The 60,948-nt window shown below is 35.9% G+C and overlaps 3 protein-coding genes across 4 annotated transcripts; 1 reads left to right on the top strand and 2 right to left on the bottom strand.

The window, feature by feature from the left end:
• Positions 1-339: 339 nt before the first annotated feature.
• LOC129257577 (U6 snRNA-associated Sm-like protein LSm3) lies at positions 340-7,615 on the bottom strand. Its single transcript, XM_054895939.2, has 4 exons — positions 7,333-7,615; positions 3,304-3,417; positions 2,767-2,862; positions 340-1,768 (listed from the first exon to the last, which is right to left on the bottom strand). Exons 1-4 carry the CDS (start codon positions 7,351-7,353, stop codon positions 1,682-1,684), a joined length of 318 nt encoding a protein of 105 aa, XP_054751914.1. The 5' UTR covers positions 7,354-7,615; the 3' UTR covers positions 340-1,681.
• LOC129257579 (DNA repair protein complementing XP-C cells homolog) lies at positions 7,597-26,708 on the top strand. Its single transcript, XM_064096676.1, has 17 exons — positions 7,597-7,845; positions 10,611-12,869; positions 13,323-13,446; positions 14,434-14,515; positions 14,894-15,051; positions 15,494-15,614; positions 16,620-16,712; positions 17,060-18,098; positions 18,491-18,634; positions 19,891-20,043; positions 20,518-20,575; positions 20,909-21,020; positions 21,695-21,784; positions 22,431-22,608; positions 23,159-23,252; positions 24,211-24,304; positions 25,375-26,708. The coding sequence occupies exons 2-17, from the start codon at positions 10,640-10,642 to the stop codon at positions 25,636-25,638; spliced, it is 5,034 nt and encodes a 1,677-aa protein (XP_063952746.1). The 5' UTR covers positions 7,597-7,845; positions 10,611-10,639; the 3' UTR covers positions 25,639-26,708.
• Positions 26,709-27,518: 810 nt separating this feature from the next.
• On the bottom strand, positions 27,519-33,971 carry LOC129257578 (uncharacterized). Of its 2 annotated transcripts, XM_054895940.2 has the most exons (6): positions 33,700-33,971; positions 32,519-32,645; positions 31,789-31,923; positions 31,069-31,305; positions 30,595-30,703; positions 27,519-29,898 (listed from the first exon to the last, which is right to left on the bottom strand). In XM_054895940.2, the coding sequence occupies exons 1-6, from the start codon at positions 33,834-33,836 to the stop codon at positions 29,633-29,635; spliced, it is 1,011 nt and encodes a 336-aa protein (XP_054751915.2). In that variant the 5' UTR covers positions 33,837-33,971; the 3' UTR covers positions 27,519-29,632. The 2 variants fall into 2 exon arrangements, with proteins under 2 accessions (XP_054751915.2, XP_054751916.1); XM_054895941.2 differs by lacking the exon at positions 31,789-31,923 and having other exon boundaries at positions 33,700-33,933.
• Between the last annotated feature and the right edge of the window lie 26,977 nt (positions 33,972-60,948).

Genomic DNA, 60,948 nt, shown 5'->3' with positions numbered 1-60,948 from the left:
CCCTCCCCCCTTTCTCTCACACCTTTCCCTTGTAATTTCCATTAATCTTATATTTGTTTGAATGTCTCTGCTACACAACACCACCACCTAAATACCAGTGTTGACAGCTCAATTGATATGTAGAAAGATTGATAGTTATTGGGCCCCTGTTCAGAGTAAGCCCTACGTCATGATGCATAAAACTTTGCAATAAAAGACATCCTCATTAGATTGATCACAAGAGATCATAAAAGAAATGCATTTCTTTCATCAAGTTGAGTGTGCTTTTTTGGTTTCGATTAATTAGGAAATGGACCACTAATGTATATTTACTAAAGATACAAAAGACATGAAATGAAATACATTTGCCATTATTTTATTTTAAAACATTATTTACAATGAAAAGTACAGGTACTTTAATACAAACCAAAAGATCTTCATACAAGCAAACTTTGTAGGCTCATATGTAACATACACATGAACTAACTTGGGAATGTACGGATCAGTCACTAAACTAAAGTAAAGTGGAGTTTATTTTGCCTGACTGCAAAGAAATAAATTCTTGTAAGCAACCAGAGGAATAATAGCTTTTGGTCCTCTCTATTAAGAGACCTGTAAAGAGGCCTAAGGCCGAACCAAAAGACAATGTTGCATCAACTTGGATTGGAGACCACCACTCCAAGCTAATTAGACTAATGACACATAATATTAAAATAAGTCTGTTAAAAAAATGTTTCAAAGCATTCTGATTCTTTCAAAATTAAAAAGTATTCTTTTTTATAGTTTATGTACTCTCATTAACACATTCAGTCATGATTTTCAGTAATGTGCCCAACTTAAAGCTTGACTATATATAAATATTGACGGTTTCTTTTGACAAATAAATGTATTTTGAAGACAAAGGACCGTTTTGAAAATGATTGATGATGATGATTTTAGCTAATATGAAATTTGTACTACCAAGTCTTACTTGATTTATCCATTCAATAATGTCAAGAAGTTTTAATCTATGTGTACTTGTGTACATACCTTGTAAAAGCTTTGTATCATTTTAAAAATATACTGAAATAATAAGTTTTAGAAAAATTATCAAGTAGTTGTCAGATTTTCTTATACTCTATACAGGAGCTACAAGATCCTTTCTGATTTTGAAGTTGTTTCATACTTTACAATTACAAAGCAAGGTCATCATCCAGAACAAGAATGACACATCCAGATGGAGTTAGATGGGGTTCCCCCTCTGTTTTGGTATACTAAATGTTTGTACAGTAGAATCTTCATATATGTCAAAAGATGCCTTAAAGACTTACATAATATCTTTGCCATTATTGTAACAAACACAGGTATCTTGATTGTGATTGGCTACTGAGCACTGTTACCATGGTAGTTGTCATAATGGCAAAATTACCATTGTTGTAACTCTTTATCAAACAGGCGCCAGAATATAACGTGTGTTATTTACATCTTCTGTGGTCCTCAGAGATTCAACCTATGCAAGAGTCTACTGTACATCTCTTGTTTTTTATGTTTGGGTTACATTTACTGAATACCACTGCACTTGAGTTTTTTTTACTTGCCTTGCTCATGTAAATGAATGAACACAACAAAACATAGAAACAAATACATACAATTTATACATCCTATTTCGAATAGTTTTTTATACAGAATGTTGGATGATGTCTACCCACTGACATTTGAAATGCTATAATGTTCCTGATCGTAGTGGAGGGGAAACAAGAATCACTCCATCACCTCTGACAAACAGCATCTGAATGGATCTTTTAGTACTCTGAAATCAAACAATTACAAACAAAATATTAAAAGAGGTTACATGTAAGTAGAAGTGTCACTTAGTCTAATGCATGATTGTCTAGTAAGCTCTCACAAGCACATGACCCCCTTTTCTTCTCTGATGTTTTCTAACAACAACTAAATCTAATTACCATCAAGCCTATGACCACTGATTTAATACCCAATTGGTGTCCAGCCATTGGCGAATGACCCAAACAAATAGACAACATTGGTAGTAGGCAAAATGATTTTAAGCATAATACACAGTATTTCTGTGTTAAACAATCTGGGAATTTGACCATCTACCAGTATTAGGTGGCAAGTGGCTATATATTTTCAATAAAAGGAATAAATTTTAAAATATGATCTATATTCTATACAAAGGGTGGTTACAGGTAGTCTGGTGTTCGATTCATAAAAAGTTTTCATTATGAAAATGAAATCTTGATATAGAATCCATTAACAAGATCATTACAGGCGGATCAATGACTTTCCTTTGTTTATTTAATTAATACTCAGTTTAAGATTAATATTCTTTTAGTAAACAAGGCAAACTCCAGAACATTTGTTTCTATATATTTCACCAACAAATCAACCTCAATGGAAAACATTGCAAGGGTAATGCAAGAAAGTGAACTCCCAATCTATTAGAATTTAAGTGGATGGGGAATGGATGTGCAGTTTTTTTACAATGACTTCAGGACAGTCCCAAGGTCACAGCAGGAACTTTTCTGGGATTTAGTTGTGTTTTTTTAAACAAGTTTTCACCAAGAAATCAATCACATAAGAAAATATTGCGAGCAAATTTAGTCAAATACAATTGAAATAAAAGTGGATGGGGAACACTTAAGCAGTTATTTGACAATTTCTTTAATGACAGTCTACATCTAGATGCCACAGCCAAAATTTTGAGATATCTAGTTTATATTATTATTTGTTTTCACTTCACCAATAAATCAATCACACAATAAAACATTGCAAGTAAATATGCCTTACCTTATAAATTTCTTCATAGGTTTCCTCATCAATCTCCATGGTCGTCACAGTTTCTTCGACATCACCAAGAATCATGTTGAGATGTTGGTCATAAGCCTGATCACAAATAAAGAAAAGACAGTTGCAGATATTCAATGCTTGTGCATTATTATTGAATGAGCTTATATTATCACACTAAAATTTGCCATTGTAGTGATGCCGATCCTACCTCTTTAATTGTTAGAAATTTACTTAAAATTCTTACAGGGATCTGAAATGAAAAGGTGACCTGAGTAATACTGTAGCTGCTTTAACTCTTTCTTTCTGTGCATTCCATCTACATGTATGTTTTTTTATTACCAGGTAAGTAGTAAGTACCAACTCCCCTCCCCATTCGGCCATTCCCCCCCTGGAAAAACACATTAAAAAATGAATAAATGAATAAAATAAAAAGAGTAAAAAATTTACAGCTCTAACAAACATAACATTTGGACTTTCGAGATTTTTTTTTAAAATGGGGAAAAATGATGAAAGATACAAAGAAAGAAATATTCTCACATGAAGTTGGCCTTTGAGTTCCCTCTCATTTCTCATCTTTACATAAATCCTTTCATTCAGACTGAGTCTGATGAGATCTAATGGTTCTTCCACAGTGTTAGCTGGTTGGGTGGGCTAAAAGACAAAATATTACAATAGGACATCTATTAAAATCAATTCACACAATAAATTATATCAGTGCCTACATGTATGTGACCTAAATGAAAATTACTGTTGACAATCTACCAGAACAATTTCAGCATGCATTAAGTGTGTAAATGTGTCCCTCCCCTGTTCCATAGATCCTACAAAGGAAAACAGTCCATCCCTCGGATAGGATGTTAAATGGAGGCCCTTGTAAAGGGGAGTTCCCACCTTTGCACGATAAGAACCCACCGCACTATCTATTCATATAAGAGTAGGGACATCCTGGTGTAGTCGGTGGATCACCTGCACTCCACCCAATCAGTTATATTGGGAGGAGAGACCTGCAGGTTATAGTGATTCAGGTCGCTTTTTGCATCCCAGGCAAAGGTGACACCAAACAAATAATAACAGCCTTGCATTATTAACTCAATTACAATATAGCACAATTTTGCATAAGAGAATGCTACAGGATTCAAGTCATGTGAAACAAATCTTAGCAACTGACTGTACGGTTGATTTGCATGTTTTGGTTGCACAATGATCATTGATCAATGCATTATAAAGCACAAAACCCTACGATCAGACATTAGAAGGGTACTCCAGGCTAAAAAAAAATGATTTGAACAGATAAAGACAAATCAGACAAACAAAACACTGAAAATTTCATCAAAATCTGATAAGGAATAACTAAGTTATGACATTTAAATGATTTGCATTATTTCAGTGAAACAGTTCTATGCATGTCTATTCATGAGCAAACTTAGGTCATATCCCCCCTTGTTCTTTCATATTTTATTAGATGAAAATGTGTCCATCAAGAACTAAAAATATTAGATTGACACCTGATTTAACCCTAAAATGGCCGGGGGGGGGGGGGGTTGAATCAACCCCCCCCTCAACATTTTCTGCGATCATTCCGCCGCGCGAATTTTTTTGACCGCGTCACTCGCAGAGTTTATACTTTTAAGTCTCGCGCATCTTTTTAAGACCAAATTTACGATGCCCGGGTACGCGGTTCCAAAATTATGCAACATTTTGTAAGTGCATGTCAGACCAAAAATTGTTCCAAAACGTGATTTTGTGTACAAAGTCAATGCAAATTGAGTTTTCTCATCTTATTCATGAAGATATGATTATTTTTACTTTAAACAGCTGAAAGCAATTGATTTTAGCATAATTATGCTTCAAAAAGGTTGTGCAATAATCTGGTGGAAAAAAAACAAAGAAAAACAAAAGGTTGAAAAACAAAGAAATACATAAGAAATTCATAAAACAATAAAATACATAAGAAATTGATTTCCAAACCAAAGTTTTTTTCAATTGCCATTGTTAAGAATGCTACAAAGAATATTTTTACCAAAAATTAGCATTCTAGGAGTTTTATTTAGTGAATTAGAGCAAAAAGTATGATTTATGCATAAATAAGCATAATTAATTCATATAAAATAAAATCTCATTATTTTGGAAAATTTTACCATACAGCCTTGTAGATTACATCGCACACTACCAGCGTGCAAATTTTTGTGGCGCTCGCGCGATCGGCGGCCGAGATCTCAGGGGGGGGGGGGGTTGAATCACCCCCCCCCCCCCCCCCCGCCACAGAACAGCCATAAAAGCCCGGCCTAGTTAGGATTAATGCATTAGATATTCATTGCTGCAACTTTTTTTCTTATCATTCACACAGGTATGAACATATTAAATACCGGTAATTATGATTTCATGAAATAAGATTTTTTTTTTTAAAGGAAAGCCCACCTAATGAATAATCATGACAAAGTACACATTGTTTTTTAAAAAATATTACCAAACTTTAAAATCAATCATTTTTTATTTTTTATCAGATTTTGATGAAATTTTGCTCTATTTATTTAAATATATTCATTTTCAGCCCGGAGTACATGTACCCATTAAGCTTTGAGAATGTGGCAATATTTGGCTTATTTTCTATTGATCTTTCTCAGTCAGTTTCCACTACTGTTGTTCTGTATCACATGCCTTCATGAAATAAAAAAAAATGTTGGTGAAGGTGTGAGAAAAATCCATCATTGAACTGATTGAAGATTAAGAAATTTACAAAACTGAAAAGTTTTTGATTTGTGACATCATATATGAGCAGCTGCCCCTTATGCTATGTAATGCGTAAATTTCCATTTTTGATGGTTCTTGATAACTGATTTCTGCTATTTACTTTTATTTTCATTTTTTTTACACATAACTTTTTGTCACAGGGAAAAAAACACACGGGGGCGGCAGGCAAATTCGCCCTGGTAATGCCTAAAGTCACCCCCGAAAGCACCCAAAATCATGCTTTCGGGGGCGGCATAAAATCTGGAAGTTGCCCCCGAAATAATTGCCGAGTGATATACTGGTTAGGCCCGCATGCTGCGCTGCTAGCTTAGCGTCCCCGGCCTAAGCCGGCTGGAACGCACGAGGTCCTTCCGTAACTATGATAGTGAAAATTTTCTTTTTATTGCATTTTGAAGGTAACATCCTAAATTTACAAGAAAATAAGATCGTGAACTCTGAACAAAATCAGTTTTTTTTTTAATTTTAGCGTAATTTTCAGCGACCCCAGTTCTTAAATCTGAACTAAGCTTTCAGGTGCTCTGGAAATATGCCGTGGATTCCGAAATTAGGATTTTCAGCAGGGATTTTTGGTGAGTAACAGTCAGTGCCTGAGTATACATGTACCGTATTATTGGCACATATGCGGTGATGATTGACTGTGAGCTGTGCTGTGTTCAGTGGCTGCGCTGCACTGGTGTAGCTTAGCTTGTGAAATAAGTTGGTATGTTGACATTAGCTGTGAGGCTGCGCTGCATTCTATATTTCATAAAATAATTTTCAATGAGTTTTTATCAAATAAATTAAAATTTATGAAAACGATTACTCGAAGTACAAATTCTGTTCAAAATTTGATGAACTTCATCCTATTCAATTTGATGGACAAAATTGTAAACTTTAGAACTAGAAGGTACATTTATATGAATACACAAGATATAAAAATAAACATTAGATCTAAATGAACAACAAGAAATTAAATAATCATTTAACAATTAATAACAATGAAGAAACATAATTCAATTAAATAAACAATGTTATTGTTAAACATTAAATTAATTTGTAAACAAGCAGGATAGGTGAATTGTCCTGGGTAGCACAATACATACAACATATTTAAAAAAAGTGGAGCCCCCGAAATGAAAAAAGTAGCCCCCGAAAGGCAAATATGGTAATGGAGCCCCTGAAATTTTTTTTTTTAATGAAAATGGAGCCCCCGAGTCCGAGAAAAAAAACTGATAGAGGAAATCATTTTTTTTTTTCAAAAAGTGGTAGGGAGCATTAAACTTGCCTTTAGTTAACGTTAATAACGTTATTTTAAATATTAATATTTAAAAAAATAAACTTAATTTTCAAAATCAAAACAAAGTTCATTTTCATCTCAACTCAGCTCAGCATGCAGCTCAACTCAATTTTATTCAACTGTCTCAAAAATACATGTAACTTCATCCAAAAGGAAATTCAGCCCACTCAGAGACATCTTCTGTCAATCACCAGCAAACACATGAAATAAATAAAAAAAAAAACTCATCTCGCACTGTCGAACAACTAATCTGCGGTAGGCCTACCCCGGGATTTATCTCCTGTGCTATTCGAAATACAATTTCACAAAACCGTGATAATCCCAATTGGACTACGTGTGCATAAGAATCGCATGCGCTCGTACTGGTAATGATATACAGTACTGCCACTTTTCGACGCAAGTCTATTAGTCAAGTCCGCATCCGCGTCGAACATCAAAACTTGACACTCAAACGCCGGCACTAATATAATCACAACCGATATAACATTTATCCACTCAAATAAATAAATAAATTAATTAATTATACTTCTAATACTCACAACTTCAGATTCTTCCGCCATAGTTGCTCCACGCGCGTTGACCTCAGCTCAGGCTTAGATCTACTCCAAGGCAAACCTCTTTCTTTTGGAAAATATTTCATTTGGATCACCAAATTTTAAAAAGAAAAGCAAAGAAGGAATTCAATATTTTTTATCTATTAAACTTTATCATAGATATTGATTCAATTGTTAATTTTATGGTAATTGATAATGATAATGGTTGTCTATTAACTTTGAAATGACCAGGAGAGAATTCCACAAGACTAGCAAAATGAATTATGCAACAACAACACCACATGCTCGTTGTTTACACAATCATAGTCATAGAACACCACGCCACGGCACGGGGGATTCAACACCACTCGCGCTCTCATCGCGTGCAAAGTCCAACTGACAAAATTACACCAATTCCAAGGCCAATATTCAGAGGTTTTCCTGCCACTTAAAGCTAAATTTTTAGTGAAAACAGCTGAAAATAAAACTAAGCATCAAGATCGAGAACGGTACATGACGGTAAGTTTAAAACTAAAAGGAAGGATTAACATGATTAACGGTTAAAACCAGGGCCAGGGCACTCATTCAATGAACAAGGTTATGATATAATGGGCCAGGGGTTAGAAAATTAGACAAGTAATAGAATCAGACTTTCAATTTCATGTCATGACTTTTCATTTAACTAATTTAAGACTTTTAGTTTTAGTTCAGACAGGGTACGGCACTAGTTTGAATTTAGTTTATCTATTCTAAGTATAATTATTATATTACTTTAGTCTTTAATTAAGTTTAGTTAGACTCGAGTCCATTGAACTCCATTAACAACATGATTAAATGAAAAAAAGGTATAATAACATTAACAACATCAAGACAATATCAGGATTTAATAATCTAACGTTACCATGTTATGTTACACTGACACAGGTAGATCTAGACTAACTTGCTAACAAAAACCAGAGCCATGATAGCTGCAGCCCGGGGCCGGCAGTGCAGTGCTGTCTTTCCCAAATCCCCCTGTGTATATAAAAAGTACTGCCAGTGCAACCGATAAAATGTGTGTTTGTTTTGAGCGCAAGCGATATAAATTATAAAGTGTGCATGCTTGCAGGATGCATGTGTCCGTTAATTGACATCATAAACCTTTACAAGTTTTTAGTATTTACTTATTTTTCATGCGTGCGTTCGGCTTCCTATGTAATGAGCGTACTTGTAAATTGCAGTAAACGTCAATGATTGATTTCTGAGTAACATGAAAATAAAACATATGAGCATGCAGTCTTCACATTGGAATAGGAGTGGGCTATAAATGGATGATTTTTGTTTTTACTGTGGCAACAGTTTTTTTGTGTTCCTTTTACCTTATCTGAACATGAAATGACAATATTTTTGGTCTCGGGTCCAAGAAAGTGTGCCGGGCCAAATTCCAAAATGGTTCTTGGATATTATACGATACCAGTTGAACAGTAGCAGGCAGCTTATATAGCTATATTGCTTTTATTCCTCTAAATTGGGGTTTATGGATATTTGCGAAATATAGCCTATCTTATCAAATAAAAGAAAATGTCATTTATCCATAGGCTATATACATGTATATATATATATATAGGGGGTATATGGTATACAATGCACTGTGCATACTACACTGCATATATCCATGCATTGACCACCATGACATATGACAAGGCCTGTATATAAACTATAGTCATAGAAATGAGCTCCTAAGGTTTAAAATTAGATTGTGAATTGTGAATTTGATTGCTTGTCAGCTGATGTACATGATGAAACCAGCAACGTAAATTGCACATAAATATATCATATACATGATATATGTACATCACATTTTTAGCCATATCTTCTTCATTTGGAGGCTTTTTTTAAACCTGGTTGTGGTGTCTAACTGGCCTATGTTTATGGGGTCAGGTAACTATCATGGTAATGCTGATCAACAGCCAATCAGAATCAAGGATTCCATGCAAGTTACCATTAAGTTAAGTTAACATAATTGTAAATTTTTATGCATGGGGCCCAGAATAGCTACAGTGTAAATGCCATGATGTGGGGTTAATTACCTTTCTCCGCCCCCTGAATTAGCATTTGATCAAACATGTCCTCAATTTCTGAGACAAAACATATCTTCAATTTCTGAGGCATCTAATTCTAAACCTAAGAGCTCATTTCTATGACACTATAGTTTATACAGGCCTTGTCATGGTGGCCAATGCATTTATGCAGTGCAGTATGTACAGTACATTGTCTACTGTATAGCCCCTATGGATAATTGACATTTTTTATTTAATAAGATATATTTCACAAATATCCGTAAAACTCAAAGTAAAGGAATAAAAGCAGTATAGCTCTATAAAGCTGCTTGCTATTGTTGACCTCGTACTATCTAATATCCAAGAACCCCAAGACGATAAAACCTACTTTTTGGCTGAAAAAAATGCTATAAAAATGGGAAAATTTAGGTATAATTACCTTTTAACTCTACAAATAATGGCTTATAAGTACTATTTATAGGAAAATCAAATTGCCTGCCCCCAAAAACATATGAATAGACACCAAAACCAGATAAAAAGACCACCAAATAAAGAAGTTGTGGCCAAAACTGTGATTTTGGGGGGTTTTGGCGGCCATTTGGGATTTTGGCCCGGCACACTTTTCTTGGACCCGAGACAAAAAATATTGTCATTTCATGTTGAGATACATTACAAGGACTAAAAAAAAACTGTTGCCATATTGAAATTACAAAAAAAGTATTTTTGACCCATGTATAGCCCACTACTAATTGGAATTAGTATGTACATGAGATATGCTAGACAGCTGAAATCCAATATCTGTCTGGAGGGAGGAGTTTTCATCATCATCATCTGTACGGGAGGGTAGGTAGTCTCCCGGTCGTAAACACTTGATGCATGATTAAAAGTCTAACAAGTACAGTGCGGGCGTGGATGTCAGACAATTTCAAAATGTTTAAAAAACATTTTTGTACTTTTTTTACTTAAATGAGGTGTAGTGAAGAATGAAGCAAGTTTAATCCAAAGGACCAACCAGCGAAACAGAGACTGAAGCTAAGTTTGTATATATAATGTAGTAAACCAGAATAGTTGACCAACCATTATATGGGAATTTTATTTTTAACAAAACTTCAGAGAGCTATTGGAATTTTAGTCTACTTATACTCTGAAAAATCACTTTATTTAATTGTTGCTTGAAGTTTATTGTTAAAACTTATCTATCCTATCTTTGAACAATTTTAGTGTGTCTCCTTTCTTGATCTTTAGACCTGAACAGCTGTTCTCTTAAGAGCACCATGGCCAAACGCAAGTCATCTGGTCCAGTGAAGACATCCAGTGAACTCAGCAGGAAAACAAACACTGAGCCTAATCTAAAGGTCAGAGGTCAAGTCAAGAGTCAAGTAAAAACAAATGAAAAAGATACAAAGGTCAAAGAGAGGTCAAAGGTTAAAGACAGTCAGAACACTTTAAGCCAGGATGAAAGGGTAGCACCTGTTGAAATCAGTCAGAATGGACCAAGGAGAGGTAGGAGTGCAAAATTACAAGCTGTCAAGAAAATGTCAACTATGCAGGAAGATGTAAAGAGAACAGAAGGCATTGAGGAGAATGAATCAGAAGATGATGATTACGTTAGTTTGGATTCAGAATATAATGATGAAGAAGATGAAGATGACTTTGAAGCGACACCTCCATTGCAGAAGAGAACATCAAATACAAGGCAGAAAAATCATGGAAAAATGAAATCCAAAGATAAAAGCAAACAAGTAACTAAGGAACGTAAAGTAGTTCCTGTTAGACAAAGTGAGAAAATCTTTGAGGAAAGGTACGTCTGCCAAGCTTCACAAGAACAGTTTCTTTCATTAAGTGACAGTGGTTCTTCTTCAGAAGATGAATCAGATTTGGGTGAATCAAAACCTTCGTCATTAAAGACAATCCCTGATAAATCTGAAATTATAAGTGCCACATCTCAAAAATCAAAATTGAAGGAGATGAAAACAGATGGGACTGACTCTTCTCTTGTAATACCTTCTCAGCCTACAACGAAGTCAATGTTTGATGATTTAGATGATATACCAGATTTCCAGGGCTCTCAACCAGGGAACAATCAATCCTTGTTTGATGATGTAGAGGTGGAAAATAATCAAAAGGAATTAATCCCTCAGGTAGAAAAGACGAATGTGAAATCAGTGATTAGATCACAGTATTTTGAAGATGATGAGCCAGGAGGTGCTCATGAGGAAGTCTCACCTCAGGAAAAAGAGGCTGATGTAAAACCAGTGATAACATCACAGTATTTCGATGATGTTGATATAGAAAGCGATCATGGGGAATTAACACCTCGAAAAAAGACTGTTGCAAAACCAGTGGTAACATCACCAGTGGTTACATCAGATTATTTTGATGAGTGTAGCAGTCCTGATTCGAAACACCTTTCAAAAATTAAAAACCTGAGGAAGAGAAAGCTACATGTAAGTGATGCAAGGTCTGTGGTCAAGTCTACTACCTTCAATGAAAGTGACATTTTGGAAAAAGATGAAAGTGATTTTGAAGAAAGTCCTCCTGAGAAAGCAAAGAAGCAGCCGAAGAAGAGGATTGCCAAAGTTAAGCAAGCCTCCAGTGAAGAAAAGAAAAATGAGAAGCAGACCAAGAAAGATGTTAAATCCGCTTCTTCAAAGAAAGACGATCACACAAAAAGCTATTCTAATACAGCAAAGAAACCAGTTGTAATGCTTGAAAGAATTACAGCAAAGAAACCAGTTGTAATGCTTGAAAGCAGAAAAGGGGGCTTTAAGGGAAGTCATCCTGATGTGAAAAATGGTTGTACCTCGGGTAAAACAGCTACCATTAGTGAGGAAAGGAAAAATGAGAAACAAAGCAAGAAAGATGTTGATCCCAATGTCTTACCTGCCATGTCAAAGACAAGAGGTAGCACTAAGAGCCATTCTAATGCATCAAAGAATCCAGTCGTAAAAGCAGAAAGCGGAAGAAGAGATATGAAAGGTGGTCAACGTGATGCGGCAGATGATGCTACAAGAGGTAAAAAAACAACCGTAAGAGAGGAAAAGAGTGAGAAACAAAGAAAGAAAAGTAGTAATGCCAGTGCCCTGCCTGCTGAGTCAAAGAAAAGCGGTAACATGAAAAGCCATCCTAATACATCAAATGTAGTAAATTCAGATAGCACTAGAGGCTTTACACGAGGTCCACCTGATCGAGAAGGTAGCACAAAAAATGTCACAAAGAAGAGAAAGCTTTCCACTGTAGTGAAAAACTCCTCAACGGGTAATGTCAAGAAAGACAGGAGAGGGGATAGAGACGGTGTAAGTGAACACATCAGCAGCCCTGCCAAAAAGAGGAAAATGTCGACCAGGTCAAAGAGTTCCTCAGCTAATACTGTTAAGAGAGCAGGAAGAGACACAACAAAGAGAAAGATGGCAACTAAGAAGGAGGAAAAGAAGATGGAAATAGAGGTGAAGGAGGAGGATGCTGATATTTCATCTGATGAATCAGAGTGGGAGGAAGTGGAAGGTGAGATCATCCAAGATGGATTTATAACGATTGATACAGAAATTGACATAAAAATTGATATTTGGGATTCAGCAATCTTACTTGATAAAATGATGAGGCATTTGTTATAAAAAAAAAAGAATGATATTGCTATAACAAGTTATTATGTGTATGCATGCATATTTTGGAGACATGCTCTGCATGAATTGAAATATTAAGACATATGTGTCAAATTTATTTTTGTAAAATCAAATTCATGAAATCCTAAGTTTTGTCCACACATTTTAAGTCTATAATGTTAATGTGATTGTTACAGTGGCAGTAAATGCATGTCTAATTTTCAATGCTAAACAACCCATAAGTGACTTGTTTTGTTTTGTTTTTATACTGAACATAAAATGTGTACATTGGAGACTTTGCTGAAGCATTATTAATGATTAATTCAATGCAAACTATTCTTTATTTCTCTCCCAGACACACCAATGAATGAAATAGGAGAACCAATGTTGACGCCAAGTCCCAAGAAAGCTAATGATCAGGAAGTATCCCTGGAAATTGATATTGATCTACCAGGAAAATCCCAAGCAGGAAAGAAAAAGTAAGAATACATTAAAACAATATAAATAACATATTCAAATTAAATGATTTGATTTTGATCACGATCCAAATCCAATGATGTTTGCAACCATCATCATCATGCTAATTGGCAATTGCAATAGTTTGTCAATCATGCCCTGCATATGGTACATCTAATAGATTCCAGCGAAATAAATTGGGATTTAAATAATGAGATGAAATGTCTAGAGGTGTGTGGTGTTACTGGTGTAACATTTCAACACCTACAACATTACAAATTATCCTGCTCTTTCCCAAATAACCCTATCCAAAAATGATTTCTTCCATTTTTTGGTAAGCTACAGATTGCACTTTTTGTGTGTTCTTGCTTATAAAAAATCTAAAGTATCAAGATAGATCTTATTAATTTGCGTCAGTGGAAATCCCACTTATGAATACTGGTACAGAAATTTTCTTTTAAGTATTCAAATAATTGTCACATAAGTGTTTATTTGTATTTCATGACAATCATTTTAAGTGACTAAAGAGTTGCATCAACATTGATAGGCTTTTGAGAGTTGTAACATTAAATTGGTGATACCAGGCCAAATAAGTTTGTTAGCATAACATTATTTTCTTGTAAATTGACCTAATAGCAGGGAATAGAGTAATCAAATGTATTTCTCTTGTTCACATGCAGAGTTACGACTCCTAATCATTTTGAAGAAAATCTATATTTCATAACGGAAAAAGAATTTCCCAACATTGCATGTGAAAAAAAGACACTTCTGTCTGTGTGGGTGTTCTTATATTTGAAATTCCTATAAGAAGTTATGCTACGGTCACGGATACCTTTACGATAGCCATACGAACAATTATTTTACATAGCAATTGTTTGAAATCATTTGAAAGGTGTTCATGAAGGTATTTTTTACCATAGCATGAAGGCTAAAGTAAATACAAATGTATTCACATTCATATTGATTAATAGTTATTGTTTTTTCGCCTTTGAATTTCTCTTCATATCTAGAAAAAGAGAATATGATTGGGCAAATTATTTCCAATGGCAAGTCAATAAATATAACAAGGAGAGACAACTCTTGCTACACAAGGTAAGGAAAGCAATGCAGATTTGAATTACCTCATATTATACTTATAAGGAATTTGTGTCAAATAATTGTCTAAGTTAGCCAAAATTAGAATTGAATAGATTAGATTTTGTATCATTGTAATTTGTGTTACTTCAAAAGAATATTTTTCAGTGACAGCAGACAGGGAATATAACCTTCCTTGCATATTTAATTTTCTCGATTGGTCAATAATACAGGTCAAGAAATGAGGGTTACAGCACTTTATGACACTGTTTCCTGAGCTTTTTTTGAGTGAAAGATCAATTGAAATAAAAGTTTTTAAATGGTTAAATTGTATGATTTCTGCAAAGGAAGCAAAATGATGATATAATATTTTATCCTTCTTGCATGTTGTTACAGTCACACCTTGTACTACTTCTCACAAGTAGTTTCCATAGCAACAATATATGTAACCAGATAGAGCTCCAGTGCTTGGCTCTCTCCATAATCCCTTCTGAGCTTGTATCCAAGAGACCAAAGCAACTAAACATCAATTATCTCACCAAACTTCTTGGCTGGTAGGTGGTCATTGTTATCTAACATTCTATACTCTTGCAATGGTTTTGTGTTCCTTTGTGAAGTGAGACAATTGTTCAAAAGTCGTCTTTGAGTATAGCTAATCAATTTATTTGATTTCCAACAGAAATATGTCATCATCATTTAAATTTGGATGATATATCTTTTGCATGTAATTCAAAATATAATAACAAAATAACATTAGCTTACTTGGCATCTTTATTTTACCTTTGCATTATAAAGTTAAATTTATTTCATGAGATCATTAGATATTGCTCTCTGATATCTAGAATCCAATTGCTGGGTGATGAGTAAAGTTCTTAAAGGGTCTGATATGATAAGTGCTATATAAACACAGAATATTATTATTATTCACATTGCCTGTGATCTGTTTTTATCCTTTTACTAATGTACAAACACTGAATGATGTTTTGTTTTTACAAGGTTCAAGAATAGTTTTAAGATCAAATCTGATCTGAAGGAAGACTTGACGGCATCACTTGAAAGGATTCTGCCTCCCATGTTTGAAAAGAGACAGGCTGCTTCAGAGAGACAACTGGTTCATGTAAGTTAGGGTTTAGATTTCAAAGGACAAGTCCACCCCCAACAAAAAGTTAAATTGAATAAAAAGAAAAAAATCCAACAAGCAAAACACTGAAAATTTCATCTAAATCCGATGTAAAATAAGAAAGTTATGGCATTAAAAATTTCGCTTAATTTCTCAAAACAGTTAAATGCACATCCTGGTCAGTATGCAAATTAGGAGACTGATGACATCATCCACTCACTTTCTTTTGTATTTTATTATATGAAATATTCTCCTCATTGTCAAGTGAAACAACGATTAATTCCTCCCAGAACATGTGGAATTAGCATTGTTTAATACTATATGTTTCAGTCAAGTTGGTCCTTATTGTCAAATCTGTAGAAAATGAAAAATCGTATAATTCAAACAATAAAAAAACAAAAGAAATCGTGAGTGAGGGACATCGTCTGTCTCATTTGCACGTCACTGAGTTGTGCAGATTACTGTTTTGTGAAAAATAAGCGAAATTTAAAATTGTCATCACTTATTTTACATCCGATTTGGATGAAATTTTCAGCATTATGTTTTCCTGATTTGTCTCTATTTATTCAAATCAACATTTTTCTGGGGTGGACTTGACCTTTAACTGTTTCCTTACCTGGTATCATGAAAGGAGATGTTTGCTTCAAATCTTATAGCTTTACAGCCAATTGGTCTAATACCACCCCCAGGGCCTGTTGCATAAGGGTAACGATTATGGTAACTTTGCCATCCAATGGAAACTACCATGGTAACAATGCTCAACAGCCAATCAAAATCAAGGATGCCATGCGAGTTACCATTGGATGGCAAAGTTACCATTCTTAGTAACTTTTATGCAATGGTTCTTGGGATTTATTGCAGAGTACTTCATGAAAGGTTTCATTGGGGGAGTGTCATGAATCATCTTATTACTGACTTCCATCTAATCGGATGCAAGGATCGCTTATAATGTTGCTTTGTGAAACAATCTTCTGAAAGTACTTTTGTTTATTACCCCGACAGATGTTTGCAATTATTCTGAGGTGCCTAGGAGTGGATGTTCGTCTCATTTTCTCTCTCCAGCCTCTAACCTTCAAGGCCAAGAAACTTACTAAGGTAAATTGGTAACAATAAATCAAATACATGAATATCATAATCATGAATCACCATAGATGTATTGATATTTGGTGTAACATTAATTTTGGTAAGAATTGCATTGACTTACTACCAGGGATGTAGCAGAGCCTGGCCTCAAGGGCACATTTTCGGTCTTGGCCTTGGCCTCAGGCTTGTCAGGTGTTCAAAATCTATAGGAGATGGTTTTCTCCAGCAGCCTTGACTGGCCTTGACTACATGCCCTGCTACATTGAGAATAATAATTAAAATTCCTCATTAGAATTTTTTTTTATTTGTACTTCTGGTCGTAAGTTTCCATTATGTATTTCTTTTCTTTCTATGTGCAGAAATTCAAGAGAGAAAATGCAAATGCTCCCGTCAAGAAGCCATCTGGTCAAAAGACAATGCAGGAACAGAATGAAGTGCCACACAAGCAGTTGGGCTCTTCTACTAACATCTCATCTCCCACAGAATCAGCTGAGTCACCCAGGAAACCAGCATCAAGTAATCCTACATCAAGTGCTCCAAAGACCCATTCCACAAAGACAACACTTCAGAAATCTAAACAACAAGCTACTAAATCCTCCTCAAGCAAATCATCAGCAAGTGCTCCTCTCATATGGTCACCTTCAAAAGATGGTCTCATGCCCAGCAAGTCATCATCCCATTCTTCATCATCTACTTCTTCCACAAAGATTCGGTCTATGCCATCGGGCACAAAGACAGATTCTTCAAAGTCCGGGCAGCCAAGTAGCAAGGGTTCCTCAAAGAAATCATCAGCAAATGCACCAAAGACACAGATCACTTCATTGAAGCCAAAGGCTACCTCTTCCAAATCTGTTGAGAAAATGGGAAAAGTACCTAGTGGGAAAGTCATAAAGGAGGAGAAGGCTGCAACAAGGAAAAAGCCTGAGAGTTCAGTGGGACTTAACATGAGTGGCAATATGGGTAAGAAAGGAAAAGAGAAACAGGAGCCAACAAGTGAAAGACATGCTCCTAAAAGAAGTCTTAGGGCCAAGAACACCTCCAGAAGGAGGACAGCTTCAAAAATGACCCCACAGTATGATGAAAGGGATGACAAGGAAGATGAATCTGATGATGATCATAGCGACTATGAGGAGGAACTCAGAAAATATGTATCTAAGAGGAAATCAAGGGCACCATCTGCCAGCGGATCCACCAAAAAGAAAGCGAAGATGTCATCATCGGTGTCCACCATGGAGGAAGTGTCATCCGATGATGATTTTGAAGTGAAAGTAATGAGTGTCACAAAGCAACCAAGGAAGGCTGAAACTACGAAGAATGAAAACAAAAAGAAAGTCTCAAGAAGAGTCTTGTCATCTGATTCTGATGAAAGTATTTTATTGGTGGACATCTTGGACCCAGGTTTGTATCACAATACTTAATGAGAATTACGTGTTTAAAAGCCAAATTTGTATAAACTATGTGTATTTGGGAGATTAGGATGGTCAATTGATGTGTTATTACCCTGTCTTTTAAATCAAAATTCACCAAAACATGCTTGGTATCAGCTGACAGATTAAAATTTACATAGTGACACTGGCGTAAATCCAAGCGTAGAACCTATTGTCAGGAGGGGAGGATGATCTATTGTTTCATCCCCCCTTGAAAAGTATGATGTCACAGATTTGCATCAATGCATTGTGACGCAATGAGTTTAGAGGAATCAATGATTTTACTGTCATGAACATTATTAATGAAATATAACTTGGATTATTTGTCCTAAATCTTTGGAAAACATGTTACTCTTCACACAGGTTCTGATATCTGGCTTGAGGTGTATCTGTCTTCTGAAAAGCGTTGGATTTGTGTAGACTGTGTGAGAGCACTCATTAACAAACCTGAGATGTGCGAGAAGAAAGCAACTGAACCAATCACATATGTCATCGGTGTGGAAAATGGTAAGAAGATACTAGAATCTATGAAGGAAGCCGTCCCTTCTTTCTCATCTTTTACTCTCACTTGATCCCTGCTCTTCCTAATTCCCTCCTTTCACTTTTCTTATTTCTCTTTACCAGTTGCTTCAAGATGTGTATTATTGTTAAAACCAAACTAGCAAAGTGAACTGTAGGTAAACTGCCGATTCGTCCATTGCCAACTCGTCCACTCATCACATGGTCTACCTTCAATAGTCGAATGCCATTCCATCCATCATCATTTCGTCTTAACAGCCATTTGGTCCACTAATCACTTTGTCTAATCTCCAGTTCGTCTATGACCATTCTGTCGTATAACCAGTTGGTCTAATACCCATTTTCTTTTTATCCATTTACCGCAATTAACACTTAGTCAAATAAGACCAAATGGTATATGGACTAAATGGCTATTGGACCAACTGGTTATGAGATGAAATGGTGAGTGGATAAAATGGCAATTAGTTGGTCTACTGATGGTAGACCAAATGATAGTAGACGAGTTGGGAATTAGACAAACTTGCATTAGACCAATCGGAAATGAACCAAACTGTGGAGTTGTTAGAATTGGGTTCTGTATATATGAGTAGTATTGGATATCTAAATGATAGCCAGTCACAATCTTAAGATAAGATGCATTTTAGTTAAGAAACAATCTAGCAGCATTCTCATAAACTAAGTCATGGCCTTTATGAACCTTCGATACTATAAGCACTGGCATGTAGATTTGGGCTCTGGGGGGAAGGAAAGAAAACTAAAGAAAAAGGGTTAATTATGATATTATTTTTTGAATATTTTGAAATCTGTCACAAAATTAGGTTGTCATATAAAAAAAAGGTCACAACTTCACCTTGCCGCTGAGTTGTGACCTGCAAGAAATTTTCCCCTGTACATAATGTTGTGCCCCCTCAAAGTTTTTATCTCATTATGCTACTGACTATATGAATAATCATTTGCCACCAGTAGAGCAGTGGGGATTTGTCTTTAGTACAAACGACTTCTAAATATCCCTAGATCCTCAAGAAGTCTTTATTAGAGAGAGGTGTTGCAGCCACACAAATGTTTGACCTCTTGAGAAGAACAGGTTTACCAGAGTTTAATTAATTGTTTGTAACTTAAAAAACAATGATTATAAGCTCTCTTTTTTCCAACACATGAACAGATGTCCAAGAATTTGCTTGAATATTTAGTGATTTTAGTTTACTCTTTGTATATTTTAATGAATCTTTTATTCGGTATTATAGATGGTTGTGTGAAAGATATCACCAGAAGGTATGCTTCCAAGTGGATGACTGAGACTCACAAATTGAGACCAGTTGATGAATGGTGGGAAGAAACCTTAACACCATACCAGAGTTACAAGGATAGAGACAGGAAAGAGGATTTAGATGTTCAAAGTATGTGGAGGAATTTTGATTTCTTATTTCAAAATATTTCATTATCTCTTCTCTTTGTTGATTGTTTGTAAAGTAAATTTCATCTTGAGGCATTTTTGTATTACAAATCATGTTCAAAACCTCTTAGGGTGATAGATTTTTAAAAAGGGAACTGTAGAAGCCAATATTTCTTCAAAAGTAGAGTTTTACAGATTTATATTAATTTGCATGTTTTTTTTTTATTTTGGTAGTTTTCCTTATACTTTTATGTATGGTATTGATGCAAAGTAAAAGTGGATTTATTCTTCACAGTACACACACATAATTTGCAAAAAATTCTACCATTATATTATTAAAGACCACACTTGGTCATCAGCATCCCATACCATAATGAATCACTTTTCAGTTTCTTTGATAGCACTTTGTAGTTTGAGCTAATATTTCTTGCAATAAAGAAAGGACACGCTACTTTATTTCTTTCCTATTTCTCCTCAGATAACCTCACAAGCAAGCCGCTTCCTACATCTGTCGCAGAATACAAGAATCACCCACTGTGAGTATTTTCATAATGCAAAATTAATTGTTTTCTCAAAGAGTAATGTGCAATTTTGTGTGTATTATTCCTTTTGAAAAACTTAATTACTTTGTGATGAAATAGAAGGATTCATTGTAGTTATTGTACAATGTACTTCCAATAGTGTATAATATGAGATGAAGTTAAAAAAACTGTAAAAATTTTGAGATTTTGTTGATTGAAATTTCTTGCAGATACAATACATCTCTTATATTTGTCAAATAACCATGGAATATGTTTTTGCTTTTGCTTATTTGTATATTTCAAATACTGTTATTGTAATGATATAATTCATGTTCTTGATTTATGTAGATATGCCTTGAAGAGACATTTATTGAAATTTGAAGCTTTGTACCCAGAATCAGCTGCTGTAATAGGATATTGCAAGGGAGAAGCAGTTTATTCCAGGGAGTGTGTACACACAGTCAGTATTAAATCCTTGTTAGCTTTCAAAGATAAATATTGTCTTTAGTTAGATACTCTAAAACTACAATTTTAATTGATTATGAGAAATAAAAATACAAATGCAAATTCATGTGTGAAATCATAAACATGCTCAAGTTCATTAAAAAAAAAATCATAAAACTTTTAATTTTTGTCTAGCTTGTATTGAATTTAGTTTTTTCACAAGTAGGGTATTACATGTGTTTCCTTATGATTTTATTTTTTTTCTTCATTGTGTACATATATCTTTGTTTTTAACTTTTTTTTATGAAATTTGACTTAAAAGATGCTGCTGAACTTTGAAACTACATGCCCCCATGTTTTTATGAATTTGATCTCAAATGCAACTATTTCTACAATGTGCCCCTAAACTGTCATTAACCATATCTAGCCACTTGGTGGGGGGTATTATACTTCTGATTATATGCATACATTAATTAGCATAGTTAATTAATTCAAAAGACATTAGAATTATTTTGGAACAATTAACAACTCATTATTGTAGATTATGTTGTGGCTGACATGCATGATCTTGGGGAATAATAAGTGCCTCCAGTATGCAATTGTAAAATAACCCATGCTATGTAGGGTGAAATGAATTAGATTCACTAACCTATTTCCTAACGTTTGTATATTTGTTTGTATGCTTAACAGTTGCACACAAGAGAGACATGGATGAAGGAAGGAAAAGCCACCCGCATCAATGAGAAACCATATAAGATGGTCAAACCAAGACCTAAATGGGTAAGGAAGCTTGATATTCATTAAAATAAAAGTGAATAGTGCTATGTGAAATTAGGTGCATATTGATACACCCAAAGCCCTGATGTTTGGGGAGATATATTTGGTCTAGTAGTTTTTATTGGTTTAGCAACCCAGGGGGCCATTTCATAAAGCTGTTTGTATGTTAAAAGTGACTTTAAGAACGACTGGTGAACCTTTCTTACGCACTAAATAAACACCAAATGAACATTAATGGTGAATATCATCTACCACAAGAAAGGATCACCAGCTATTCTTAAAGTCGCTCTTAACTTATGAACAGCTTTATGAAACACCCACCAGTGCACTTTGCTGCTTACCCTCCATTCATGATATGAGTTGGATGAAAGAGCACAAATTGATCTTCAGTTTTTTAGTTTGGTACCAATTTGTATTGGTAGCACTAATAGTTCTGTAAATGGATAATTTTTACAAGTGAACAATTCATGCAGAATGCCTAGGTGTATGTAGATTTTTTACTCCAAATGAGTGTGTATCACTTCACAACCTCATCAACCCATGTAGCCTGTAAAGTGAATATGTTCACATAATACCAAATATAACATGTAAATTATATGCATATAGCAGCTGCACTATGTGAAAAGACTTCTTATCATTATTATTACAGAAAAAAGGAATAGGTATGATCAAGACAGAAGAGAGTACCCTGGGGATATTTGGGGAGTGGCAAGTTGAAGACTACATTCCCCCTCCTGCAGTAGATGGCAAGGTGCCTCGTAATGAGTATGGAAACGTGGAACTCTTCAAACCTACCATGTTACCTGCTGGCACTGTTCATCTCAAGAGTAAGTGTTACAGTCAATTGCCGTTGTCTCTATCCCTCTTCATGGATAGGTGGATTGATACATGATAGCTAACGATGGACTATTTAATGATGGGTATCTTGGTTTAGACAAGTTAAAAAATAGCAATAGAAGAAATCTTCCAGCTTGGAAATATGTGTTTAACTGGCTTGATTATTTCTTCATCCCTAATTATATGATCCCAAACTGTCTAAAGCCAAGGGATATATATTGATGATGGCTGATATTGTGGCATATAGAGTACCGAAGTGTGACATCATCAATTTTCACTTTTTGCATTTCACCGCTCTTTATACCATATTGTGGTAGAGCATGATGAAAAAAACCCAAAACCCAAATTTGATGAGAATCGGTCCATGGGGCCCCAAGATATGACCTCATGAATACATAATTAGCCCCATTGAAGTAAAAGTATTATTGGCCTGGTTCTAAAAGTTAGGAACCAGGGGTGATATTCTGAAACGTAAGTCCAAAATCACATTTCAAACTTTTCATTCATTTCTTTTTGTTTTTCTTGTCAATGTTGGTATAGTTGCAGGATTGAACAAGATTGCCCGTAAGCTTGATATAGATTGCGCCCCCGCCATGATGGGATGGGACTTCCATTCAGGTTACATCCACCCTGTGTAAGTCTTGAATAAACTGTCAGCAGTAGATGGGAAGGATGGGTAGAGACTCCCACCTTTGTTGATTTTTACACTTGATTTAAGAAAAAAAAAAGGAGAAGAATGCAATATTGGTATGGGAAAGAGAGGGTTGGATCATGAATGGTGTTATTCATATTTCCTCTCATTTAGAATGCAAATGGATTCACCTGCAGGTCACATTGTCACCCCCCCCCCCACCCACCATTACCTTGTTGTCTTTGTTCGTCGTATAGTAAAAGGGAAGAGAGAAGTTGAAAAAAAAGAGTTGTCAAATATCAATGCCACAGATTGAACGTCAATTTATGATTATCAGGAAGTGAAATTATCAGGAAGTGAAATTCTCATTTATGTAAAGGATGGAATGGAATTGATATTGCAAATTTAAGGTTAGTCATCAATTATGAAACTGGAAATTAGAAGAGGTGAAAAGTTCATGATATTAGCAGGAAGCAAAATAAGAGGAAGACTTACCAGAGGAAAGGAAGAGTAATTAAAGTTGAAAGGTGCACTTGCCAAAGTGGGATCGTTGCATAAGCAAATTGTGCTAAGAGAAAAGTGACAGTTTTCAAAGTAAGAGGAGTACCTCCCAGGTTTATCATTCGCCATGTGCAATGGAAAGTGGTAGATAGACCACTATAAAAAGTGTAGAACTAACATGCACTGTAAAGGACAAGTTCACCTGTATAATGTTCAAGCATTTGTCTGTACCAAAATGGGTGCTATTAGAATAACTGATGAATGTCTTATAAAGTTGTCCTAAAGTTACAAATGACTTCATGCAAGACTTGTTGCTCTTCTGTGTGATTTATGATATATCCCTATGTAGCTGACTTATGAAACATCCACCTGATTTTTTGAAATGCTGTTCTCAAATCTTGATTTTTAAATTCATTAAATCATTTCTTTCTTACTTTCACTTGTTTCCATGGCGATATAGATTGGATGGATTTGTTGTCTGTGAGGAGCATGTAGAGGTGTTGGTTGCAGCTTGGGAAGAAGATAGAGCAGAACAAGAGAAGAAAGAAAAAGAGGTAAAGTGGTCTTTCATTGACCTTTTATATATCTGCCTGCCACAAGTATGTTGTCTGCCCATCCCTGGTTTATTCAGATTGAATTTATGTTGAAGCCATGATCTTTTCAACCAATGCAGTCAATTGCCACTTGGTCTCATTCAGACTTTACCAAATGGTATAATCCCAATTAATTTACCTAGTTTCAAGATATGATTTTAAATTGTAATGCATTAAAAAAATTAGCATATGCTGTGAGATTTGGGGAGACCATGATGGTAAGGAAGTTATCCAAGTCTACTGGGAATCACATGCACTACTCACAGAAATGAAAAGGGCTACACTCATAATTTAGATGCAAGGGCATCTGAGAAGCAGACCTCTGCAGTGGGCTGTTTTTATTTTCCTAAATAACATGAAAAGAATCAGAAAATTCACCATTATTATTTTCTCCACAACAGTAGTTATCCTGTCATTCCTGTGCAGCCCATTTCCGATTACATCTACTTTTTAGTCAGAACATGCCCATTTTATATAATTCCCACTTGGTCTAACACTACTATTTTATTAAACAAACTGGCAATGCCCATGTAGTTAAGAAGAAAACTAATTATACAGAGTGGCAGCAAGACAGTTTTATTATAAGACAAATATGAAGTGGGTATTAGACAAGGTGATGATTAGTCTTCCAAAACACAACTGTCCAAACACAGTTGCCCAAATATAGTGGTATTATTGAAATTAGTCTTCTTGATATTAGACCAAGTGGACACAAACCATGATTCTGCTCACACAGGAACTGTCGTAGCTCCTGAACTTAGGCATAGGCATAAAATGTTTGTTTTGATGGTTTTTTTTTTTTGGGGGGGGGGGGCATAAGTATGTGGTTGTTTATGTATTTCCTTTACTTTTTAACACCAATGTTTATGACATTCATTTTTGGCAATTATGAAGGTATAAATTTTCTCTCTAGTTTAGAATCGATCAGTTTTTGTCCTTAGATTTATCATCAATTTATGATTCTCTCATTCTACAGAATACAGAATCTGATTTTTGTTTTTCACTTTACTTTTAACTTTCCTTTTGAACAGAAAAGGGAAGCCAGAGCCATGAACCACTGGAAACTCTTTATCAAAAGCCTGCTTATCAGGGAAAGACTTAAAGAGAGGTATGGCAAGAATGATCCCAACTTAGACTCTCCCGGTACATCGCAGCAATCAGAGAAAGAAGGAAGAAAGGATGCCAGTCCAGTGAAGGCCTCATGGCCTGAAAACAAGATGACTGCTTTCACAGGTGATGAAGGAAATCTTCTGCCATTCGAGAAGAAAATAAGTAAGAAGAAGAAAAAGCGATAGTTTCTGAAGTTCACTATATTCAGTGGTGTCTTTCGAACGGTTGTTTTCATATGTTACCCTCCCATTGTATTCTTTGTCAGTAATATGTATTTGACCTGACATCATAAGTGCCACAAGCCATCATTTGCTGCATAAAAGATCAGGACCAAGTATCCAAAGGTAAGCAAGCAATTAGAAAACAGAAAAAAATAAGCTTGTAGATTGGTTGTATGCAAATATTGTTAAAAAAAGGATTGGTAACTGATGGGGAGAGTTGTTTCATTTATCCACTTGATTGTAAAACTTTGTTAGGGTATGCAGGTACGCATTTGGGTACTTTTGTTAGGTACATTTTCTGTCGGCTTTGTGAATATTGAAAATAAACTTACAGACCTTTTTCACATATGATAAGTTTTAATGACAGTATAATCAGGTGTAAATAACCTCAGGGGAGCTGTCTGTGATTCATGAAGTGTCCTTCTGAACGTTATTCCTATGAATTTTTCTCTGATTCGAGATCATAGCTTCCTTGGCTTTGCAGTACAATGAATGTTTATATTTTAAAAATATGTATATAATGCTTATAAATTAGATATATTTTGTTATATCTTAATGGAAAATATGAGCATGAGTAAAAAAAATTGAGTGTTTTTAAATGATAATTATGTATTTACTTTCAAAGTCAATTAATACAGTACTGTTAGTGTACTAGATTGTGTGTGTGTAAGGATACTAAAATGGAAGTGGATGACTGTCGCTCTATTTTGTATCTTTTATCTTATATGAGTTTGAATATATTAACATATTTTATTTAACCTATGTGCCAAATACAATACATGGAAGCCTGTGTATTTTCAGATAATCATTTAGCTAATATTTACGTCAGTGATATAGATCATAGAAGGTATCGTGTATTATGGTAGGTGCTGTAAATGTGGAACTAAGTATTTACATTGAAAACCAGTCAGAATACATTATCATGTTAATCAAAATAAATATTTAATTTGTCAAACTCTTCACAGTACACACAATTGCATTAACATAAACATATGATGACATTTTGAATAAAACATGGAGTAGCATATTTTAAACTGCCAATGTGCCATCTTTCTTTCATGGGATTTGTGTTTCTCCAATGAGAATTTCAGTGATTTTCTCTTAAAAATTGTGCATTCTTACTATCAGATTCAAGGATCTTGATAGCTTATAACAGTTTTGGCAGTGGAATTCACTGACCAAGGGGACTGTTTCATGTAGACTTACAAACTATGGTACCTTTGTCATTATGGCAACTACCATGGTAACCTTGATTGTGATTGGCTGCTGAGCCCTGTTACCATGGTAGTTGCCATAATGACAAAGGTACAGTAAGTCCTTTATGACACTCCATGAAATGTCCCTTGATAATCATTGATGTAAAATTTAAGAAACCTGTTTAGGTGCAGAAACTCATTATTATAGTCTAATACATGTACTTGGAAGACACATAGTGATAATGAGTGAGAGTAAGCACTTATTAATAGGAGCTTTCAGCCATACTAGCCTTCATCAGGCCTACTACAAACATATAATAGAATGAACATTAAGATATATCAGGAGTTGATACACGTATACACATATATATCAAGCTTTTATAAAGAAGCTTTAAGTTAAATATTTACAACTTCCCAGCTGAATATTTTGCTTGAGAAAAGGGTTTCAAATCAGCCCTATTCAGGAAGGTTTTTATTACAGATTTATACATAGAAAAGTCATAGAAGACAAATATCACTTGATTTTCAGCTGACCACTTACAATTTTAAAATGACACTGACAGTATTCCCTGCTAAAGTGGATAAAGGCTGATAGTTCTGACCATGTTTTTTTTTTTTGTGTTTGATTTGTTTGTTTTGCTTTTGTTTAGCTAAGATCGCTATGTCAGGAAAATCTGTTACAAACAATCTGAATGCAGATAGCATACAGAAGCTGCACTATATTATTGACAGATAGAACATGGTAAAAATCAATAGTCCAAAGCTTTTACAAGGTTTCAGTGATTTAAGCATCCATGTAATACTTTTCTGAAAGGACAAGTCCACCCCAACATTGATTTGATTAAAAAGTGAAAAATCCAACAAGCATAACACTGAAAAATGTCATCAAAATCGGGTGTAAAATGAGAAAGTTATGACATTTTGCTTAATTTCATAAAACAGTCATGTGCACATCCTTATGCGTATGCAAATGATGGTGACTGATGACATCTCTCATTTATTCACTCACTGTTTCTTTTGTATTTCATTATATGACATGAAATATCTTAATTTTCTCCACGTTGTAAAACAAAGTTTTATTCCTCCCTGAACATGTGGATTTACCATTGTTTAAACATTTTATGGTTCTCATTCGCATATCACTGAGTTGTGCATGTACCGGTAACTGTTTGAAAAAAAAATAAGCGAAGCTGTTGATTGATTTATGATTTTCAATTTCACTTTTTACTTCGGTCAAGGTGGTCAAGTTACAATTTATAATATGTCAAAATAGGGTAACAGAAGTTCTACTACAAAATATAAGAGTGTACAGTATCAATGTATTGATCAATAAATCATCATTTGAGATAAATGGATCTATTTCTATCCATGAAAATGTTGTTAAGGTAACCACTTTACAAGACTTACTGGTATTTACCTTCCTGTACATGTACTTTTAAAGTGGTTTACTGATCAACCTTTTTGGTTAAAGGTTCATTCATTTGTCTCAAATTATGCTTTATTGATCCACACATGTAAAATGACTCTCTTATATTTTGTAATAAAATAACTACTGATATTCATCCTATTTTGATGATTTTCAATTGTAACTTTAAAAACAGCTTTATATGATGGCTGCACTTCCTCTGGAGCATAGGGTTACATAAACCTGAAAATTTCACAATATCTCCCTTTTCACAAAAGTGATAACATCTACTTTATCTCCAGAAATGTTCTTGTTGTGATTTGGTAAACTTAGGGCAAAACTTGGTGGTGTAATTCAAGGGAAAACATAAATATATATTTTTTTGTGAATAATTTTTTGCAAGAATTATACCACCATCTTGTCACTCAATTATTCCATTTATCTAAATTTTCACCCTAAAATAAAATCTTAAATATCCTAGTAAGGAAGCATGCTCTAGCATAACATTTCGTTACAATATCGGGGGGGGGGGGGGGGTTTAGTCCAAATTGACATGAATTTCAACCTTTGAGAAATACAATTCTGGCATTATCAGCTGTTTTGTTTGTTACCAAATTTGTTATGATAGGATAATTATTGATGATATGGTAGATCTTTGCTTAAATTCCCTAGGTTTATATAAACCTTTGACTCCTGACATAAGAATATCCAACAAGAATACCTGTTTAAAAAAAAATGATTTTTTAATTCACTTACTGCATTGATGTTCATTTTCATCAACATGGAAATTGAATTTATTTGTAATAAAACCAAATAAAGATTTCTAACTCATGGTGTGTCTACTACTCTCTCTCTCTTTATTAAACATGTTTTGTTCTTTTGCAAAGATCTTGCAGTTCGGTCAGTGTGTAACATTCAAAAGTATTTTTATGCGAAATACCTTCTTGCCTTTTGAGTAACATGTTTCAGATTCAGTTACACTTCATTTACCATCACATGTTCCTTTAAAAACTTAAAATATACCTTCAGCTTCTTCTTTATCCTTAAATTAGTTTCCACCAGGTCTAAATAATCAGTTTGGAAGTCTTTTAATAATTCAGACCAAATATATACCTAAGATTTATGACATATGATATTTCATAAATCATTATCTATTACTATACCAACTTACAATAGCACTCTTGTCAATCATACTCATATGGAATTATTAATTTGCTTTTATAGTGATTGACCTACAGAAACTTCTCATATTCCCATTATAATTATTATTTTGGATTGATCCCTATCCCTATTTTTTAACCTTGAATATGTTAGTAATTGTATCTCTTATTAGTAATACATTGTTTGTTTTTTAAATCTACTTTGGGGAATTGGTGAGAGACTTTGGATTTGGTGTCTTGTGGGATAGACCTAGTCTAAGTGTTTGGGACCTGGTCCTAGGGCTGGTAGCTCTGGTGGGGATGCGTGACATATCCAGTGCCTTAGGACTTGTACTAGAGACCCATTTCTGCTCCTGGGTGAGTGGGGCTCCAGTTAGGACAGGTGAGGGCTCTCTTACAGGGGTCAACCAGCGGAAGTCGGCTTTGACCTTGGACTCCAGCTCACTCAGCTGAGATTGGGTGCCTGATTCAGAGGAATTTTTTAAGAAGAAATCACATTTGTTGATGGATTATAAGGAGAATGATTTCTGATTTTGTGGGTTGCATATTCACCGAGCCTCTGAATTTAGACTAAATTGCATTTGTCTATTACATGTTCATATGTTTAAACACGCGACCAGAACATTTTGTTATTGTACGGAAACGGAAGAAAGAAATTGCTGGTAGTTTCTGATATTGGCTTGTCATATAAGCACTTGACTGAACTGACAAGAAGGATTATCAAGTTATTTCAAAACAAGAATGCATGGAATATCAAAAGCCATAGTTTTGGTGATTGGAATTGTTGATAAAGATTGTCTGTTCCCTCTCAGTTCTCTTGTCATGAAAATTGGTAACCTTATACAAAAATCTGCAACTTCCTCATTCTATGGGAGGCTTGCAAGGTCTTCAATGTGGAGTTTGTATTCTAGAAATATTGTTGCTTTTAACTCAATTGAGGTGCTTAAGATTTATTTACATGTATTGCTCTAATACAGCTCATCTAATATAATGTTAATTCCTCCTGTCCATCTCACAATCGAGATTTCAGCAGATGAATTCAAATAGATATGACATTGAAAAAATCTAAAGCATTGGCACCATCATCTTCATCATCATAAACATTGACATTATTGCCATCTTCGTGATTATAAACAATTTATTGCAGTTAGTTCCTCACCTTTAGCCACAATAAAGATGAAGTTTCTGACCCCATCAAGAGTGATCTTTTCCAGCCTCAATCTTCCACTGACTGACTGCTTCAATGAATTCATTCCATCTTGGAGAATCTGTACATTAAGAATTTATACATGATAAAGATGATGCATACATGTATCATGTCTGCTTTCTTCATTTTCTTATCATCTATGTATGTCTGCTTTATAAAGGTCATCTGTTGAAATATCCATATATGTTGCAGACAAATATATATTTTGGACTGAAAAAAAAGAATTTTAAGTGATACCATGGACCTATTACAGTCCATGGTGATACACATATAATTTCGAGTACCTATGATCTGTTTCAAAATGAATTATATTTATTTCAATGTGTGACCTGTCCAACCATACATTAAAACAAAACTTTTAGTTCTGGAAGATTGACTCCAATCATATAAACATCCCATCATACTCACTCTGAGGTCAACACTTACCATGAAAGAATGGCGCTTAATTGCTGGAAGCTTGTAAACTGAGATTTTCGTGGCAGATTTCACTACATTATCTTCCTTTTCATCAAGTTTAGGGTCACCGATATTTGACCCTTCGCCTTTGCCCTCCTTGGAAACTACTTCTACTGGCATTGTTACATCGTCGTTTGATGGGCTTCTCAATGGGTCATCATCGTCTTCATTCTCCTGTTCCATCCCCTTTAATTTGATATACGATTCCTGCCAAGAAATTATATACAATGATTTTATTGTCTGATTTGATGGAGTGTTGTAGTTTTTTCATCACCTTGTCAATCAATCGTATGGATTATTAATTTGACATTCATGACCAGGCGTGAGAAATGTTGACATTTTTGCAAGTGTATTGCTGATGATCACAATGTAAAATATAAAATATTTGAAAACAGAAGGTAGATATTTACACATTATTTTAGAAGCATTTTCTAATATTGATTTTTTTTTTAAACGAACAGATAATGTTTTATTTCTTCTTTTTTTTTGGGGGGGGGGCTGGGGGTGGCTACATAACTTTTATAATGAATTTTAATATAAAACATATAAATGCAAATAATAAGAAAGCAATAATTATCAGAATACTCTCATATTGAAAAATGGCATCACCTTCAGGATCTTGCCCCCCCCCCCAAACATACCCTAACAGCGCCCCTTCACAGTTTTTAAATACTAATCTTAGGGGTCTACCTGATTGAAAACTTTGATTTCTTTAACTTCTTCTATTTCTGTCACTTTGTCGAGTTCTTCTCTTTCTGTCACTATGTTCAGTTCATCTACTTCTGGTTCTTGGATGAGTTCTTTCTCTTCTGTTTTGGGGTCAGTCTTGATTCGAATAAAGACATGATTTTGACAATTTTTAGAACTAAAGAAAATCACACGTTCATTAATGCAGTACAAAATCCCAAAATGTTATATTTCACTGGTAATGATATCATAACGATATACCCAATAGAGCGATTTCAACTTATGTAACTGATCCACATTTGAGATCATTATCCATCTCCAGATGGTAGAAGGTCCACTTATTAAGTATTAACCTGATTTGGCCGGGTTTCAAATACGACCTCCCCACATCCTATTGGCAATGATCAGTTTCATGACATGTTTTTTGTTGTCAAACATTATTTTTTCTCAAGGCAATGATAGTAGCAGCTGAAAATGACTCATGTCGACTTCCATTGGGAAAAGGTTGGCTAGTAAGGGTTGCTAATCTTAACATTACCATGTGCCATATCAAATTTATTAGCAGGATTTTCATTTTGGATAGCACCGCAAATGAAACCATGCAGATTTAATGGGAAAATTTAAGAAACCTAAGGATTTATTCTACTTTTATCAATATCTTGGATATGATTTGGGCAAAGGAGATAATATTTTAAGTGTATATTGTTCTTTGTTTATCTAAGCTGATTCCTACCTGTGTTTCTGCATCAATTCCATTCTTTCCGGATCCTCCGAAGATGGCAGAGAGCAAACGGCCCATTGAGATGGCTACCCCTGCCACCCATACACCAAACAGGACCCCATTGTGATAGACGTTCGTACTGGAAAACATATCAAAATACCGAACAGCGTGATGTTTATTTATGATGAGAATTATAATGCTGATGATTTTAAAGAGTAATGATCATTTACTGAAAGTTTTTTTTGATGTTGTTAATTGTTGCTGTTTTATTACAGACAGAACATACTTATTTTGAATAAGTGGTCCTCTAAATATCAGAACGCATTGAGTCAAAATCCAAATTATAATTATGCGCTGTGTGACAACCACTCGCCTATTCAATACTCAAGATTAATTAGATGTCACACTCTATTCAAATACGCCATCACTGATGAGACGTCACGGTAAAACGAAAGCACTTGAATTAAGCGTCCAATTATAACCTACTACTGAAACGTGAAAAGAGTCCTTGAGAGATGCCCGAAATCAAAACCCTTGTGAGTAACGTGATGTAGTCCAGTACCTCACCCATCCCTTTTGTTTGTTTTTGTTTCTTTTTATTAAGAAAATGTCGGGCATAGGCAGACCTCAATAGCCCCCCCCCCCCCCCTCATTCTCCTCTTCTCTCTTGCTCTTATTTTACTTGGATTTTCTCGGATGTAGAGACATAACGCTGGAAGCTTATTTGCCCCTCGTCACATTGGGTTGTCTCCGGTATGATGAATATTTTAATAGATAGAATTTCCAGTGCCTTCTCTTTTCCTTTTTTTATTATAAATACAGATTTTTTGTATTTTGTACATTCATTTTCTTCTTCTTAGTCCCACCCTCCTCTTCTTTTTATTCTACGTCGTCTTTTCCTTTTTCTTCAATTTTCTTTTATTTCTTTTGTTCTTTTCACTTCATTTTCTTCGTCATCCTTTCCCCGTTTCTTTTTGGCCTTTCTCTCCTTCTTATCATTTTCCCTTTCCTCCGCCTCCTCCTTTTTTGTCCTTTCTCCGACTTACTCTAGGCCTACATCTTTCTCTTATTTTCCCCTCTTTATATTTATCTACCACAAAATTGTGAAGAAAAAAGCAAAGTCCAATAAATTAGGCCAAGGTCGATGTAAATCTGAAAAATAAAAACTGAGATGGTGTAATTTGCAATCTTACCTCATTTCTTCGTCTTCAGTAGCTGTGATGACGTCAATATCTACTGTCCCCTTATCCCAAGTAATGCCAAATAGTTTCAATACTGGGTGAACGATTATTAAAGAACAAAGTCCAATTGCCACTTTATGGAAAAGCATGTTTCTGATATGAAATTCGTCAACGTTTTTAAAGCCTACATAGCCACGCAAGTTGCTTTGATCTTTGAAAATTTGTCACTCGATTGTTTTTTGTCAATGCTTTCGTTCCTCAATCTCGAATAACGTTTGTGTTTCGGAAGCTTCGCGTTGCCAAAACCAGTCTGTTTGTAAACAATGACAAGTAGGTCAAAGGGTGCGACTTGATGACGTAGCTGTGTCTTACGCGAAAATCCTTTGATGATGTCATTGCTACGCGACAATCTATTGATGACGCAGAACGCGCATAGGATTTGAACTGACCTAGTTTTACTCGACCCATTATTAGTCTGCAAGCACAGACTCAAATTTGACACTTAAAACAATTCCTTTTTTAGGGTGGAGATTAGACTCCAAACACAAAGCAATCGCGGTACATATGTGTCATAAGTGAATCTAGTGTCACTACTTCAGACTCTGCATTACCGGTATGTACTACAGTATGCGAAAACCAAGTGTATGTGCCTGCATATAGGAACCTAATCAATCAGTAGCGCTGTTTCAAAAATACTAGTATACTAGATAGACAGTATGATCCTTATTATATTGGATGCCGGGGGGGGGGGGGGGGCTGAAGGTGATTGAGTCCACACCACCCCTAATCTCCCGACCTTTTTTTAATTAATTAATTTATTTTTATTTTTTTACAATAAACGTGTGCAATACTGTGAAAATGACCATCGTTATATTATATATTGCCTACTACAGGCGCGGATCAGGGGGGCAAGGCCCAATATAATTGAATGGGGTGCCAAAACGATCCTGCACTCACTAGCGTACCTACGGGGGGCAGAGGGGACAGTCTGCCCCCCCCCCCCCCCTGACGAGCCACAACCCATGCAAAGGACGTATCCCTGCCCCCCCCCCTGACGAGCTTGAAAGACCTTTTTTGCCCCCCTGACGAGCTTGAAGACCTTTATTGCCCCCCCTGACGTGCTTGAAACTTTTTTTTTTTTTGCTTGTCAATTTTTTTTCTGGTACGAAATCCTTCATTTGTGATTGAAGACCTTTTTTTTTTTTTTTTTTTTTTGCTTGTCTATTTTTTTTCTGGTACGAAATCCTTCATTTGTGATTGAAGACCTTTTTTTTTTTTTTTTGCTTGTCAAATTTTTTGGCGGACGGTTTTGCCCCCCCTGTGGAAAATCCTAGGTACGCCACTGCCTGCACTCCTCTCCCTTTGGGGGGAAAATAGCATATTTGGGAATCAAAGACCGAAACAGCCCCGTCGCCTCGCCGTTGGCTCATACGGATTCATCCCCGGCCAGTATATAGTTAAAGCTAGACAGCTGAGAGCATAAAGGAAAGTAGAAGGGAAGGGAAAGAGAAATGAAAAGGGAATAGTCATGGTGAAAGAGAGGAAAACAAAATAATTGGATGAAAGAAGGAGCAGGAAAGGGAGAAATATCAGATGTGATCTTCTTTTGCAAATTGTGAATCTAGGAACCTAAAAGCATTTGCCTCCTTATGAACCTAATAAGTAAGGAAGGACTAATAGGTGGATCCAGGGGCGAATTATTATTTTTGAGTGATAACAATAAAAACGAATAAACAGCTGATTTTTGTAATAAATCAATTCGCATTTTAATTTCAAAGCGCATTTTAAAATGAAACTAATCTAAGTGTTAATAATTCATTGTTTGAATCATTTATTACACAGTTTGTATATTATATACTGTTTTTCATTTAAACATGCACGTTACGTCTTTCCGTCACATTATTTCACAAATGTTTTTAAACAAATATTTTGAAGCAAAATTAAAACAAATATGTTTTATATACGAATGATCATTGCATCATTAAAGCTTTTCTGAATAACATTTAAACGCTTTGTACCTGCAATAGATCTATATTTGGTATAGCCTTGATTAAACGACCTCATGAATTTGCATATTAATTTATCATTACAAAAAGAAAGCTTTCTTCGATATTACAACCAGGGAGGGGGTCGTTACCTAAAGCCCCTTTCACAATTGACGTACGACCTGTTTACGACCACCTGCAACAGTTTTTTCTTGTTGTTGCACGATCGATCCCTTGGTGTCTTGCGAGCACTCGCAGTCGTTGTAGACGATCGCACAAACTCGAGGTGGTCGGAGGTGATCGTGACTGGTCGCATCTGAACTTTGAACATGTTCAAAATCCAAACGCGATCAAATACGATTGATTCACTCGCAACAGGTCGTACCATCGGTCGGGCGATCATCGTGTGAGTGTTGTTCAACGTTGTACGACTTGGTGCGAGAGGTGGCACAACTAAGTATAGTCGCATTTAGTCGACTGGAGGTCGTACAACACTTGCACATGTGCTGGAGACCTACAGAGACCAGTCTTGCGACTGGGTGCGATAATATGAGACTGTTGCAAGACCGATCGAAATTACGGCTTACTACATTCCACTACCGTTGCATTCGCATGTATGCGACCGTTCAGCCCCTTTCACAATTGACGTCCGACCAGTTTACGACTGCCTGCAACAGTTTTTTCTTGTTGTTGCACGATCGATCTCTTGGTGTCTTGCGAGCACTCGCAGTCGTTGTAGACGGTCGCACGAACTCGAGGTGGTCGTGACTGGTCACATCTGAACTTTGAACATGTTCAAAATCCGAACGCGATCAAATACGATCGATTCACTCGCATCAGACCGTACCCGGGGTCGTACCATCGGTCGGGCGATCATCGTGCGAGTGTCGTTCAACGTTGTACGACTTGGTGCGAGAGGTGGTACAACTAAATAGTCGCATTTACTTGACTGGAGGTCGTGCAACACTTGCACATGTGCAAGCGACCTACATGTACAAAGACCTGTCTTGCGACTGGTTGCGATAATAATATGGGCCATAAGACTGTTGCAAGACCGATCGCAACGGCTTACAACATTGCACTACCGTTTCATTCGCATGTATGCGACCGTTCCACTCGCAATCCCTCGTGCAACACTCGCATGTGATCGCACGAGCACAATAAGAGTATATGCGACTTACTCGTGCATCGGGGTTTACTGGTTGTTTTTGTTGTACGACAGCTGTTGCAACTGTGAAAGCCTCTGTGCGATCTTATGAGATGACTAGCGATTGATGCCTGTTGCAGCCTGTCGCACGACCAAAAGGTCGCAAATGGTCGTACGTCAATTGTGAAAGGGGCTTAAAGCTTAGTGATTGATCGTGCGGCTGATTTTTACGATTGATAATACCCAATATGTGATCAATCGTAGAAATCAGCCCCACGATCAATAATTGCTATATAGGCTTTTTTATTCGGGGTCAAGTGTGTTTCATACAGCTGTTCGTAAGTTAAGGGCGACTTTAAGAACGACTATATAGTGAACCTTTCTTACGTGCTAAATAATCACCAAATTAACATTTAATGTTGAATATCAATTACCACAAGGATCACCAGTCGTTCTTAGAGTCACTCTTAACTTACGAACATGACAGTATGTAATGGCCCCCAGATTGTATATTTTTTATATCTGACTTGACCGTCTTAACCTATGCCCCTCCCCACAAAAAAATCGCATTAAAAAGAATGTGTTATTACATTACTTTAACAATAATATTTTAGGACATTTCTCTCTTTTGATGTTATTGTAAATCTCGACATGCAGTTCGTTTTGGGTCTTTTTGTATTCACTTCTATTTTTGGTGTATAATTTGGAATGTTGGGACCCAACGATGCTATGGAATGAATTAATCATCATTCAAAAGTTGGCGACCTTCTTGTCATGATATTCTACTCTTAAAACCGTTAGTTAAAACAGATAAATGCACATTCTTATACTTTGTCTCATGAAATGTAATTATGTAAAATGATGGAGGGAAACAAACAATTGCATTGGTTTTGATCAGCATTGCAAAAGAATGTTAGTACCAAAATTTGATTTCAAAATCAATCAAGAAAGCCAAAATTGGTTTAAAAGTAAAACAAAAAGTAAGCTGGGTATTCATATTACACAGTATTATGTATTTCACTGAGTTGTGATTCTTGATAATGGGTATGCGATTTTATCGTCACAGAACATAATCATGATATGACATTTCCTTTGAATATAATTAACTTTTGAATGTGCTCTTCAAGGATAAAGAATATTTAAAAGCAGATAATTTAGGATTGTCTCCCTTAATTCGAAGTTGGATAAAATTATGTAACTAAATTTCATTTAAATTCAATCTAATATTCAAATAACAAAACAACACACTAAAATATGTAATAAGTTGGTTCATAATTATAAAACTATAGCAAATATATGCCAAATCATGTAAGGTCGAAACAATACAGACAATAGCATAGTATTCTAACCACTATTTAAAAAAGAACAAGGGTGGTACATTAGCTATACTTGTATCTGGCTGGTATTTTCTATAAGAAAATAATACAATGTTTGTGACATTATTTATATATTATTCAGCCATTATATAAAAAAAAAACTAAAAGCATCAAACTATTTACTGGACGTGAGTTTGACTTGAGATTGCACAACCGCTTCCTAACACACTTAACATTTCAGCTTTATTTGGCTTTTTACAAAATATTGCAGCTGTATAATCATTAAACTTCGAACCCATTCTCAATTCCACTCAAGCGTGGAAAATATAATATTTGCAAAAATTCAAAGAAATAGGCACATTTCGTTTCTTTCAGCATAATAGTACAAAATAACTTATCATAATAGACACAAACACATAAAGTCAAATTGATAAGATATTAACACAAAAACATTAAGCGTATTTACAAGCTGGAAATGATATAGTACAGATTACCTTTACAAATATCACAATTCAATATTCGTGCTTTCGTTGTCTTTAAGGTGCATACGGTTAATATTGACTCTTATCATTGATATAAAGGAACTACTGGTATAATTATTTATTGTTTCATCACACCATTTGTTATAATAATACATCTCTGGATTCTGGAATATATTTGGACCTACATTATTCTATTTGACTAATAACATCACTCGAAATTGAAAAAAAAAGTCTAGACATATTTCGACTTTAAATGATCAGATAATCATTCACATTACTTTGTCAATATTCGGCATTCCGTTCTGTAATTTTGTGTCTTCTTCCTTAAATTCATTCTTAGGACAAGTTACCATGATTTGTTTCATTCAAAAAGAAAAAAAAATCTTTTTGAAATCCTGACCCAAGATGACCTTTCGAAATCTGACAATTATTTATCTTCATATTTTCAATTATCCTCTCAAATATGATATAAAATTATGTCGAGTTCTAGTCGAGATAATGAGACCTTAGAAGGATGTGTGATAAAGGTGAATCTTGGGGACTGCATACGTGAAAGTTTTACGACTTTGTTAACATTTCTTCTCATTGTATTTATGATGGATGTTGAAAAACAATCCATCTCTGGAAAACTCTCAATAATCATTCCCAGAATATAGGAAAGGCTTTAGAATTGTTATTTCACACCGGGAAGAACCTATACTATTCTAAAAACTGCAATGATTATGCATACATCAATCATACCAAGAGGCATATACATAATCATGTAAATTAATCCATTATAAAGAAACCGCAATGAAACCTTTGAGAATTCATGTCTGCATTAATGCGGTTATAATGGATGCAACATTACTTTAGATGTACCCAAATGCCTCAAACACCGAACAGTGCTTACATTTTTTATTAGATGAACCCCAATTTCTAAAATGCTTTCCTCCGATCTGAGTTCACCGAGTTTTTTTTATTATCATGTACCCTCTTTTGCTTTTCCCACACCCTCTCGTCATAACATAGACTTTCCAGTTGCTCCTAGCCTGTAGTGTTGGATTTCCTCTATTCATTTCCTGCTGGCCCCCAATTTACTGAGTCTTAGCAATTTGGGGTCCTCTCTGCTTACCCTTTCTCTAAGAAATTTGGTCTGATTCTAAAAAGGAGAAAGCGACCGCCGGGGAAGACGGGAAGGTATGCGAGGGAAAGAGGACTGAAAAGGTCATAAGCAAAGATTGAATAACCTTTTCTCAGAGACAGGTTTGCATGATAACGGTCCGGGGCAGGTATAAGTAATGGCAATAAATGTTGGCGTCTTTCGCAATCATCACCCTAATTTATACATATACATTTTCTAAGTCTGAAGTACATTCATTCAATACCAAAATCTCCCCCCCCCCTTCCAAACAAAAGGAAACCAAACTCGTCGATATCCAACAAACTACAGAGCAATCAGTTATATGAATCACATTCAAAATCTCCAAGAAAAAAAAAACCCTCCTACACCCACTCTTCATCAATAACCTGATGGATCGGTGCTCCAAACATTATGACTTGTTTTATCAAAACTGTACTGATCATTCATGATGATGGTTCACACGATCATTCTCTAGACAAAGTAGACATTATTTTGTTTCAAGAAATGTAATGATCACTACCAGTTCTCCATTCTTTTCTCCATGTTCACAAAAGTTAACTCGATAACATCGCGGCCCATACAACAAACATCGTTGCGCCCAAATAAAATACCAATTAAGTATTATAAGCCAAAGAAATTACATTCATTCAATACCAAAATCTCCCCCCCCCCTCCCTTCCCTTCCAAAGCCAAAGAAATGGTAATTCATAGAATGTACCTGGGGCCAGTTGTAAGGGAGGAAAAAATCAAACCTAAGTCCTAAATGGGCGATTTTGATTGGTTTGAAATCAAGTTTCGTTTGATTACAACTCTTTCTGATTCTATCCCCTGGATGTACACCCCTTTGTTGTAAAAGGGCAATTGGTCTCAAAATAAGAAGAAACTGTAAAATATCTTGCTCCCATGTGCCTCACCATTATGAATATTTCAAGTGTGTCTATATTCATACTCATCCAAGTGTAATCTAAATAGAGAAAAGTTTCAACAGGCCTATATTCATATTCACAGCACCTTGTATTTCAGCACGACATTGGATTGTTGAAAACATCTGCAATAGCCATAATGGCGGCGTCATTGCAAATATACTTCCTAGATGGTCTTTTCTTTGCTCTATACATTCATGGCACTCTGTTTGCCTTTGATAGAGTTCAGCACTAACCTTGTTGGTATTTGTGCCCTTTTCGTGTAATTTGGTTTGGGTTTCTGATTTGCTTCATTAATTTTGTTTTGGGGGGTGTGGGGTTCCTACTTTCATGTTTAGAGGGATGAGGCATCGTTTTGCATCCATTAAAAAAACATGAAAATAACCACTTGATTCTCATGTATTTTGACTGTGTTTTGGCAGGATGATCCATGAAAAGAGCGTGGATAATGTGGTTCAGTTGACTTTTGTTCGTGATGTAACCTTTCAAATGATAATATCCTCCAAGAGCGGAGACACAAGTTCAATAAATAAAAAGCGCGTCATCGAGACTATATACAACAAGCTTGGTGCATGTTTGTTTCAATTTTCAGGCAATAAAAAGAGCCAAACATCGTAATATAAATACCCCTTGTTACCATGGCAGTCATCATCACGTATGGATCTTTTTTAAAGAATATCAATTTTAATGCATATACCCTGCGTTGCGTCTCTTCGGCACTTTCATCTATAACTATACTGTACATTTAAAAATCATTGACATGTCACTTCTACTTCAAACATGATCAAACCAGGGAAGTGGGATTATTTCCTGATCAAACTTGTTATCATCACAAACGCGTAGAACATCGTATACTTCTGAGTTTAGGCAAAAGAAGGGTTGCCTGAATTCACTGAAGATTGCATTTTGTTTGTCAGGTTATGCCATTATTCAAGTCTTCACCTCTGATAATAAAGTGATAAATATATACAATCGAATTGTTCACTCAAGCTATTATGACGTGGAGGTGAGAACGGTCACATCAATGTTTTGTCAATCCTATATATACAGACTTTTAAACTTGAACACACGTCAGGGGAAGTCGTAGACGATGGGACCCATCTCTCTTTACAATTGGTGGTCCGTTGTCATGAATTGCAGGAATCTCCAGGAAATCACCAAGAAGCAGGAGAAGAAGAAGACTATACTATCCTTTCCATCTCACCGCAAAACTTTAAACGCACCCATATTCGGCACTCCATGCCGTTACATCATCCGGAGCGACCAACTTTAAAGAAAGATGAAGACATCAACTTCATTTTGTTAGATTGGAGACCATCAAACTCCTCTCGTTAGAAATTGAACGGTGCCGATGACTCTTTAAAACACTCACCGATGACCGGGCGCATGTACTTCGTTCTCCATCTTGACGGTTACAACAGCGAACTTCAATGGTCTCAAGAAAAAAGAAGAAACGCGCCACTTTTTCCGTTAAACATTGGCTGGCGGTGATGATTCGTTCATTCGCATGTGTCTAGTTCCCGGATGTGAGTACTTTCTTCTACACCTGATGAGAAGGCATATTACTAGGAAGAGTAGGAGAGGAATGAAGATGCACCCCAATCCGATTAGCAGGAGTACCACGCTCTTTGGACCTCCAACCATCGCTAAGAATAGACCTGTCAAAAAATAAAAACAGATAAACACAATATTTACAAAGAAGTATATCCTTATAATCGGTATCATCTCAATTACTTAGTGAAGATATTATACACAATGAATATGATTATGGTTACAAATTTAATATCCCAGCAGGCGTGTAGCCAGGGGGCGGTGGGGGCGGTCGCCCCCCCCCCCCAAAAAAAAAGGGGGGGAAAGAGAGGAGAAAAGGAAAAGCGAAGGGAGGAAAGGGAAGAAAGGTAGTTTTGTGGGTTTTTCTTTTTATTCTTTTTTTTTCTTAAAAGAGAAACTCCTTGCTCTAAATTTATATATATGAATTTGGCTTCCGCGCTGCGCGCGGTTAAATGACAGCATAGCAGTTCGCCTTTGTTTCCCTCACCCTTTCTCTAACCCTGTTTTCCACCTTAGCTGCCAGTTAAAGTTCAAATGTATACATTAGGGCATGGAATTAGAGTAAGGTTAGGCCGAAGTATATGGAGTTATCTTTTTTTTTTAATTGATCGCGCAACTTCTGGTCGGGTCGGCTCCGGGCGGGTAAAATCTTTTTCTGCCGTCACCTCCATATAGGCAACTTCTCCCGCTTTTCAGCTCATTACTAAACAACCATAATTTGGGGGCAAACATGTTCCTAATTTAAAAAGAGGAAGGAATAAAATTCATGTCGTATCAAATAAAAAAAGTGAAATATTTTTCATCAAATTCTATTTAACTTCATGTCATTTCCCTGCACATTCAGTTCCTGTCCTGTTTTGCGCCCTCAGTTTGAAATTTTAAAATGACTCTTAAGTTTCTTTATCATTCAAAATGAAGCGCTTCAGGATAAGTCACAGAAATTATTTTTAAATCACAGAAGTTTCATCTTTTTATTTTCCTTGTAATGAAGGTCAATAATCTTAGAAAATCAATTGAATTAGAGCCGATGGGGTATTAGAGATATCTGCATTTGATGAACGTCCGCCCTGAAATTTCAGAGTTTCATTGCTCTGCGCGGGGAGGAATATCTTTCTCCCGGCATATACCCTTCTCCTCTGTTTTGCGAGTTACAGATATGCACTGTCGCTAAATTGTTTGTAATCAAATCTGATCTTTCAAAGGGAAGCATTCAATAACCCTTTTCTTTGAAAAAAAAAGTGATAAAAAGCTTTAGCTTCTTAGCGCGGGGTTATCATTATTTTTATCTCCTCCATTTTATCCCTGTTTTGTGCATTCACAATCATGAATGCACAATCATGAATTCACAATCATGAAATAAATGAATTTGAATTTGAATTTGAATCACTTTTGAAAACAAGATTCAAAATCACAATATAGTCAACTGAATTGGAGCTGAATTAGGTACTAGAGACACAAGAGACGGCTCCTTTTCATTTTAATTTATGAAACACCGAAAGCTTCGCACGGGAGGGAGAAACTCCCCCTCCCTGCACCCTCCCCCTAGGGAGCGCGCTTCGCGCGCTCTGTAAGTGTTGGCACCAAAGACCTTATAATATATTACTAGACCGAAAGCTGCGTGCGCGTTCAGCACAAAACAAATGAGATTAGGCTCCGCCTACCGCGATCATTTGAAGACAAAAATAAGCCCTCATTGACATTCATGAGCATGAAGATATTCATAATCCGGCCTTTTCATTGGCTAAGAGCGTCATTAATACGCGATTTCCCCGATTCTTTGTCATCGATACTAGTGGTATCGTGTTACAGAAATAATTATTCATTTGACCTCATTACGTCATCTAATTTATTCATTCTGAAACTTTTCTTTCCACACACAAAATGGACCTACGAACACTCCGGTGAGTACGTATAAATTGATATAACCACATGAATTCAGTGGACTATTTACACATTTCACACTGTATTTTGTGATCTTAGGTTATTTCTTTAACAAATTAGAGAGTTTGCTATCATTCTCCTGTTAAAAGAAAGCAGAATTTGGTCTTTGAAATTGAAGTTAGATTGTCATCGTCGCCCAGTGCAGCCTGTATGTTGCTTGCAGTGTATTTTGTACGGGCTCCTAGCCGGCTGGGAATCGAGAGATAATCGGGCTGGTTTGGTTCACCTCCAACAAGGACCAACCCACGATTGATTAAAACAAGAAGAATGAGGCTTCTTTTTGTACACTGTAACGTTAGATCTAGAGGGAGATCTGCATCTGTCTTCAGTAGATCGATACTCAGTCAGGAATAAACTGTGAAGCGGAGTGTGGATGAAGATACGCCTGTCATTGACATTTACTGTCAGTCCTCACTTTGTTTCAGATATCAAATTTATTTTGCATAACTTCAGGCTTCTGCATTTAGCCCCCACCATTTTATTTTTAACTCTTATTGTTATTCATAAATATATAGACTCGGTTTTAGAAATAACATGCTGCTCTGCATGTTTGTCTTATTATCAATAGATCTACGACCTAGATCTTCTTAATCCTAGGCCCTACTTACTTTATACTTAGATCTAGGCTAGGACCTACTTTACTTTTATTTATTCATCGATGCTATCAAGAGCTAGGCCTACCTAATTAAAACCTAGTCTAACTTATACTTTCCCAACCCTCGATACTTACCCCCAGGGCTTATGATCTAGGTCTGTAATTTAGGCCTAGATCTAGGTCTGGGCCTAAACGACTCCATTTACAATAGTACGAGTAGTAAACTACCGTATGGGTACTAGTATTCAACCCGGCATAATTCAAAGATTTTGACATATTCCCCAAAATATTTAGAAATAGGGAATTTATCTTAATTTCATACCTTTGTTATTTCCAGGGTAATCTGTTGTCGATATTTTCTTTGTCAATCTGTCGACTGTATGCGCGGAAGATCGAATTATGCGGCGATGGCCTTTTGCACTGAATGGTACTAGTATTCAACCTAGTGAGGATTGATAGCAAATCTCAAAAGGGTTTAGATTGCTAAATTAGATCTAGATCTATGTAAGTCTCTGGCTTTGATTAATTCCCTGTTTGGTCTCATCTCAAATGGTCTAGTCCATAGTCGGATGGGACAAGGGCAGATTGAGAGACAGGGCCATCTTTCATCGCTAGGTTGAATACTAGTACCGACGGGTTGAATACTAGTACCAAAATCCGTCGCCGTATAATTCGATCGCCCGCGCACACAGTCAACTGGTTGAAGAAAAAAATAACGGAAAAAGAATAACCAGCATTTGCTCTTGGAAATAAGACGGGTCTGAAATTCAGGTAAATTCTATATTTCTATATATTTGAGGAAACTCTCCAAACAGGTTGAATACTAGTGCCCTTACGGTAGTATGACTGTCAGTGGACCAATGAGTCGGACTAGATCTAGATCTACTCTCGGTCAATAATGGCAATGAAGTCTTAGCCAGGAATAAAAGTCAAAGTCAGACATCAACAATTTCTTAACCGATATAGGGTTTAGAACCGAAGCTTTACTTTCTAGGTCTAGATAGATCGAGAGTCCATCGTTAGTCTAGATCTAGACCTATTTTAGATACATGAATCCTGTCGCACAGCATTGAGTCTTGTTGGACTAGATCTATACTTTCTTACAAATAGATCTAGACCTAGTGCATGAGATTATGAAATTATGTTAAAATCTAATGAAATAAGATTCGGAAATAAAAAGATCCAGATTTTTTTTTTTTTTTTTTTTTGGGGGGGGCAGACATGTGAAAATTTTTAGAGAAACCTAAAATTCAGAAAGCGAGGGCCAGAAGCGACCAATATTACCTAAGGCCGTTTTGTGCATTTTCTAAAGTAAAATTGAAGGATGTCATGCAATTCTGATGAAGGTTTTCACATTTCAGCTCTTACCCAAACCCCTCCCCTATACATACGGCCATGAAAAAGATCACTTCTTATTATTGTTCTCTCTCTTCTTTCACAAACAGGTTGAGTTTGAAGAAAAAGAAAAACAGTAGAGGTCTACCTATATGGTTCAAGATGATGATCATAAGTGCATGCATCATTTTGCAGATTCTCACCCAGGTATAACCCATGCAAAATTACAGATACATTACATGCATTGAATGTTAACCATATTTACATTAAATGAAAATAATCTGAGCCACAAAGAGGTAGGATATGTAATGAATATACACTTCTTAAATATACAGGCTCTCAAGTCTAAAATAGAACCAATGCCAAAAGTTATGTACCTTGGGCAAATTTATAAAATAAGGTCATGTCCTTGATCTACTAGTAATTAAATGGCCTTTTTATTTCCTATTTGTTTATAAACAAAGCAATATTTATTTGTTATATTTTACAAAATTCATTTTATGCATTCTTTAGTTTGATATTCATATTTGTAGATTTACGATTTTGTTTAAATCTTGTTATTTTACATTTTGTCCAATAGGATGATGCAGTTTTACAATTTCCATGGAGGTGATTGATGATGATAAATAATTGGTGAAGTAGGCCTAATAGAACAGCGACTAGACCACAAAGAGAAATACAACCTACAGCAGTTATATGAGTGAGTTAATTAGTGAATATTTTTAATAATGGAGGTTGTTCACATTTTTCTGGCAACAAATAGACCTGCCTTTGAAAAACCCATTTCAATTTTGTTTTTAGATTATAGTTAGTGTCGTTTTTAATCACAGATCAAAATATTCTGTGCAACAAACATATCAACTTTAATTCTGACTATTTATATAATTTACATATGTTGATTCATATATTCATATTTATGAGAAATCTCTGGCATTTTCTCATAGAGTACATGTAGTTATAATGGAGAGTGGTATGTAAACTGCATAGAACAGGTTTAAGTGATATGCTTTATAGAAGTACAAGTTTATAATTAGTAGAAGTAAGATTTCCTGTTATGTGTTGAAGAAACATATATATGTATAGTCTCACTTTTCTTAAAACAGTTAAGTTTCATAAATCACGACAATTTTAATTTAAATTCATTGATTTTCTTTCTCTATTTTTTCAATCTGCAGGACTGGTGTAACAGATGTTTTCATTCAAGAAATCCAACAATTCAACATTGAAGAGTCTGACTTAGGAACCACTTGATGAAGATGGAAAAGGTTTTTTTTTCCAAGTCCAATTTTTCACAAAAAAAAAATTATTATCACAACCCCAAATTCATGACGTATGAAATTTCTTGTTGATTTTCATTAAAACTAGTTGCAAAAGGAGAAGCTATAAACATACAAATAGGAGCGGCGGAGTGAAGTTGAAAGGGGGGAGGCATAGGGAAAATGCTGTATTACATGACATTTTTAAGAAGTTGCGAGCGAGCAAAATTTTGACATTTTTAAAAAGAAAATCTAAAATATTCAGAATGATATATTTCACCCTTTTCTTTCCATTTCTCTTTTTTTTCTTGGGCGTGATTTTTTTTTTTTTTTTTTTTTTTTTTGGGGGGGGGGGGGGCAAGAGTCCTTCAAGCCCCCCTCCATCTGTACGAAACTGCTTATATACCCCACTCATGAATTATTAAACTTAATGCACAAAGGATTTCCTTCATAAGTATATTATCGAAATGAGAATATTGTTTTCTTGTTTCAAAGGGCAATCGTCATGGTGACCATAAAACGGGTCCTTCTCAGGTGAAAGGGGCACAGAACAAGTTCTTTAGGAGCACTTTTCTTGGGTAAAGGGTGGGGGGGCAGTGATTCGAGAAAGGGCACTTACAAGAAGGCAAGGGCACTCTTTAACACATAAAACGGGCCCTCGGATGAAAGGGCACAGAACACGTTACGGGGGGGGGGGCATTTTTGGGTAAAAAAATTGCATACAAGGAAGAGCACTTGGTAACACCTAAAACGGGTTCTCGTCAGGTGAAAGGGACACGTACACGTTCGTGAGGGGGCATTTTTCTTGCATAAAAAGGCACTTTTCAGTGCTTCAAGAAGTAGGGGGAACTGTGCCCCCCCCCCCCTCCCCAGGATCGCTGCCCCAGCATACAAAAAAATTCTTTTGGTTCAAAGTATTAACATACGCTTATTAAAGGTAAAGCTTAATCCTCTGATAATGTGATATTTTTTTATGGCTAATTAATAAAATTCACCACTAACCAGAGAATTCCTTTATGTCTTTCATTCGTGTTCATATAGTATTTGTACAGAGCTAAAATGAAAGGGATTTGGAATTGGCAAAATTGAAAATGAGATGAAGATCGAAAGAGGGAAAGAATGATGAGAAGTGGGTTGAAAAGAGATGAGAAAGAAATGGAGGGGCACATATGAAGAGATAATTTAGAGGGGGTGGTAAGAGAGCTAGAATGTGGGAAGTAGGAACAAAAGGGGTGGAGGAGAAATAAGACGAGATTTATGGAAACCAGGAGACAGATAACAAGTGGGAAAAGAAGAGGGAAATATATGAAGAGTTTAGTTGCAAAAGGGGTTAGGACCATTCCGAGAAAAACCAAGTTTTTATTCTCACTTATTGCAATATTCTTATGAGAAACTAAATTGTCATGATGTACTACTCTATCATGTGAACAGTGAACATAAAATTGGGTATAAAAGAAATCTACCTGTCTTCAATTTTTTTCTATATACTTTAAAAAAATATCATTGTGTACCTAACCCCTTTTGCAAGTAAATTGAAGTGAATCCAATCTCTTTTGATTAAAAAAGTGATTTTTGTTTTGCCACTTCCATTCACGTTTTCATTTGAATTTCAAATTTCCTTTGGTATCATCAGAGTGACTGAAAATTTAGAGACAGAAAACAATAAAATATATGAAAAATGGACCTAACCCCTTTGACAAATGAGTTCTGTATAGGGGTTTAGTTGCAAAAGGGGTTAGGTCCACTCCCAGAAAATTTTTTTTTTTAATTCTCCCATATTGCAATATTCTTATGCGAAACTGAATTTTCATGATACCCTACCATGAGAACATAAAATTGGGTATAAAAGAAATCTACTTGTCTTCATATTTTTGTAGATATTATTTTCCAAAAAAGTCTGTGTGGACCTAACCCCTTTTGCAACTAAACTGAAATGGACCTAACCCCTTTTGAAAAAAAGGTGATTTTTCTTTGCCATATTAGTTCACTTTTTAATAGGAATTTCAACTTTTCTATGGTATCATCTTATATAGCTACTAAAAATCTATACATTAAGACATAAAAATCAAGTTTGATGAAAAATTGACATAACCCCTCTTGAAAATGTGCTCTACATATGTAGGAGAAAGGCGGCACAAAAGAATTTTGAGTGGGAAAATGATTAAATGGAGAAAAAAACAGAGTAAGAAATGCTGGAGAATAAAGGGGACAGGAAACGTATTAAACATGATAAATTGGGGCCCGTTTCATCATGAGTTACAAGTATGGTAACTACGATGGTATAACCAACCAATCATAATCAAGGTTACCACGGTAATCACAATAATAGCAATGTTTTTAAATAGCTGTAATTCATTATGAAACGGACGCCAGATGAAGAAAGAACGCACGGGGATCCATGAAGATTTTTTTTTTTTTTTGCTTCTCGAAATGTGTTTCTAACAAGAAATGTACTCTTTAAGTGGTGACCGTTATTTTTTCAGTAACCATAGTCTCAACCAGTGAAAATTACCATCAAATTGTAATAACCATGTTTTGCCCCCACCCCCGCCCCCCCCACAAAAAAAAAAAACTTTTAGGTCAGTACAACAGCCCCCTTTGATCTTTCCGCGGCCTCTGCCGGCTATGATTTAGAGTCGAGATTCTTTACATTTGTTAAAAACTAAGATTGCTGTATATCTTAACATATGTGACAATTTAGGGATGGCAAAAGCACTAACTTTTAGAGACATCTTTACCTAATCACGACTTGATCTATTCTATTCATCTTCCCTTTTGGAATTGGCAAAGGCCTATAAGACGCAATACAAACAATGCTTTGTTTTTAAGTGATATCGCTTGTGATATCGATACTTTATAGAGCGCAACGTATCGTCTCAGATTTGCGCTTGCTTGATTCGCTGAATCATTCGCGTCACGAGCGCGTAACAAAATGAATACATTAATGAATTTGCCAAGTTGACCTTTGTCATTGCGCTGATGTGCGTATTGTCTAATACACGTACAAAACCACAGTTGACGAGGGAGCATCGTACGAAATTAATATTAATGAGGGCTTATTTTAGCTTCTAATGGATTAAACAAAATGGCGGTAACTTCGGGGGCTTGGTTGGCACCTAAGGTCTTTGGTTGGCACGCTTTGCGTGCATTTACCGCCTCCTCCAAAATGAAATCCTGGCTACGCGGTTGTATCCCAGTGTGATGTGGCATTGCTTGGGATGAGACAGTATACTTGGAACGTCATGTTCACGTATCCTATGACAGGTTCGCTATCTAGAACTGGGGACCAAATTTCTTTGAGAAAAACGCATTAAAAAGCTTGATGAAACATTTAAGTCGAAAAAAAATGTTTAACAGCGGATACAAATGAAGAATCTTATATAAGTAGGACTCAGAAGCAAACACTGTGACGGTTCACAGATTTTTACAACAAGTTTAACAAAAATTCAGTAAAATACTTCTAGTTTACTTCAAACAGAAATCTACAAACTATCGTTTAAGGATGGGGATTTTTTTTAAGGGGGTAGATTGATTATATCATGCTGAATTCATTGTTTGTCAATGTCAGATTGTTATTCGTTTATCACGCACTTGTTGTTTTTATTGACATTTTAGCCTAAGAAGAGATATAATAACCCCGACCGTCTTTGAATCGTTGAGAAATGCCACGAGTTTGTTGATACACCATGACCAGATGGGTTTCAAATTCGATCCGTGTGGAATATTCATCTTGCATTAGGTGGTGTCGAGAATACAAAAGGTCCGGCTAATCAGAGTTGATCAAAGTTTGACGTCACATTTTCTGTCGATAATGGCGGTCACAGTCTTTCACCTTTTTCATCCCTATCCGTTTCCCCAGGGACCTCAATTTTTGGATCGTGTGAAACTTCCTTACAATTTGTGTCACTAGTTTCTCATGATATAAGTGGTTGATCATTTAAAGCTCTTCTTCAGAGAGACATAGTGAAGGTTAGGGAAGCTTGGTAAGGAAGGAAGAGACTTGTAAATTATTTATAAATGACACTCCGTTTACGGCAGGCACTTCATCTTATGCATCAGTAAACTGCTGTAGGTCTATAGTGGGTAAGAAGGTGACCCCCCCCCCCCCCCCCAACCAAAACAGGGGACGGGGCCCTGTTTGGAAGGAAAGTATTATAGTCCCAGAAAAGTTAAATCCTTCTGATAATAATTACAATCGTTTGACTTTTGTTTGTTTTTGTTTTTAGGGTTGCATGCTGAGGTCGACTGAGTGAGACTGGTTTTATCTCCGTTTATTATATCGAGGGATTTCCTTTATTTTGAGCCCGCCATATGCCTCTTTAGTATATTATCTGGTTTCTCATGACTAAGAGGCCATATGGGATTTTGTGATTGATTGGGCACCATCGAAACAATACATCAGAGAATGATATAAGTGTGATGGTCAGCTCGTCATAGATCAGCTTTGAGAGGTTAGTGGCGTAGTCGCTGAAAGTTTGGTCAGGGATGACATGCTCCTCTTTTCAACGAGAAAAAAAGTAATATCAGTTTTACTTTAAAAAATGCGCTTCGGAGAGATCGAGAAGGTGGTTTTGCTAGTTTTCATTTAGAATGATAACGTAATTTACAAGGTCTTCATAATCCATTTTGACATCACATTCAATAAGAGATATCTGATGATATCTCTTTAACTGCTTCTTGTTCACGTCTCCCCTCATAACCATACATCTGGACTCCTTTTGCTTCATTCGGCAGGTATGAATTCTATTGACCATTGGTTGTACTTTCAAATGATACATTAAAAGCCATTTTCTCGTAATAAAGAGCAGTCACCATTGAGTGTTCGTACGTCATTATGCTATTCTCGCTGATGCTGCTGATATTCACGCTCTTCTGATGTTACTGATCACCACATCCTTTCCCTATTATACTCAAATTCATCCATTCTATTTCAGATGTAAATTCATTTTTAAAAATGATTATAGAATAGGGCTACGTCACCCCTTCCAGTTTCTGGCAATCATATGGATTCTACCCACTTTGATTATACACTGCAAAAACTCCGGTGTTGATTTAACACCTGCCCGGAATGTATTATGTCCACACCAGAGAAGTGTTGAAACAACACCAGTTTGGAATCAAACCGATGCTGTTTTAATACTAATTGGTGTTGTATCAACACCTATCGGGTGTTAGACCGAACGGAAACTGGTGTTGTTTAACACTTCTCTGGCGTGATTATAATAGATTCCAGGCTGGTGTTAAATCAACACCAGAGTTTTCACAGTGTATAATGCTGATGTTTTGTACCCCCCCCCCCCATCTCCCTCCAGAACACACACTCAATCTCTCCAAGGTTCCACTCTGTCCTGTCTGACTAGAATTCATATTATAGACTCTTCACATTAATATATGCTGCATTGATGCAATCTATCGAGGGAGGACTTTCTGCGGCGTGGTGGAATATTGAGGAGGAACTGTTTAGTAATACACACAACTCTAGATGAATGCAAACATGTCTCAGTGACGTCAGCAACATGGCCGAGGAGACCACTTAGAATAATGGCATATCGGCTTTTTTTTTCTTCTTTTCTTTTAAATATACCCCGGGAAGTAACTGAAACCGTTTCCAGTGAAGTCATCATTCACGATGACCCGGCATTTGAGATCGTCTTGTCACACCTTACCCCCAACGCTGTATTGGTCCTTGATGCTTTCGACCATTATCAGAACCATTATCATGTCTCTGTCAATTTAACGTCAATGTGCCCGAGGCATACAGACCCAGTTTTCAATTAATACCAATACAATATTCCCTGCTTAATGATAACATGTTTTGACATATTTCATAAATGAATTCTATTTAAACTCCAACTGAGTGACCGTTCTTGTTTTTTATTATTTTGAATGAATTTGGCCTACCATGTTTTAAAACCATTCCAGCTTATCGTGTTTTCCATGTTATTTTGATAGAGGGGAAAAGTGAATGATAATCGGACATGACGCCATGTTTACACACAATACATGTAAACCAAAACTGATTCGATCATGGAAACATTAAAACAGAATATCAACATCGATGGAGGAAAGGCCGCTATCATTCCATGTTTAGAATGTCAATATTATTCTGACAATGATACCGGGCTCTCCATGAAATCACTTTGGGTTTAATAAGCTTTTAGATTTGGGAGTCTTCGTGTTCATTTCTCCAAGGGTATCACTCTATATGGTTGGATGAATTGACAGAGAAGAATGAACGACTTACAATAACAAATATCCCTCATCTTCATGTTTGCTTGATTTCTCATGAGAATCATTCTAAAGCAACCTCTGTAATAGCAGATGCTTCTATTGCACGCAGGGATGGGGCTGAGAATACACCCAACCACGCACGTATACGTGTGAAGAACGAACTCTGTTTTAACATGGCGCCGTGTAAGCATTCTGTCGCATGCTCGACCCAACTTGGCATGTCTATATATGTTTTATTTTTGTAAAGAGCTGTGATTCTTCGCTACGGAAAGGTCACTGTAAATGAAATGAAATGAAATAAACAGTATCACACCGATCGTAATGTATGGGACTGCGGGATGGTGTCAAGCAATCAAGAGAGGCGAATGTAAATTGAAGGTATATAGGCATGCAGAGAAAATGAGATGTGTTGTTATCCCGCAATCCATCTTTCCATTTCCTATACAAGTTCCAAATGCGTCAACACATAAATATAATATTTGCCTTTCCTTTCACAGAAAATGACAGCATTAAGTATCAGCTGTAGATAGCAATATATTAAACGCGGCCGGAGAACAATTAGTGCCGACAAAACATTGATTCTGAAAAAATTGCAAACGAGCAAACAGAACAAGCCCCTCCCTTTTCCATCAAACCTGCCTTTCAATCTGTCTTAAATCAGACCTAAATCCATATCGCATAATCATTCTCGAAATCAATATTTCTATATGTGACTATCATATTCCACCACCCCCCAAATTTTTTTTTTTTTTTACTAAAACCGTCCCTCTTCATGATCTGATGGAGCTCCGCAATGTTCTATTCATGGGGTCATGACCACGGTCATGTAATGCTTCTCCATCACACTCTATCTCGCTATGCACTAATGATTCATCCTATAGAGACGAAGGTCGGATCGGGTTGGCTCTGCGCATAATAATTCGTGGACTCATTCTGCTGGGCCTGTTATATATAGAATCTGAGAGAGGGTGATAGATATCCTGAAATATCAAATTCAAATTTCGGTCAATGAGATCATTGTGATTTGGCAGAGCTACACTCCTGAAGAATAAAAACTTCATTGGCAATCATTGCAATCAAAGCATTATCATCAGCATTATGTTGTTATTTGTTTTGTTATTTGTTATATATCATAAGTGGTTTAGTAAATGCAATTTACGATTATGATTATGAAAGCAGACTTTATTAAATATGGTAGTGGATCGTATTACCGAACACTTTTCATGAATTCAATCATATCAAATCCATTATTCTCATGAAATTCACCAAACTTTCACCATAAATACACAATTACCTACAAAATATAAATATGTAAAAATTTTGCCGAAATCGTTTGTCCTTTTTACGATATAAGCTTCCAATCGGACCCCTCTTCGCATGTGAAATATTTTGGTCACTTGAAAAAGGTATCGTATTACCGAACGTGTGTTTTCTATGGGAAAAGTTGAGAAAACTACAAAATCACTGATGAGCTATTTTGACCATATTTTATTATTTTCAGAATATTAAGACTTTGAAAATGTGTCATCATCTTTCTATTCAAGTTCTCTTTGGAAGGATGTCGCAAAATTTTGAGCGTATGAAATTATTTTCTGATGCGTATGATGCACGCGTTCGGTAATACAAGGCCTGTCGGTAATACAATCACTCACTATATATATATATATACATATATACATATATACACACATATATATATATAGGATTCGTATAGCGCACGTATCCACCCTTGCTAGGTGCTCAAGGCGCTCCTATATTTCCCTGGGTAAGCTAGCTATAGTCTACCGATTCTGGTGCGCACATCTTTATATAGCACTCTATACAAGGATAGAATTCCCGAAGTATATATATATATATATATATATATATTAGACGGAATATTTTCTACTTTCTGTCACGTTTGACAAGATCTTTCTTGTTTCTATCTTTCCCCCATCATTCAAGTCACGTTCTGCCCGGATTCATCCATGTCATTTTACCCCGTATGCATGCAGGTCGATACGTGATATAACAGAAACGATAAAGACATCCTGTCCTCGCAAACAGTATTATGATCAACGGAAAATGTAAAAAGACACGTACTGACACAATAACATACAAGTAGGCCTAATATATTATTTCTTAAAAGGGGGAATATGATACAATTTCCTTCACATTTCATGTAGGAATTGAATGTTTATGTTACGCTTTACAACATTTCCTACAAAAAATTATTATATACATTTTATGATAATGATGCCGATGATGATGATGATGATGGTGATGATGATGATGATGGTGATGATGGTGAGATGATGATGATTATGATGATGATGATGGTGGTGGTGGTGGTGATGGTGACGGAGATGATAATGGTGACGATGACGATGATGTACAATATTCCTATTATCTCTATGATATTATAATGGTTATAAGAGAGGGAGGTCGGCATGAAAATATCAATTGCGACCGGGATATACATAAGTGAAAGCAAGTACTCACAGAGTTTAAAAAGAAAGAAAGAAAATGAAGTGTGATAGCTGTATTCAGGAGAACTAGGTTATTATTATGATATCATTTGCATTCTTTTATTATTATTATTATTATCATCATTATTATTATTATTACTATCATCATCATCATCGTTGTCGTCATCATGATAATCATTACCATCTTTATGCAACTTCACACCCCCACCACCACCATCATCATCATACTATTGTTAATTTTCAAACGGGAAGACGCATGGTAGGGACATACAAGAATGGTGAAAGCACACAAGGGGTCGAAAGAATGTAAAGAAATGTAAAAAAAGGAGCATACTTACCGGATGGTAATATGATGATAAAATAGATACATGCTACTATCCCTAAGATCAGTCCGGGACCACAGTGTAGGCCACCGCATACCTTACAACCTGAATAATACCAAATGATAAAAAATAGTATGACATATCAAGAAGGGAAATATATGAATATCAACGGTGAATAACATCATCCAAACAGTTTAAAATATGGACTAATTATTGATACAGTAACTTTGCCTCAATGAAAAACAAATGGGGATCGTCGTTATACATACTCCTGGAAACACCCAGAGGTATAGTTCCCCCCCCCCCCTCTCCCTTGCCCCGATTGAATTTCATTATTATCTTTAGGGAACACTGATTTAAATTTTAACATTACAATATTAATATCAGACGTCTTGATTGTTACTACCTTTAGTTTCACATTCTGTTCTGGGGCGTTGCTGATCTTGTTTGTCTTTTTGTTCACTATCCTTTCTTTAACATCTTTGTTATTTTAATGTACAATATTTCAAACGTTATTTTGTACTTGTATGTAAACTTGTGCTTTTCCATAAGTTTGCTGAATAAAAATGGATTTAATTTGACATCGTCCGGTGAAAAATATCGAGTTATATACACTTACAATATCGAGTTCTCGATTGCCGTTTCCTTCAAATAATTGGATTCTTTTTGTTTAAAATTCAGAAGAGCTAAATTTTATCATGGTATTCGTCAATCAACCTTTCACCAATGTTTTGTTTAGAACTTAAGATAATACCACATTTTTTCATATCATTCAAATCTCAATGAATAAAAGACTATCGAGTTTTTAGGTGAACCCGATCCTTCCCCGGATAATTTCATAATTTGCCGTTAGTGTGGTATTATCCGCATTCAAAATTCTTGATAGGGCTCGCTGCATTTAAGGAAAATCAAAACCGCTTGAATAAGAAGAACAGTAAATTTATGACGCCCTGATGGAAAATCTTTAACTTGTAAGCAAATAGGTTAGTTTTAATTGCAAATGTATTCCGTTTCGGCAGGCCTGATTAGACTAATCGGCATACATGATACGAGCAGGAGATACGATGTGGAATCCACTTGGGGTCCTGCAAAAACTAAAACCGCTTCGGCGTGTATGCAACCGTCATACGAGGAGCTTGCGAAGATGAGCATCCAATGTCTAAATTGAATCTCAGACCAGATAAAGTGGGTCAAATCTGGCAGGCTTTTGGAATACAGAAGTGGACCGATAAGATGTATTTCTTTTCACCTTCATCATCCTCGTATTCAGTATTGATTTCACTGCATTGATACAGCTAACATTAGGCACAGGTTTTACCTTGGAATGGTATCATTATCCATCTGAGCATTAAGGATGGGGGGGGGGGTGATGACATTATAATCTTATTGGAATTGATGTGAGTTTAATTATAAAATGGAGCCTTTCGGGGGCTTAAGATACCTTTGATATTGTCTATACCCCTCCCTCATAAGGCTAAGGTATATTTCTTTTTTAATCATATATTATCTCATGAATTCCTGAATACATACCGAGGTGGATTTGACAAATGTATTCACAAGAGTATACCTCGCTCGGTGTTATTTATATTATGAGCACCAAAATAATCATTTTTAATACTTTGCAACAGGCAAAAAGTGATTTGACAACAAGAAATTTGTGATTAGACCTTGGTTACGTAATAGCTGTCGAGATCACATTAATGATGCAAAAACGGTTTACATGTGCACGTATGTATCCAAGGTTTCCCATTAGTTCGAATTCATCGCATCATTGCCACCGGCTTCTTGGCTAGTAAATAGAGAACGTTTCTGAATTAGAAAAGAAAAATCTCTTAACTATGCGTCCTTTGCATGTTTAGTGTTTACATGCATTAGATTAATGATATTTACAACAACTTAGTATGCAAAATCTAAACCAGAATAATTTCTGAGCCAATCACTATTGAGCACCACCACATCGCTCACATTATCATTACAATCGCCATTGCTGGCACGGCTATCACCATCATAACCACAACCAGAATCGAAAAAAAAATCATATCATCGCAGCACCATAATCATAAAAAAAACATAATTTCTATTACCATTTACTCCTACAACGTCATCAATGCCAACACCATCACTAACATCGTCGCCGCCTACACGATCATCAACATTACTTTTAACACTACGAAAATAGTATACCATCGCCGCAATCACCATCACCAACATCATCACCATCATCACTACACCATCACCGCCGCCGCCACCACCACCACTATATCATTGTCATTTCACCATCAAAATCACAATCATCGTCATCTTCTATACGTACCCAACCACATCATGTTTATCATAGTGGAAACTCTTTGTCATCATCAGTTCTTTACAATCTACCAAAGATATCAAACATTATTATTATTTCCTCTTTGTCGATGCTGCTTTTTAATTTCTTCAATATCTGACCACCGAAGTCTATAGCCCCAGAAATTATGAAGCAACGTTAGTATTACCAATAGATTCGATGGATAAAACAGGTTAGATTTTTGTTATCTCTGTATATTGTAGTTTCTGCATGACTTGGCGACAATTTCGTTCACTATTCGCTTCATGAAGCACAAGCTACCGTGCTCGCACATCGTACATTAATGATGCGATAGAGAGTGCCAAATAGACCATAACGGTAAAATTTTGCTCGGCATTTCTCATTTTACTTTCTCGCATAATTGCTAATGCCTGTTTGAATTAGGGTTACCATGAAGAGAGGCATATCTAGCAGCTTGTATAATTATCTTAATATCTTTGATTATGATATCTTCTTGCGTTGTATCATGTGGCACAATGATCTTTTGATTAAAATGAAATTGATGGTATGGAATATCATTTAAGCTCAGCATTCACACGAATGTGTGTTTGTACTCTTCAGGCATTCTAGATTCAAACGAATTCTACTAAATATATATATAAACGAATGAATGAAACGAGCAATGAAAATACTATCACCTTCATTATCATCCCTGCCATCATCATTATATTCATTCTATACGATTATCATTACTATCATCGTAATCATCACCATCATCATTACCAAAGGCTCAACTCTCTTCATACTTATCTTCATCACAAAGAACACTATCATCTCCATCAAATATCATTATAAGGCCTGTAACCGTCATATTATCATCACTTTCATTAATATCACCATCAAAATTACTATAAAATTACCAAATATATATTATCAACACAATCACCATCATTACCACCATCACAATCGGCTACATAATCATCAGTATTATCATCGTCGTCATTATCACCACCATCACCACCACCACCACCGCCATCATCACCACCATCATCACCATCATCTTCATCATCATATACACATCATATACCATCATATACCACCACCACCACCGTCATCGACAGCATCATCATCGTCATCTCCGCCACCACCATTACCATCACCATCATGATCACCACCATCATCATCATCATCATCAACAACAACAACATCATTGTCACCATTACCATGTTGTTCTTTAACATCTACCCTAGATACCCTTGATTATTATTCAACATTCCATTAAACAGCCAATTGTTTTTTCACCGATCGTCTCTGACGACTTAGATCGCAAAGCTTCTTGCCTCACAGGTATTAAATCTTGGAATATCATAGTAGCATAAATCCCCCGAGGCTCACGATACATTGTCCCCAGGTACATACACACTTAGCCACTTTTCAAATAGGAATCCTTCTTAATTGCGTCAAGTATAGGTCTACATCATGAGAGACGTGTACGAATTGCCTACTATTAACCAACGACATTAGGCGGGAAAATAATCGATTTGTCTCATCGTTCGTTAACCGGGTTAACCCTCATCATACAGCCTTTCATCTGACATTAGCTGTAGGCATGTGGATGAAGAAGACATGAGCCTGCAAGTAAACAGAGCAAGGAGTCGAGAGCATCCACAGCTCAATCAAACATGGCGGCTTCATTGTTTTGAAAGTTCCGCGCCATGGACATACACAAACACCAAAAGGGCAGAGAAGCAGGTTCAAACTGAATGCCCAATAGAAGGATGCCCCCGTAGAGCGAGACATGGCTATGAGCCTATGTAATGAGGATTCCCAAGACGAGAGAAGACAGCTTGGACAAACAAAACCTGATTTCCCATACATCTTGTAAAACGGCCATGTTGCAGACTAACACGTGCTTTGTGGCTGCATAAAGTCACCAATAGCCACACGTGCATGTATATGAGTCAGAAGAGACTGGGTTCTAAATTTCGATCTTGATCGCATCACTGTCAACAATACTACACGCATATTATCGTATAATCATAATAGGCAACGATAAACAATGAATTGTGCTCTTGTATTCTTACCGGTTGATATACTAGTTAAATAATGATGTTCCTATATAACACTAATGAGTGAAAAATAATGATAGTAATCACCACCACCATTATCATAATCATCATCAACATTATCAACAACAACTCTTGAAAAAAAAATCCATGGAAGATTATGATTATTTCTAAGGACATTCAGAACGGGTTTATAGAACAGTGTAACGCAAATGGTACGGATTTTTTTCTTTAG

The sequence above is a fragment of the Lytechinus pictus genome, chromosome 3 (assembly GCF_037042905.1).
Source record: "Lytechinus pictus isolate F3 Inbred chromosome 3, Lp3.0, whole genome shotgun sequence".
In the NCBI taxonomy this organism is placed as follows: Eukaryota; Metazoa; Echinodermata; class Echinoidea; order Temnopleuroida; family Toxopneustidae; genus Lytechinus; species Lytechinus pictus.
Note: the sequence above shows the minus strand (reverse complement) of the source record. Positions and strands in the feature narration are given on the sequence as shown.

Excerpts from the sequence above, each read along its gene's own strand:
- LOC129257577 (XM_054895939.2), bottom strand. The coding sequence starts at position 7,353 with ATGGCGGAAGAATCTGAAGTT. Across the intron at positions 2,863-3,303 it reads AACTCAAAGGCCAACTTCAT|GCTTATGACCAACATCTCAA; the intron begins GTGAGAATATTT and ends ATTTGTGATCAG. Across the intron at positions 1,769-2,766 it reads CCTATGAAGAAATTTATAAG|AGTACTAAAAGATCCATTCA; the intron begins GTAAGGCATATT and ends GTTTGATTTCAG.
- LOC129257579 (XM_064096676.1), top strand. The coding sequence starts at position 10,640 with ATGGCCAAACGCAAGTCATCTGGTCCAGTGAAGACATCCAGTGAACTC. Across the intron at positions 13,447-14,433 it reads TCCCAAGCAGGAAAGAAAAA|AAAAAGAGAATATGATTGGG; the intron begins GTAAGAATACAT and ends CTTCATATCTAG. Across the intron at positions 18,635-19,890 it reads TGTCATCGGTGTGGAAAATG|ATGGTTGTGTGAAAGATATC; the intron begins GTAAGAAGATAC and ends TCGGTATTATAG.
- LOC129257578 (XM_054895940.2), bottom strand. The coding sequence starts at position 33,836 with ATGCTTTTCCATAAAGTGGCAATTGGACTTTGTTCTTTAATAATCGTT. Across the intron at positions 31,306-31,788 it reads AAATCAAAGTTTTCAATCAG|GAATCGTATATCAAATTAAA; the intron begins GTAGACCCCTAA and ends ATTTCTTGGCAG. Across the intron at positions 29,899-30,594 it reads CATCTTTATTGTGGCTAAAG|GCACCCAATCTCAGCTGAGT; the intron begins GTGAGGAACTAA and ends CCTCTGAATCAG.